Source organism: Cibotium barometz, chromosome 55 (assembly GCF_041138505.1).
Source record: "Cibotium barometz isolate CiBa-2024 chromosome 55, ASM4113850v1, whole genome shotgun sequence".
NCBI classification, from domain to species: Eukaryota; Viridiplantae; Streptophyta; class Polypodiopsida; order Cyatheales; family Cibotiaceae; genus Cibotium; species Cibotium barometz.
Window position 1 is genome coordinate 2,004,472 of NC_141100.1, and position 72,089 is coordinate 2,076,560.

Genomic DNA, 72,089 nt, shown 5'->3' on the forward strand with positions numbered 1-72,089 from the left:
TTAGGCAATCATCGGCAAGGTTACATGTGATTTTTGTTAAGTGGGGACACTAAGAGATGTTAATAATTGGAGAGAAGATAAAGAAGGATCCGGAGGGACGTAGACTTAATCATTAAACCGAGATGATGATTCTCAGTTCCTCATTTGATTCATTGAAGCGACATTTAATATTTGAAGTAATTGGCTTGTGATGATGTCCCTTTATGTGGCAAGATTCTTATCAAATGTTTGTTGAGTGTAAGACCTGATCCTGTCTTCTTTTGCCATATGTTTTTTATGTTTTTATGTATATTTAAGTGCTCTTAGAAGTAGTTTTTCATGAAGTACAAGAATTGAGTCATATAGACTCTTATTGAACTGCTCTCTGTTGAAGTAGCCAGTTATTGGTGAGGATTGAAAGAATTACGTCGACTTGCTAATATAGAGATCTTCACTAGGGATTTAAAATCATTGAGTTGTGAAGATTGTGGCATCATTTGGAGAGGTTTGTAATTTGAAGGAAAATTCCAAGCGATGGGTTGTACCATTGACCACGATTTCGCCCACCATGGCCCCCCATCCAAAGATGTACCTAGAAGCTTAACAAATATATAGTGGCTATTGTGTGATATGGCTTAATCCATGATGAGGCTTAAATATGAAAGTGCAAGTTCTAAAGCTGTGAGATGGAACTCTGTGAATTGTAATTCCGTGATATGGAATTTTGTGAATTTGCAGGGGTTTTTTTTTGTCGTCTAGGTCATGACTTGCAAGCAACAGCTTCTTGTACGCTCATTTTTCACTACCGGAGGGGTGACATGAGCATTGTTATTTTATTTTTGATGTGCTCCTAAGTCTTCGTATTTGATCTTGAATTTGTTGCTAAAATGATGTCGATGCAGTAGGGAAGACTGCTGATTGTTTGCTTGAACAGACAAGCTCTTATGTTGGTGTTGAATGCACGAGAGTGGTGGAGGGATTTGTTTGTTGTTGTTTGGGATTCATTATTGTCGAACTATAGGTAAAGTTGTTGGGGTGAAGTCGGTGGTGAGGTTTTCTTCACATTGTTCGACTTTGGCAACCATATGATGGTGAATGCACGAGAGTGGTGTAGGGATTTGTTTGTTGTTGCTTGGGATTCATTCTTGTCGAACTATAGGTGAAGTTGTTGGGGTGAAGTCAGTGGTGAGGTTTTCTTCACATTGTTCGATTTTGGCAACCATATGATGGAATTACCATCATAGTATCCTGGTTGTTGAAGTACATGCATAGGCACCCATCTTTGATGAACACTGTAATTTGGTTGCCGATGTGCTTGGTGTTGAGGATTTATTCTTTATGCAAGCTTAGGGGACTTTGTGATGCACTTGGGGACCCAAGCTTTGGCATTTCTTTGGTAGTACCCTTGTGCTTGCAGCAATGTCTTTAGTACCCACACAGTTCTAGGGGATGTTCTTTACAAGCAAGGTAAGGATAAGATCCTTAGGAGGGTAGTGAGCCTGGAAGAATCTAAAAGGATTATGGAATTATGTCATGAATGTTCAGGTCACTTTGCCTCAGCCCCACGGGAGGATCCTTAACACAGGGTATTATTGGCCTCGACTTAGCAAAGATGTCTATGAGTGGTGCAAAAGCTGTGAAGTATACCAGGCATATGGGCATAAGCAATTGATTCCCGGACCCTTAAACCCTATCCCAGCATATGGTCCATTTGAAAGGTGGGGATTAGATTTTGTAGGCCCACTTCCTCGTTCCTCACATGGGAAGTATTACATATTGGTGGCCACAGATTATGCAACAAGGTGGGCAGAAGCAAAGGCAATGGTCAATAATAAAGTAGTGGCTGTGGCATCCTTTCTCAGGGAATACATATGTGCCCGATTTGGGTGTCCATTAGAAATCCTTACGGATGGGGGGAGGTCTTTCAGGAATGACTTGATTGAAGCTTTGGTGCAGAAATTAAAAATAAAGCATGCTATGTCAACTCCCTATTATCCCCAATGTAATGGTTTAGTAGAAAAAGCTAATGGACTGCTTTGTGGATCTTTGTCTAAGCTGGTGGATACTATGAAGAGAAAGTGGGATGTGCATTTGCCAGAGGTCCTATGGGCCTATAGGACAACTCACAAACTCTCTCTTGGTTTCACACCTTTTGAGTTAGTTTATGGAATGGAGGCTATTTTGCCAATAGAATTGGAAATCACAAGCCTTCGCACATCTTTTGCACGCTTGAATAATGAAGAAGAAACACATGCCCAATGCCTAGCACAACTGGAGATCTTGGATGAGAGGCGACTTCAGGCACTTCAAAATTTGGAGGCTGCACAACAACGGCGCAAGGCAAGGCATGACACTCTCACGAAGAAGAAGAAGAAGAAGAAGCCAGAACTCAAGCAAGGAAGCTTAGTCATGAGGTATGATGGCCGTGTGGAGAAACGGCTAGATAAGAAGCTTCTTCGACGGTGGGAAGGCCCCTTCAGGATAAAGCAAAAGTTCAAAAATAACACCTATCTTTTAGAGGATGCAAGTGGCCAGGAGGTTCCCGGACGTGCCAATGAGTACTGGCTAAAGATATTCTACCCTCGAGCACCATGGCCAGCAGACCCCCCAGACAAGCATGGAGGATCTGCTGGGGGGGGAAAGATGTGACGTGAAAAATTGATATCTTTCATTGTCAATTTTGTGCATATTTTGATGGTTTCGCAATGGTAATAAGGTGGAAGCTTGTCCAAGAAGATTGTGGCGCCCACAATAGAATAACGGCGTGGTGATGCGGCGGCTTGGCGGCTACCCCGATAATAGCATTCTATCTTCAAATATAATGGTTTTACTTGATTTAGGGTGCACACATTGTAAATGCCACAAGTATGCTTGATAAATACTTTGGTATGGTAGATGGGCTAGTGATGTGGAAAATAAAAGTGGGCCTTCATGCTCACATGGATTTTAATTGTATTATTAATATGGTATTCACCATAAGGCTACAAGTTGGGGAGTGTGGAAGGCATGTGGAGGAGTGTGTGTAGGTGCATAATTGGAAAAGATTCTTCTAGAATGTTGCCTACATGGAAGAGGAGAATTCCGCCATGTGTAAGTGGGATCTCCACCTACACGCCACTTAGGCTTGGCTATTATCTCATCACACTCTCAAAGTCAAAAAGTCTTCAATTTAATAATCAATAGAAGACTTAGCCTAAGAGGACAATTGATGGTGACATCTACCCTTATGTCACTGAAGGGTTGAAGTTTTTTATGTTGTAATTTGTAACAATGGAAGAGAGGGTGATTCTCCACCTATAAAAGGAGCCCTCCTCTCCCTTTCAAATCAAGGAATGAGCCTCCTCCAATTGAGCATTTTGTGTCATTGCCATTCTCTTTCAAACCCCTATTCAAACACTCTCTTTACATGTGAATGTCTCATTTAGCATTAGCTCCTCATGCTTAACCCAATTTTGGACCTCTTTGATGATTCATGATAAGTGGGATAAGGAGTTATTATCTTGGCGGGCCTCTGACTTCTCAAGGTAGCCCTTGCCTTATTGCCGCCCTCCTTTGGAGGTACCAATGGTTTTAGCGGTAATGAGCATGTGGAAAGACTTTGGGGACCATAGGTAAATCTTTACGATTGTCCGTTGAGCAATGTTAACCCTTACCCTCTAGCTTGAATCATGAAGGAGATGAAAGGCAAGAGGCTATGTGAAAATTGAGGTTTCATGCAAAGAGAGAGAAGTGCAGCTTTTGTGGTCCAATACCCAAATTTCAACCAGTAATTACTCATCACTCGGGTGTTGGTTTCTTAAATTGATCATATGGCTAGGAAGCTCTTTCTATGCTCTTTCCACTCATGTAACTAATTTCTTAATCCCTTACTTCATTGATGATTAGAATTTCTCCCAAAGTTGCTAATTTCTAGGCGAATTTTGGCAGTTTTATAGTCTTGTAGTAAAATACTCATAACTTTTCACTCGGTTGTCCATTTTTGAAAGTTTTTATATGGGCGCGAAGCTATCTTCAAGCTCTACGCACCTATCTAATCATCTCTTACATAGCCTATATGGATTTAAAACTGCAATTCTCTGTGTATCTCTGTTTTTATAGAATTTTGGCAGTTTTATAGTCTTGCAGTAAAATGCTCATAACTTTTCGCTCGGTTGCCCGTTTTTGAAAGTTTTTATATAGACGCGAAGCTCTCTTCAAAGCTCTACGCATCTATATAATCCACTCTTACACAACCTTTATGGATTTAAAACTGTAATTCTCTGTGTATCTCTGTTTTTATAGCTTTTTGGCCATTCTTTCTTCTTAATCATGATTAATTCCTCCTAATCCCTTATCAAAAGGCAAACCCCATGTGTCTTATCCTCTTGTAAGTGATTGTCATATTCATTTTCTTTAATATGTTCCGTCCAAATCGCCCAATTCGAACGGATGAGCCTTACCAATATTCCCCGTATGTTTCCGTTCACATAATCCTGAGTCGAAAGATTTTCTTCCAACAAAGAATCGCCCTTTTGTTTGGAGCTACAAGACTGGCAGAAATTCTTGCTTCTCCGGAGCCTTTCATCTTTCCTTCCATGAATTATGATCTCACCTTTGATGTGTATATCTTTATCCTAATCTAGGGAGAGAAAGGGAGGTGAGGAGGCTGTGAGGTTTCATACAAGTGTGTTTTGATTCTGAGAAGTGACCGAAGTCCAAACCCCAACTTCGTGTCACATCTTTTGGTGGAGACGGCGGGCAGGTTTTACTTAGATTTATTCTATTTTAACCTCAAGGTCCCGCATGATTAAAGAAAAGTTGTTTTGAAACAAGTAAATTTTCCTTGTCACTACTCATCTTTTGGTGCAAGATGTTCAACATTCCGGTGTTCCGTGGATCGGAAGGAGAAGACCCGGGGAGTTATCTCCGAGAGTTTAACCAAGCATGCCGCTTGACGGGTTGGTCTATGAAGGAGAGGGCAAAAATACTTCTAGATTTCTTGGAGGGTATGGCCTTAACTTGGCATGAGGCTTTGCCAGAGGAGTCCAAGAATGATTGGGAAAGGTTGACCAAAGCAATGAAGGAGAGATTTGGGACAGTGGAGTCGCCAAATGCTTTACTATTGCAATTGGATCAAATTTTCCAAAAGGATGGAGAGTCAGTTTCTGCCTTTTCAGTGAGGTATGAAGCCTTATTCATCAAATATCAACAAGCTGCTTTACATGTTGTTGCTTCTTCTTCTTCACCTTCGATGGAAGATTCAAAGAGTTCTTTAGCAATGGAGCACCTTAAGATGAGCAAGTTTATCAGGGCTTTGGATCCCCGCTTGCATGGAAAAGTTCTTAGCAAAGATCCCACTAGTTTTAAAGAGGCCCTTCGTATTGCTTTGAAGAAGGAGGCCACTCTTCATATTGAGTCCACATTCCAATCTTCTCCAAGTGTGCCAACCCCACCACGAGTAGAGATAGCCTCAACATCTCAGGTACAAGCTCCATCCTTGGATCATAACATTGCACAACTTATGGCAGAATTTGCTGATTTGAAGTTACACTTAGTCAATGCAAGGCCACCTAGGGTTCCACGAGCTGAGGATAAACCTAGGGATAGAAGTAGTGTCACATGCTATGAATGTCAAGAGAAGGGGCACTATCGCAATGAGTGTCCAAAGTTGAGGAAAAGTGAGGATAAAAGTTTAGCACTTTTAGAGGAAACATGCTCAGAAGAAGAAGAGGAAACATTGATGCCATTAGTGGCAAAAAGGGGTCCTAGAACTAGGAGTCAGGAAGAAGAACAAGAAGATAAATCTGAAGAAGAGGAGAAAAATAAGAAGAAGAAGAAGTCATCTAAGAGAAAAATTGGACAATCTGACTTTCCTCTTGGACAAGGATCTCTTAGTTATGACCTCTTAACAGATCTTAGGGAGAAAACAGCACAAATCACATTTGGGCAGCTTTTGGCACTCTCTCCCAAGCTCAGAAAGGAATGGGGTAAGCTGGCTAGCACAAGGGAATCTAGGAAAAAGAAGAAGAGGGATAATGGGACTCCTATGGTTCAAAAGGTGGATATTGATGTAGGAGATGATGTGCCTGTGATTGATGTCATCATTGAGGGGCAAACAATTTCTAATGCATACATTGATGGAGGTGCGTCAATCAATGTCATGAGTGAAAAAACAATGAAAGATACTGATTTAAAGTTGTCTTCTACCAACTCTCCCTATCGCATCAAACTTGCTGATAATACTAGGGTGAAAACCTTAGGAATTGTCAGGAATTTGGGAGTGGATGTATGTGGTATTTCTGTGCCTACAACTTTTCAGGTCATTCCTACAAAGCCTGATGCTAGGGCTTACCCATTGATATTGGGTAGGCCATGGCTTCGCCAAGTGAAGGCAATTCAAAAGTGGGAGACAGGTGATCTTATTCTACAAGGTGAGAATAAGAAGGTCCACTACAACATCAAGAGTCGTTCGCAAGAAGGTGATAAGAGGTGAACCTTCAACTTTCGAAAGTTCAGAGTCAGAGTCATCCAATGAAGAAGAGACAAGTGGTAGCTCCGAGGATTCCATCTCAGAAGGAGAGGTGGAGGGAGTTGCATTTGGTCTTTCCCTAGGAAGGGATCGAGGGGATGCTGAAGACACTGGAGCCTTGGAAGGGGAAGCTTCTTCAACCATGTGAAAGAAAGGAGATGTGGACCTCACTAGTCTTCACCAACAAAATGAACTTCTTCTTGATGAGTCCATAGCAGGTACTGAAAGGGAGGATTACTTAAAAATGTTAGATGGATTTCCTAACCATTTTGCAAAGAGCTACTCACAAGTACGCCAAGTTACCCTAGTAGAGCACAAGATTGATCTCAAGCCCCAAAGTAAGCCAGTTTGGTGCAGCGGCTAAGGCGTTTGGGAGTAGTGCAAGCAGAGGTGCTTAAAAAGAAGGTAACAAATTTGCTTGAAGCTGGATTTATTTTTCCGGTAGAGAATTTAGAATGGATTTCCCCAGTTGTAGTCACTCCCAAAAAGGGTGGAAAATGGCGTGTGTGTGTGGACTTTCGCCCTCTGAATGCATGCACGAAGAGGGATTATTACCCTCTACCCTTTCAAGATGAGATTTTGGATCAAGTTGCAGGTCATGAGTTGTATTCAGTGTGTGATGGATACTCTGGATACTTTCAAATCCGAATTTGTGAAGAAGATCAAAGGAAAACCTCATTTATCACCCCTTGGGGAGTGATAGCCTATAGGGTGATGCCATTTGGCTTGACCAATGCACGAGCAACTTTTAAATGCTTCATGAGTCAGGTATTTGCACCTTACTTGGGGAAGTTTATAAGGGTCTTTCTGGATGATTTTTGCATTTACTCAAGCCGCATGGATCACTTGGAAAAGTTGAGGTTGGCCTTGCAAAGTATTGATGATGCAAAAGGGTGTCTTAATCCTGGAAAATGCCGCTTAGCACGAAGGAAGGTGGTTCTCTTGGGACATGTTATCTCAGAAGAAGGCATAGAGATGGATCCTGAGAAGGTGCAGGTAATTGTGGCCCTCCCACCACCTACCAATGTAAGGGAGGTAAGGAGGATTTTGGGTAAAACAAAGTATTACCAACGCTTTGTTGACATGTTCTCTGAAAAGATGTATCCTATAAATCTGTTAACAAAGAAGAATGTTTCTTTCCAATGGGGGCCCGATCAAATTCAATCTTTTTGTTTGCTCAAGGAATGCATGAGTCAAAGTCCAATTGTGCAGCCTCCTAGGTGGGGGGAGGACTTTTATGTGAACCCAAGTGTCTCATCACATTCAGTGGGTGCTATACTCTTGCAAAAGGGAGAGCAAGGGCGTATGCAACCAGTGTATTATGCAAGCCGACAACTCACTGATGCCGAGGAGAGGTATGGTGAAATGGAGAAAGGTGGTTTGTCTCTTGTTTTTGCAGTAAAGAAGTTCCGGTCATACTTGTTACCTCGCCCTTTTTTCTTCCTCACATCTCAACCTTCTTTACAATTCTTGGTCCGCAAACCCAATCCTGCAGCAGGAGGGAAGTTTGCAAAGTGGATTTGCGAGCTTCAAGAATTCTCTTTCACTTTTATTACAGAAAACACCACTAGGGCCTCTCTTGCAGATTTGCTTACCAGGAAGGAAGAGGAAGAAGAAACAGGAGCAAAGGAAGAGGTATATGAAGATTTGGAAACGCCACCAACTGCTTTCACTATGCATTTTGATGGAGCCTTTAGCCCTTCCAGGAAATGTGGGGCTTGGGGGATAGTTTTATTCGATCCAGAAGGAAAAGAGGTATGGGCCAAGGGTAGGGAATTTCCAAAGGCTATATCAAATAATGTGGCTGAGTATAATGCATTAATTTGGGGATTAGAAGATTGCATAAAAGATGGAATTGAAGAGGTAGAGGTTAAAAGGGATTCACAATTGGTCATCCGACAAATGAAAGGAGAGTATAAGGCAAGGAGTCCTAATCTCCAAGAATTGTATAAAAGGGCAATGGAGTTGAAAGAAGCTTTTGAGTTTTGTAAATTTGTGCATGTTAACAGGAAGGATAATCAAAAGGCTGATGAATTGGCTACTAAAACCTTGGCTTCTTTCAAAGTAGCTACTCTTGCATTGATGGATACAGGTTGGCCTGAGCTCCAAGATGTTCAACACTATTTAGATACAGGATACTTCCCTCCTGGATTGAATCCTCAACAGAAGCAAAGGCTTACCAGGAAAGCTCATCCTTACACAGTTCTAGGGGATGTTCTTTACAAGCAAGGTAAGGATAAGATCCTTAGGAGGGTAGTGAGCCTGGAAGAATCTAAAAGGATTATGGAATTATGTCATGAATGTTCAGGTCACTTTGCCTCAGCCAGCACAACTTGGAGGATCCTTAACACAGGGTATTATTGGCCTCAACTTAGCAACAAAGATGTCTATGAGTGGTGCAGAAGCTGTGAAGTATGCCCGGCATATGGGCATAAGCAATTGATTCCCGGACCCTTAAACCCTATCCCAGCATATGGTCCATTTGAAAGGTGGGGATTAGATTTTGTAGGCCCACTTCCTGGTTCCTCACATGGGAAGTATTACATATTGGTGGCCACAGATTATGCAACAAGGTCGGCAGAAGCAAAGGCAATGGTCAATAATAAAGCAGTGGCTGTGGCATCCTTTCTCAGGGAATACATATGTGCCCGATTTGGGTGTCCATTAGAAATCCTTACGGATGGGGGGAGGTCTTTCAGGAATGACTTGATTGAAGCTTTGGTGCAGAAATTAAAAATAAAGCAGTGGCTGTGGCATCCTTTCTCAGGGAATACATATGTGCCCGATTTGGGTGTCCATTAGAAATCCTTACGGATGGGGGGAGGTCTTTCAGGAATGACTTGATTGAAGCTTTGGTGCATAAATTAAAAATAAAGCATGCTATGTCAACTCCCTATTATCCCCAATGTAATGGTTTAGTAGAAAAAACTAATGGACTGCTTTGTGGATCTTTGTCTAAGCTGGTGGATACTATGAAGAGAAAGTGGGATGTGCATTTGCCAGAGGTCCTATGGGCCTATAGGACAACTCACAAACTCTCTCTTGGTTTCACACCTTTTCAGTTAGTTTATGGAATGGAGGCTATTTTGCCAATAGAATTGGAAATCACAAGCCTTCGCACATCTTTTGCACGCTTGAATAATGAAGAAGAAACACATGCCCAACGCCTAGCACAACTGGAGATCTTGGATGAGAGGCGACTTCAGGCACTTCAAAATTTGGAGGCTGCACAACAACGACGCAAGGCAAGGCATGACACTCTCACAAAGAAGAAGAAGAAGCTAGAACTCAAGCAAGGAAGCTTAGTCATGAGGTATGATGGCCGTGTGGAGAAACGGCTAGATAAGAAGCTTCTTCGACGGTGGGAAGGCCCCTTCGAGATAAAGCAAAAGTTCAAAAATAACACCTATCTTCTAGAGGATGCAAGTGGCCAGGAGGTTCCCGGACGTGCCAATGAGTACCGGCTAAAGATATTCTACCCTCGAGCACCATTGCCAGCAGACCCCCCAGACAAGCATGGAGGATCTGCTGGGGGGGGAAAGATGTGACGTGAAAATTTGATATCTTTCATTGTCAATTTTGTGCATATTTTGATGCTTTCGCAATGGTAATAAGGTGGAAGCTTGTCCAAGAAGATTGCGGCGCCCACAATAGAATAACGGCGTGGTGATGCGGCGGCTTGGCGGCTACCCCGATAACAGCATTCTATCTTCAAATATAATGGTTTTACTTGATTTAGGGTGCACACATTGTAAATGCCACAAGTATGCTTGATAAATAATTTGGTATGGTAGATGGGCTAGTGATGTGGAAAATAAAAGTGGGCCTTCATGCTCACATGGATTTTAATTGTATTATTAATATGGTATTCACCATAAGGCTACAAGTTGGGGAGTGTGGAAGGCATGTGGAGGAGTGTGTGTAGGTGCATAATTGGAAAAGATTCTTCTAGAATGCCTACATGGAAGAGGAGAATTCCACCATGTGTAAGTGGGATCTCCACCTACACGCCACTTAGGCTTGGCTATTATCTCATCACACTCTCAAAGTCAAAAAGTCTTCAATTTAATAATCAATAGAAGACTTAGCCTAAGAGGACAATTGATGGTGACATCTACCCTTATGTCACTGAAGGGTTAAAGTTTTTTATGTTGTAATTTGTAACAATGGAAGAGAGGGTGATTCTCCACCTATAAAAGGAGCCCTCCTCTCCCTTTCAAATCAAGGAATGAGCCTCCTCAATTGAGCATTTTGTGTCATTGCCATTCTCTTTCAAACCCCTATTTAAACACTCTCTTTACATGTGAATGTCTCATTTAGCATTAGCTCCTCATGCTTAACCCAATTTTGGACCTCTTTGATGATTCATGATAAGTGGGATAAGGAGTTATTATCTTGGTGGGCATGTGACTTCTCAAGGTAGCCCTTGCCTTATTGCCGCCCTCCTTTGGAGGTACCAATGGTTTTAGCGGTAATGAGCATGTGGAAAGACTTTGGGGACCATAGGTAAATCTTTACGATTGTCCGCTGAGCAATGTTAACCCTTACCCTCTAGCTTGAATCATGAAGGAGATGAAAGGCAAGAGGCTATGTGAAAATTGAGGTTTCATGCAAAGAGAGAGAAGTGCAGTTTTTGTGGTCCAATATCCAAATTTCAACCGGTAATTACTCATCACTCGGGTGTTGGTTTCTTAAATTGATCATATGGCTAGGAAGCTCTTTCTATGCTCTTTCCACTCATGTAACTAATTTCTTAATCCCTTACTTCATTGATGATTAGAATTTCTCCCAAAGTTGCTAATTTCTAGGCGAATTTTGGCAGTTTTATAGTCTTGTAGTAGTAAAATACTCATAACTTTTCGCTCGGTTGTCCGTTTTTGAAAGTTTTTATATGGACACGAAGCTCTCTTCAAGCTCTATGCACCTATCTAATCATCTCTTACACAGACTATATGGATTTAAAACTGCAATTCTCTGTGTATCTCTGTTTTTGTAGAATTTTGGCAGTTTTATAGTCTTGCAGTAAAATGCTCATAACTTTTCAATCGGTTGCCCGTTTTTGAAAGTTTTTATATAGGCGCGAAGCTCTCTTCAAAGCTCTACGCATCTATATAATCCACTCTTGCACAACCTTTATGGATTTAAAACTGCAATTCTCTGTGTATCTCTGTTTTTATAGCTTTTTGGCCATTCTTTCTTCTTAATCATGATTAATTCCTCCTAATCCCTTATCAAAAGGCAAACCCCATGTGTCTTATCCTCTTGTAAGTGATTGTCATATTCATTTTCTTTAATATGTTCCGTCCAAATCGCCCAATTCGAACGGATGAGCCTTACCAATATTCCCCGTATGTTTCCGTTCACATTATCCTGAGTCGGAAGATTTTCTTCCAACAAAGAATCGCCCTTTTGTTTGGAGCTACAAGACTGGCAGAAATTCTTGCTTCTCCGGAGCCTTTCATCTTTCCTTCCATGAATTATGATCTCACCTTTGTTGATGTGTATATCTTTATCCTAATCTAGGGAGAGAAAGGGAGGTGAGGAGGCTGTGAGGTTTCATACAAGTGTGTTTTGATTCTGAGAAGTGACCGAAGTCCAAACCCCAACTTCGTGTCACAGTACCCCAAACATGGTATGTTCAATTCTTGTGTAAAAGGTAATCCTTTTTCAGGATGTGCCGTGAGTGTTGGTTGACCTAACAAATCCCATAGCTCGAGGGTCATGCGATTGTTTTCTTGTGTTGGATAAAGCTGTGCTTGAGCTGTGGTGATTTTATTTGCAATTTCTAATCCAACCAAAATCCTAGGGATTTTCTCAGTAGTAAGATATGTTGGAAGTTCCAACTCCTGCAAGGTTTCTTCCTCCCTTAATAGCAATTGTTCATTGCAGTGTTCAAGGTGACTATTTGCATGGTTTCATCTAGTGAATACAACGATTCACTTATCCAAGGTCTGCCAATGATGACTTCATACTCAAGGGAATCTAGGGTGACATGAAATGTAAATTCCATATCGCTATCCATTGTTGGAGTAGTGTATCTAAAAGAACTCATTGGTTCCTTTTGGAAGACTATTGCTTATCGGGGTGAGTTTAGGTTGTCCCAATGACACCCAAGTGTCTATTGTCATGATGTTATAACTTGCTTGAGGGCTAATCAATGCGCGTTTGCACAGAACATCATTGCCTGTAGGGAAATCCAACCATACCATGATAGAATCTTCCAAAGAAACCATGGGTGTTTCGGTTATTGTTTTAGCTTCAGATCCTGTGTCTGTTTCATATTTCCATTCACTTTCATTCTCTATTTGGGTCTCAGCTTTTTCAAGAGTACCCAATGCATACAATGGCACACTTAAGTAGCCCTCTGACAATTCTTAATGAGTACTATTTGGAAACTTATGAATCTTGACAATCATGTTTTATGTAGTTCGTTATGTCCTTATACAACTCAGGTTGAGCCATTAAAGGTGCAAGTGTTGATGTGATGTTTGCTTTATCATGAGAGAAGAGCATTCCTCCAAATGAGGTTTTAAGAGATTGTTTTAATCTTGTAAGGGAATTATTGAATTCCTCACGTGCTTTCTCAAGCCTATAATTTGTACAATCTCTCAAATGACTCTTCTCTAGAGAGTATGTCTTCCTCTTGAAAGGGAAAGTGGTACTCATCTAGGCTTTGTTTTTGGTTGCTGTTAGAGAGGATGACATACTCTCTACAGAAGATTCATTTGAGATAGATTGTACAAATTATAGGCTTGAGAAAGCACGCGAGAGAGTGGTGGAGGGATTTGTTTGTTGCTGCTTGGGATTTGTTTGTTGCTGCTTGGGATTCATTCTTGTCGAACTATAGGTGAAGTTGTTGGGGTTGAAGTCGGTGGTGAGGTTTTCTTCACATTGTTTGATTTTGGCAACCATATGATGGAATTACCATCATAGTATCCTTGTTGTTGAAGTACATGCATAGGCACCCATCTTTGATGAACACTGTAATTTGGTTGCCGATGTGCTTGGTGTTGAGGATTTATTCTTTATGCAAGCTTAGGGGACTTTGTGATGCACTTGGGGACCCAAGCTTTGGCATTTCTTTGGTAGTACCCTTGTGCTTGCAGCAATGTCTTTAGTACCCACACTTGTTGCATTGGTGGAGTTCTTTGAGGAACTCACATAGGCTCTTGTGGTGGACGATGTTTGTGGAGTACTCTTCTTCTTCCTTGGCTTTCGAGTGCTTCGTTTTGAGAAAGAGTTTTTGACTGTCGAGGCACCCAAATTTGATTGGCACCTTCATAGTAGCCTTGAGCTACAAGTAACTACTTCTCCACCCACATTTTGATACTATTAAGATATCGTGATTGTGGGAATCTTGGTGGAGTTTTCTTTTGGGTTGGTAAGGAAGGTTTGGGGCCCTCCTTGACTTGGGTTGGCACACTGAGGCTGCAAGTTTGAGACTCATTGGCATTGTTGATGATGAGATTAGAGTCTCTTATGGAGTGGCTATCGACGATGACAAGGCCTTTGAGAATGTGGTTGTCTCCTTTGGTGAGGTTTGTTGATGAAGATGCATAGGAGAGCCGGGGCCTTTCCTTTGAGTTCCCTATTAGAGTTAGATGGTTGGGGCTCTGGGAACTTCTTTAGGAATAGCAAGTTTTGGCATCGAACTTCATAGGTGAGGATGGGGTTGGAGTAAAGGCTTTATAGGAGTTTGTTGTTGACACAGATTGTAGGTCATTGTGTAGAGGGGCTTTTATGGAAGAGGCTTGTATCCTTTTGTGTTCAGCATCATAGATATCCATTAAAGTTGGATCCTCTTCCTGGCAATATGGTATTGTCAACTTTTTGTCGTTGACCATCATGGTGACTCTATTGCTAGCAAAGCACAGTGGTGCTTGGGCAGCAACAATCCATTTATGCCCCAAGATTAAATCTGCTTCCAACACATACTCAACCATAAAAAACTTGCAAGTGAGGGGGTTAGTTTCAATATACATTGTATGTTCAAAGTACCCCAGACATGGCATGTTCAAGTCTTGTGTAAAGGTAATCCTTTCAAGATGTGCCGTGAGTGTTGGTTGACCTTAAAAATCCCATAGCTCGAGGGTCATGCGATTGTGTTCTCGTGTTGGATAAAGCTGTGCTTGAGCTGTGGTGATTTTATTGGCAATTTTCAATCCAACTAAAATCCTAGGGATCTTTTCAGTAAGATATGTTGGCAGTTCCAGCTCCTGCAAGGTTTCTTCCTCCCGTAATAGCAATTGTTCATTGCATGCAGGATTGTTCAAGGTGACTATTTGCATGGATTCATCTAGTGAATACAACGATTCACTTATCCAAGGTCCGCCAATGATGAATTCATACTCAAGGGAATCTAGGGTGACATGAAATGTAAATTCCATATGGCATGGATGTGGATGTATGTGATAAGTATGGATGTGGATGTGTATGTGATAAGTATGGATGTGGATGTGTATGTGATAAGTATGGATGTGGATGTATGTGGGAGAATACATGTGGATGTAAATGTGATGGATATGAACGAGAATTGAGGCAATGAGATGTGATGTAAATTGGATAGATATGAATGATAAGGGATGTGAATGAATGATAAGGGATGTGAACGAATGTGATAGCATGTGAATCAAGATGTAAACATGTGAATCAAGATGTAAACATGTGAATCGGGATGTAAATGAATGATATAGGATGTGAATGAATGTGATAGCATGTGAATTGGGATGTGAATGAATGATAAGAGACGTGAATGAATGATAAGGGATGTGAATAGATGTGATGTGATGTGAATCCGGATGCGATAGCATGTGAATCGAGATGTGAATGAATGATAAGGGATGTGAATAGATGTGATGTGATGTGAATCGGGATGTGAATGAACGATAAGGGACGTAAATGAATGTGTTAGCTTGTGAATCGGGATGTGAATGAATGAGATGTGATGTGAAATGAATGTGATAAGATGCGATGTAAACTGGATAGATGTTAATGTATGTGAAGTGATGAGATATATGGGTAGATGCAAGGGGATGAGATCTGATGAGGATAAATGAGGAAATAAGTGATGAGATAGAAAAAGATATGATTAGAAGAGAATGGGAATACCTATGAAATGATGTAGATGGATGTATGGATAATGTGGATTGAAGTAGATGGATGTATAGATGATGTGGATTGATCTAGATGGATGTTTGGATGATGTGGATTGATGTGGATTGATGTGGATGGATATATGCATCATGTGGATTGATGTGGATGGATATATGCATCATGTGGATTGATGTGTGGATAATGTGGATTGACATAGATGGATGTATGGATGATATGGATGATGTGGATGGATGTGTGGATAATGTGGATTGACATAGATGGATGTATGGATGATATGGATGATGTGGATGGATGTATGGATGATGTGGATTGATGTGTGGAGAATGTGGATTGATGTAGATGGATGTATGGATGATGTGGATTGATGTGGATTGATGTGGATGATGTGGATTGATGTGGATTGATGTGGATGATGTGGATGGATGGATGGATGATGTGGATGATGTGGATTGATGTGTGGATAATGTGGATTGATGTAGATGGATGTATGGATGATGTGGATTGACGTGGATTGATGTGGATTGACGTGGATTGATGTGGATGATGTGGATGGATGTATGGATGATGTGGATTGATGTATGGATGATGTGGATTGATGCGTGGATGATGCGATTGGATGTGATTTGATGTGGGTATGATGTGATGTGATAGGGATCGATGAAGAAAATGAAATTGTGGGAAGATGAGAAAAGATGGAGACTAATGTGAAAGGATGTGGAGTAATGAGAAAAGATGAAAATATTGTTGGAACTGTATTTGTATATGAAATCTGTTTTTAAATAACTGTTTTATGTCAAGAATGTTGGGGGACATCTCGTGTAGCAAGGTCGGTCGAGGTCTTGACCAGCCTTGGTTTGATTTAAATGGTGAGCTTCCGGTACAATGGATGAGGGACCAAGGAAGCGGCCTATGAGTGAAGCGCTAGATGACTTGCGAAGGATCCTAGAGGGTGCTTGCTCGGGCTCTGGGTCGCCGAAGATACCCACACGTACGTCGGGAAAGATTTTGGAACAAGGAGTAAGAGTTGTTATCTAAATTCGGGCATGGATCTAGTTGGTTGACCTTGCTGGTCCTCAACGGATGAGTCCATGGCTCTTTTATATGGATCCGTTAGTTGATCTTGCTAATCTTCAACAGAGATTCCATTTTGATATGTGAATATATTGCCGGTGAGCTAGGAACTATCGAAAAGGCCCCTGAGTGAACACGTGGTGAGCGTTCTGGTTGCCAATGATGCCATAGGTACACCGATGAAGGAATGTTTGGAAATAAGGATTCAACTGGATAATTAAAGGATTATGATCAATGACACTATGGTTTCATTAAATGATTGTTTCAAAAATTGTTGAATCTGTGAAAAAGGCAAGTTCATATTGGTGGGTGTGTAAGTGGTGTGACTAGTTTTATGTTTGCATGAATATCTAGCTAGGGGGCCTGGGAACTCTTTTCCCTGGTACCCGAGACAAAACCTAACCAAATTCCTAATTGGATCCCATCACTACAATGGTTGGGCGGTTGGCTAACCCATGGGACTAGTAGATGGGTAGGCTGGACTGATGGATCCGTAAAACGAGACTCAATTTCTATATAGTATGATAGATGAGGTAAATCCTGGATAAAAATTGTTCTATTGAAAAGAATCAACGGCTATGCCTCTCAATGAGGAAAAAAGCATTGGTCTCTATGATCCAAGTACAATCTTTTCCCTGATCTAACTATGGGACTTACGGGTTCGGTCAGATCAGTTCAGTTAGTTCAGGCTCTTGACTACGTCAGAGAAAAGTTATCCTGGAGGAATCGCCCGTGCTTTCCGGGCAAGGAAAGTTTTTCTGGATTCGGATTTGGAAGAACCGATGGATTAGTCTCTTGTCCGGATATCCATGGCGAGGCCCCGAGTGTGGGACCCTGCCCCGCGCAAGAAGTGCTACTTCGGCTGTTAGCACCCCTGAATTCATTGCACGGTGGGGACAGGGATCTTACACATTCTCCCTTACATTCAAGGAAGAATGGCAGTGGTACCATTTTCAAGGCATCCCATTACCGTGAACAGAGGAATGACACCATTTCCTTTCTCTCGTACATTCAATGAAGAATGGTAATGGTGCCATTCTCAAGGCATCACATCAATTTGATTGAAGGGGAGAATGGTGCCACTGCCATTCTTAGGGGCCTCCCATCACCTTAAAGGGGAGAATGGCACCACTTCTATTCTCAAGGCTTTCCATCCAGTCACCTTAAAGGGGAGAATGGCACCACTTCCATTCTCAAGGCTTTCCATCCAGTCACCTTAAAGGGGAGAATGGCACCACTTCCATTCTCAAGGCTTTCCATCCAATCACCTTGAAGGGGAGAATGGCACCATTGAGATTCTCACTTTCATTCAAGGAAGAATGGCAGTGGTGCCATTTTGAAGGCATCCCATCACCACCATGAAGGGGGGAATGGCACCACTGCCATCATTCTCCCCCCCTTACATTCAAGGAAGAATAGTAGTGGTGCCATTCTCAAGGCATTCCATCATTTTGATTGAAGGAGAGAATGGTGCCACTACCATTCTCAGGGCCTCCCATCACCCTAAAGGGAGAGTGGCACTACTGCCATTCTCAAGGCCTTCCATCCCATCACCTTAAAGGGGAGAATGACACCATTACCATTATCCCTTACATTTAAGGTGAAAAAGGCAAGTTCATATTGGGTGTGTAAGTGGTGTGACTAGTTTTATGTTTGCATGAATATCCGGCTAGGGGGCCTGGGAACTCTTTTCCCTGGTACCCGCCGGGACAAAACCTAACCAATTTCCTAATTGGATCCCATCACTACAGTGGTTAGGCGGTTGGCTTGGGCGGTATGCTAACCCATGGGACTAGATGGGGTTAGGCTGGACTGATGGATCCGTAAATCGAGACTCAATTTTTGTATAGTACGATAGATGAGGTAAATCCTGGATAAAAATTGTTCTATGGAAAAGAATCAACGGCTGTGCCTCTCAATGAGGAAAAAAGCATTGGTCTCTATGATCCAAGTACAATCTTTTCCCTGATCTGACTATGGGATTTATGGGTTCGATCAGATCAGTTCCGTTAGTTCAGGCTTTTGACTACGTTAGAGAAAAGTTATCCTGGAGGAATCGCCCGTGCTTTCCGAGCAAGGGAAGTTTTTCTGAGTTCGCTTTTGGAAGAACCGATGGATTAGTCTCTTGTCTGGATATCCATGGGCGAGGCCCTGAGTGTGGGACCCTACCCCACGCAAGAAGTGAAACTTCCGCTACTAGCATCCCCAAATTCCTTGCGTAGTGGGGTCAGGGATCTTACATTTTGTTTATGGTTATCTTAATCATGGGAGAAGGATATGCTTGTGGGTCATTCTAAACCATTGCAATTTTGTTTCTTTATGCTTGAAGAAAAACCAATGATGCAATACAAAGTGCATCCCAATTTATCTGACTAGATGCCTAGGGAAGGAGGCGTTGAGTTGTGGAAGAAAGATTCTGATGGTCACTTCTTCCAACAAGGTTTCCAGACATGCTACCAATGGCTGAATTTGTAAGGGATCACTTGCAAGTAATGGCAGGTATAAAGGACTATAGTTATCAAGATTCTTGGTTTAAGTAAGTCTAAAGTAGCCACACAAGGACACAAAGGACAAATCCAAGACCATGCAGATCAAATAGGGTTAAAAACTATGTTTAGATATTGATGTATGATGGTTATGTAGCTCACCAAAATATGCATACATGGCAAAGTTTGTGAGTGAAGAAGGATGAACCCACATGTTTTGAGGATGTTGTTGGGCATGGACATTGGGAGAAAGCCATGGAGATGAAGAAATGGTTGCATTGAATGCAAATAAGACATGGGAATTGGTTTCTTTAACTAAGGGTAAAAAGGCTACTAGATGTATGCAGGTCTACAAAGTGAAGCATATATGAAAGTAGTAGTAGGTGTACAAGGTAAGATTGTGATTGCCAAAGGATATGCCAGACCTATGGTATTGATTATGCAGAGACATTCAGCCCTGATGCCAAAATGGCAATAGTGAGAGCTGTATTTGCAGTGTGCTAAATCAAAGGCTAGGTTCTGCATCAAATGGATGCAAAGCATGAATTCTTGCATGGTGATATGAAAGAAGTATATTTATAATAGCCACTTGGTTATTGTGAGGATTTGAGTCACCCACATTATGTGTGCAAGCTATGTAAAGCCTTGTATAGCTTGAAGTAGGCACCGAGAGCATGGCATAACAAGATTACATAGTATCTTTTCACCATTATATTTCATATGATAGATGCTCATCAATCACTTGATGTGTGAAAGAGTGATAAGGGGATTGTGGTCATCACCATATATGTGGATGACTTGACTATTAGGGATGACAATGAAGAGGAAGTTGATAATGCAAAAGGTCTCCTCATCAAGAAGAAGTATAACATGAAGGATTTGGGTGAGTTGAGATACTTTCTTATTAGCATTGAGATTATCAAGGACGCTATGGTTGTTAGAGAGGAAATACGCATTGGATCAGTTGTCCAAATATGATATGGCTGGCTATAAGACCATTTTTATACCATTGGATCAGTTATCCAAATATGATATGGCTGGCTATAAGACCATTTTTATACCATTGGATGAGAATGGCAAGTTGAGTGTGCAAACACATGTGAGATTTTGGAGAATGCCACTATGTACAAGAAGATAGTGGGTAGCTTGATCTATATGATGATCACCAGCCCAGACATGAACTACACACTTACATTGGGAGAGTTAGTATATGCAGGTTCCTCGAAAGCCGCATTTGAATAGTGTAAGGTGCACACCGCTATGTGAGGTCCATAGTAGATTATGGCCTTTTCTATGAAGATAGTATACATTTGCAAGTGTATGGATACACTACTGATGCAAATTGGGCCGGTAGCATCTTGGACAGAAGATCTACTAGCAGGTTTATGTTTTCCTCTGGAAGTGGTGCTATTACATGGAGAAACAAGAAGCGGCCAACAATTTCCTTGTCGAGTACATAGGTAGAGTGTAGGGGTGCTACAATCCATGTGAGGTAGCTTGGCTAGGTAAAGTACTTAGAGATTTGGGGGTGGTGTTGTTACATGGAGTAGTAAGAAGAAGCCAACAATTACCTTGTCGAGAGTATAGGGGTGATGCGATGTGAGGTAGCATGTGATGTAGCCTGGTTACATACGCGACTTGGAGATTTGAGGCTACATGTGGATAGACAAGTTATCATCTTTTGTGACAACCTTAGTAGCATATAGTTAGCCACGAACCCAATATTTCATGCATGGACCAATCACATAGAGGTCTATTAATAACTTCATCAGAGAGAAGGTCTTGGCAAGGGATGTTGATCTCGTATATGTTAATACAAAGGAGAAGGTGCCTGACATTTTCAGTGAGGCCTTTGGAACAAAGAAACTTTGTAGATTCCACACTATGCTTGGAGTATTTGAGATAGATCTGAGCTTGAGGGGGAGTATTAAGATGTCAAGCTCAACATAAGCTGACACTCATGACAACACACCTAGGTGACCATTCCATATTTACACCATTGGCAGGTTTGATAGCTAATATGATGGATCTTTGCCAGTGATTCTACAGCTTGACTACAACTACCTAGTCCATACTTATCTTGCTAGCTCATGTACATACCTCACCAAGCTTTCCATTTTTAAATAGCCTCTCTCACCTTCTTGTCTCCACAACCAACTATAGCTATTGGAAGAATAAACTATGCATAGAAAAAATGGAAGTTAGTATAAGAGCCTACAAACTATGTAACATAAAGAGAAAATGAATAAAAGAATATTTAAATACCTATAATATCTTGTGCCACTCATGTGTCTTGAGGCCATATAATTGTACCTCTCCTTTCATTTTAATCTTTGTGAAGGCACCCTTGAGCGCATTACTCTCGTTGGTGTAAAAAAAGAGGTAATCACACTTTTCACATTATTGTGCTTCTTCTTGATTAATACCCATGCCATTGGTGCCTTTGGTAGGACCATGTTACCACTCTCATCTGCAATTGGCCATACACTTTGAAGGTGTCCAATATTTTGTAAGTCATCCCTTTCACCCTTGGTATCTCTTTTACCAATTAAATGGTCCCAAATATTTGTTGCCACATTCTTGAAGATATGCATGGGGTCTAAGAGATGATTGATCTTTAACTCACACCAATATGGAAGTTGAAAGAAGATTGAGTGTCTTGATATCCCATCGGTGGGTTCTAGATTTGGGGTGCTTCTCCATGCCTCAACCAATCTCTACCTCTCATCACAAGTGGCGAGACATCATGTGGCACATACTTGGGATGTGAAAGGAGGGAGAAATCAATCATGTTTGTCATACACCACCTTCTTTAATGTAGAGGGTCTTAACAAAACAAGTGATGGTCCACAAATCAAACATGCATGATGTCGAGAGGTTGCCAAATCTATAAAAAAAATTAAGATGATTGAGAGGTAGAGTAAGAAAAGTTTAAAGTTTAAAGTTCAAAGTTATAAAGTTCAAAGTTTAAAGTTTAAAGTTTAAAGTTATAAAGTTCAAGTATGTACCTAAGCAGTCTGAGAACCCGGGATAGTCATGCATCTTCCAAAGAAAAACTCCTTTCACCTCTACATCACATCTATTTATTGGCCTTGAGACATTATGCACTTTGATACCTTGCCATAGTGTCTCAAGCTCCTCAATCAAAGGCTCGAGGTACACATCCATGTTTTCCACCTTATACTTGCCTATAGTACAAGGAGAGCAAGCATGATATGATCTTTCTTGATTGCCACCCATGGAGGGAGGTTGTAATTTGCCAATCCAAAAGGCCAAGTAGACCATGATGTGGACTTGAAGCCAACTGGGTCAACACCATCCATGCCCAAGTCAAGACGTAAGTGATGGGGCTCATCTTTAAACTCTGGCCATTGATGCTCCTCCACATGTTGCTATGCAGATGAATCAGCAAGATCGTCATGATGCCATCGGTTGAGCGATGAGTTGCATGCCATGTCATGAGTTCTAAAATCCCCTTACATTTAAACATGTTGGATGCGAGGAATGATAAGAAAGTGTCTCAACACCTTTTGGGGAATTTCATCTCCTTGCAAATCATCTCTATGTCGGCTCTCTCCACATTGTAGACATTGTGCTACATCTTTATTAACCCCTTTTAATAGCATCATGTAATCATTGGGACATGTGTGTATTTTTGTATAATCCATACCTAGCATAGAGAGAAATTTATGAGACCCATATTGTGATTTTGGGAATAGATTTTGAGAGGCCCAAGAATCTTCTTATTACGAAGCCTACAACATAACATAAGAAATCATATGTCAAAATATCTACAAGGAGAGTATAAAACAAGAGATATTTTCTATTTAAGAGAATATATTGATTGGATCTTACCTAATGATCCTTGTAACACTTGCATCATTCCATTCATAAGTTGTTTGCAAGTTTAATAACTCCAAGTTTGCTGAGAGTGTAGAGTAAAAACATCTCTCATACAAAGGGGTTCTTGCCTCTCTACGTAAGGTTTGCTTCTCTTGTGACTTTGGAGCTTGCTCTCCACCATAATCTATGACCTCCCATTCAAAGAAATCTTTCACCATGTCTTCCATGATAAGATCATCTTCCTCCTCATATGGTAATGGCCGGAGGCACCTCATTCATTGGATGGAGAAGATGATTCTCAACTATGCTTTCCGTATGAAGCCTTGCCACATTTTGATATCTACTCGATGTCATGGAATGGTGTGGTATATTGTGTAATACTATTCTATTTTTCTCCTCCATGTCATCATCTGCACTTGGTCATGCCAATGCCTCATAAAGCCCATATGCATGGACATGATCAATTATTATACGACATTGTTGTATATATTGACTTTTTCATCGATCACACATGCATCGTATCTTTTCTCTCAACCATGCTTCAAAACCAACATCCAGTCCTTAATCACTATTAGATACCTGTAAATAAGGCCACAAGTGAATATATTTTAGTCTAAAAAGACATATGTTATCCAAAATTGCCAAGTGGAAAGTGACCCAAAGTTTTGCTGCTATACAACATTTATAGTAGCAAAATTTTGTTGCTCATCAGTAACGAGACTAGCAGTGGAATTTTGATGCTCAGCAGTGACTTGCAAACAAGTACTCTTGCCTAAATCATCACCACCACATTTCTACCTATCCCCTAAAGAAGCATGTGGCTTGGATGATTACGGCTCTTCATCCTACTACCCATTTCACTTCCATTCCTTCCACCTCTTCCTCCATCAAATCTCATCCTCTTCTAGGGTATGTGCTATTCTCTTTCTCTCTCCTATGCTCTCAAGTGTTCATGGAAAGCTTCATCTTTTTCTCTTTTACTCTCGAGCCTTCATGGAAAGCTTCATCCATGCTTTGAGGTGCTTCCTTCCCCTCTCTTTCCTTTCTCTTTCTCCTCTCTATTTGCCTTGCCCTAACCCTAGCTTCTACATAAAAGTTTTGATATAGAGATTTAATAGAGAGTTCTCCATTAAAGCTCTCTATTAGGCTTTCTATTTAGAAGCAAAGGTTTGGGTTTGATAAACCTCAACTTTCTAATAAGTTTGTATTAGGGTTAGGGTTGAAGAGACTCACCTTATATTTCTCCTCTTTCACTTCTCCTCCTGCTTTCTTATATATTAAAATATAGTATACTTTCTAACTTTTTGTTTTATTTTGTTGATACTTTGTAAGCTTATTCCAGTCAACACTTACAACATTCTTGAGGTAAGAGTTCACTCGTTTTAGGGCTTTTTAGAGTTTTATGATTTTAGGGTTTTATGCTTTTAGGACTTTATGCTTTTAGGGTTTTATGATTTTAGGACTTTATGCTTTTAGGGTTTTATGCTTTTAGCACTTTTAGTTTTATGCGCATGCATAGAGCTCTCTATGCTCTCAATACATGCATAGAGCATGCAAAGAGCTCTCTATGCATAGATCTCTCAATGCTCTCAATACATGCATAGATCATGCATAGAGCTCTCAATGCATTTATATAGCATGCAAAGAGCTCTTTATGTATAAATAGAACTCTTAATGCATGCATAGAGCTCTCAAGTCACTTAGTGCATAAAGCTTATGCATAGGCTCTATAAATAAAGCCTATGCATAAGCTTTATGCAAAGGGATTTTGTTGTGATATTAGAATTTATACATTTTGTCTTATATGTGCATATAGGTGTGTATCATATGTTATTTATATAAATCGTAACTCATGTGGTTTTTAAGTAACAGGTGAAGGACTATGGTCATAAGCCCACTCCTCATCATCAGGAGATAGAGACGGCCACCTGTCAGGGTTATAGGCATCTAAAGACCCAGCTACCTCCACTAGCTAAGTTTGTCAGTAATCTAGATTAAATGTCATTTGAATTATAATTAAAGTACTCAAACATCACAACTAATTATGTTTTCTAAGCTGTAGGAGTTGCATGACGATAAGGACACGACGGCGGTAGATTGATAGAGTGCCATTAGGCATGCAAATCTATGTCATGAGGAGAAACCTGTGTCAGGGGACAATGATCATGAGAAGATGACAAGGGTATAGATCATGGAGAGTAAAGGATCCAGCTCCTCCTTGCTCTAGATCCCTAGCTTGTTTTGAGCCCCATTTATTATTTGGTGGCGTTGTACATAGCTATACATACTATTACTCATAGACGTGAGTATAGGATTAGGTAGACTATGCCAGGCCTCACATTCAACCATTTGTACTCATCATGTTTTACCATTTGTAGACATTTTATCACTTTATATACTTTTTACTCTTGCATGTTTACATATATTTACATGGGCTTTTATTTTTCTTCAAATTTGTGCACAAGTGTAAATTGTTGAAGTATAATTATGTGCTTACCAATGTTATAATCTGCCATGTTGAGCTGATCTTTGCTCACTTGTGTGCTTGACCTTCAAGAGCGAGAGAGTTCCTTAATGTGTGCTTAATCCAATTTGAGTCGAGAGAGAGAGAGAGAGAGAGAGAGAGAGAGAGAGAGAGAGAGAAGTTTTTTAAATGAGAGAGACAAAGAGATAGAGAGAACCATCGTTCTAAACAGTGTACATGATGCTAGAACAATAGAGAGAACCGTCACACTTTACTGCTAGTTTTTAATTGTTTAAAATATCCGTTATACATCGCTTATGCAATGCCCATCATCATCTTTTAAGCGATGCCCAAACAGTAGTAGGCATCACGTGATCGATGCTTTTAGTGTCACTTAAGCGATGCTTTTTCAATACTTAAGCGATTGTTGGGCGTTTGCTACTGAAGTCACATAAAAGCGAGGCACCATAGCAATGCCTAGTATCACTAGGCATTGGGGTGGGTTGTGTTGTACTACAAGAAGCTTTATGTAGCAAGCCTATGTATAAATCTTACAAGAAGCTTTATGTATAAGCTTGCAAGAAGCTTTATGTATAAATCTTACAAGAAGCTTTATGTATAAGCTTTATAAAGCTTGCAAGCCTAAACTAAACCTGAATCCATCACCCAAGGGTGCAATAAAATTTGAACTTGCATAAACAATTCAAAGAAAAAGAGGGCTTACCTCTTTTTGTGAAACCGAAGGATAGGATAAACGCAAGACCTACAAAATATAAGATTAAAAAAAGTTATTACTATATGAAACATAAGATTAAACAAAGTGATTAGTTCCTTGTGTGCTCTATGCATGCAAGTGATAAGAATAAGTGATTAGTGCCTTGAGAGCTTTATGCATGCAAGTGAGAAGAATAAGTGAAGACAAGTGAGAAGAATAAGAAAAAGAAGAAGACAAGAATCAAGACCTAAGTATGTATGCACATAGAAATTGAAACAAAGGGGGGAGGATAGAGAATATAAACCTTTATCTTTAACCCATGAAACTATGAAAGCACATAAATAAAAGAGGAGAACATGATTTTCATGCTTGAGGTATATGAAGGTACAAGAGGAAACACATTTAGTGTGGGTTTTTGGGAGAACAAAGCATTAGGACCTCAATGGAAGGCTTCTTGGGCCCTTTTATTTGGCAGTTTAAGAAGTCAACCCTTTTCTCTTAAGAAGAAACGTTTTCTAATTAGAAGCTTCAAAACGGCTACTTTATTCGAATTTGAATTTTGGAGGAAAAATGGAATTTAAAATTTAGCGGACAAAACCATATCATGTAACATATCTATGGAAAGCTCTTGATGCGTAGATCACGGATCTATAATCTCCACTCAAATCGGAGCTTGTATGTAGAAGTTATGGAGGTCCGAAAATTGTAAAATTGCCTCCCCCCCCTTTTTGGGGGGGAAAAGTGCACCCTTTGACCACTCTTACACCTCTCTTACAAACCCAACATTTCAGTCCACATGGCAACTCCCCATTTGGCTATTCCTTAATCACCTTGATTAGGCTTGGGCAAATTAAAGGGCCCAAGAAGACCCCATTCACTTCCTAATGGAAATGACGCACGATGGGCGCGAGATTTGAATTTTCCTAGTACACGGCTATAGCCGCCGCTCTGCGACTATACACACATGCATAGCCACACATAGTCATGCAATTAGCTGCGTGTACTAGGAAAAAACCCTTTTAGGTTTACCTTAGTGCATAAAGCTTATGCATAGGCTCTATAAATAAATCCTATGCATAAGCTTATGCATAGAGCCTATGCATAGGATTTATGCATGCATAGGCTTACATAGGCTTTATGCACAAGTTTTATGTGTAATCTTTATGCGCAAGCCTATACATAGGCTTGCACAAGCTTTATACATGCATAGGCTCTATGCACAAGCTTTATGTGTAGGCTCTATGCATAGGCTCTATGCAAAGCTTTATGCGTAGTCTTTATGTATAATCTTTATGCGTATGCTCTATGCATAGGATCTATGCAAACCTTTATGCATAGGCTCTATGCGCAGACTCTATGTGTAAGCCTTTATGCATAGCTATTTTATGAATATTTTATGCTTTGAGAAATTGACTTTTATGCATGTATTTGGTTTGGGTTATATATATAGGCAATGTTGATCAACCCTAGTCACAGGACCTAGATGTCACAAACTTGCTCAATATCATCAACCAACACTACAAGAGGATGATGGTATAGCCGCACGATGTAGCCATGCGAATGTAGCCGTGCGACATAGTGAGAGAAAGTAGTGAGAGAGTCGCAGTTGCATGCAAAAGGGTTTTTTTCCTAGTGCGCGGCTATACGCACGACTATGTGCGGCTATGCATGCGTGAGTGGCTATAGTGAGAGAGTCACAGTTGCATGCAAAAGGGGTTTTTTCCTAGTATGCAGCTATATGCATGACTATGTGTGGCTATGCATGTGTGTATAGCCGCGTACTAGGAAAATTCAAATCTCCCACCCACCGCATATCATTTCTTTGTTCTCCCAAAAACCCGCACTAAATGTGTTTCCTTCCTACCTTCATGTTCCATACCTCAAGCATGAAAATCATGTTCTCCTCTTTCATTTATGTGCTTTCATAGTTTCATGGTGGTTTAGATAAAGGTGTTTATATTCTCTATTCTCTCCCCTTTGTTTCAATTTCTATGTGCATGCATACTTAGGTCTTGATTCTTGTCTTCTTCTTTTTCTTATTCTACTCACTTGTCTTCACTTATTCTTCTCACTTACATGCATAGATCTCTCAAGGCACTAATCACTTATTCTCATCACTTGCATGCATAGAGCTCTCAAGGAACTAATCACTTTGTTTAATCTTATGCTTTGTAATCACTTTGTTTAATCTTATGCTTTGTAATCACTTTGTTTAATCTTATGTTTCATATACTAATAACTTTTTTAATCTTATATTTTGTAAGTCTTGTGTTTATCCTATCCTTTGGCTTCACAAAAAGAGGCAAGCCCTCTTTTTCTTTTTGAATTGTTTATGCAAGTTAAAATTTTATTACACCCTTGGGTGATGGATTCAAGTTTAGGTTAGGCTTGCAAGCTTTATAAAGCTTATGCATAAAGCTTCTTGTAAGATTTATGCATAGGCTTGCTACATAAAGCTTCTTGTAGTACAACACAACCTGCCCCTAGTGATACTAGGCGTTGCTATGCTGCCTCGCTTTTATGTGACTTCAGAAGCAAATGCCCAACAGTCACTTAAGTATTGAAAAAGCATCGCTTAAGTGACACTAAAAGCATCGATCATGCGATGCCTAGCTTGGGCATCGCTTAAAAGATGATGATGGGCATTGCATAAGCGATGCATAATGGATATTTTAAACGATTTAAAACTAGCAGTAAAGTGCGATGGTTCTCTCTATTGTTCTAGCATGTACACTGTTTAGAACGATGGTTCTCTCTATCTCTTTGCCTCTCTCATTTACAAAACTTCTCTCTCTCTCTCTCTCTCTCTCTCTCTCTCTCTCTCTCTCTCTCTCCTCAAATTGGATTAAGCACACATTAAGGAAAACTCTCTCTCTTGAAGGTCGAGCACACAAGTGAGCAAAGATCAACTCAACATGGCATATTATAACATCGGTAAGCACATAATTATACTTCAACAATTTACACTTGTGAACAAATTTGAACAAAATATGTAACTATATGTAAACATGCAAGAGTGAATAGATAGGTCCATAAAATGTCAAGCCTCATAGGGAATTGGGATATGTAAATCCCATGCAATAAAAAGACATCGACCCCTATCGGCAATCGTAGATGGCACAATCACATAGCAAGCACCCCAGAAGATAAAAACCTCTCCATCAGCTGGATGCACCCAACCAACCACCATAATGTCTGCGATTATATGTCTTCATCATGAGATGTAGTAGGTGATTGGGTAAGGAATGATTACCAAACCTCTCGGACTGAGAACCAGGAGGTAATTGGTGCACACATGCCTCCATTTATAACTAAAGAACAAATTTACTATGGCACGTGCAAGGAAGCATAGATCGATCAAGCCCATGAAAGCCATCGTCATCATCAGAAAGATGTACAACTAGATTTGGCCATGATGATTGTACCTAGATGCATGTTATACATCACTTTGAATATCAAGATCATATAGAATTTGAACAAGTCGATGTAGAATGCTTAGAAAAAGAAATATAACTTACCATGTGCTGATCCTATCTCTCTGGCACTGGTGCATCATGACATCTTCCAAACTCTAGCTCGTGGTGGATACGGCATTGCCGCGTCGTGTCTGCCATTGAGTGCCTCCACAATTCACACACCAACATGGAACTCTCTGCTTGTAGTATATATGTGCCTCATCAGCTTCCTACTACACGAATCTAGAGGACATTACAGAAGATGTTAATGGAGACAAGGACACACCTCCTTGCCCTATCATAGGCCATCTGAAGCGTGCTAGAGGAGGTGGTGTATCGGAGGATGAGTCGGAACCTATTTGCCATTGGAACAAAATAGAAATTACAGCAACTGTTCATTAAAGTCAGTCTTGTATGAGTTTACAGTAAAAGTATTCATAGCATGTTCAATTTTTTTACATCATATGAACCTAGTAAGTATTATCTCTGATTGTAATGTATATTTAGACTCATTGTTTGTTGTAACGTATGTCTACGTGATATGAAATTCGGTGATAGCTTGATGGGCGAGTGTTTCATAGCTCACAGTTGTTGATACATGCATTTATTTTTTATTTTAACTTCTTGGATGTGACTTCAAAATGTGTAGGAGATATTGCGCAAAGGTAAAGAATACCCGCCTCACTAGTATGCATCTTGAGTCGTGGAGGGCCTTTCGGTGGGATATGTGACTCAGAAAACATTGAAATCAACAGAAGGTATGTAATACTCTCTAGCTATGTACTAATGTCTATCTTAAATATTAGGTCTATATACACATGCCTTTTGATTCCGAACATATGTCTATAGGATGCAGCATGAGCTAGGCATACATAACGCAGACTTGGTAGGATGGGCAAGAAGAGCTTCATTGCCGTTTTATATGTTTAAATTTTATCTTAGACGTGCATGTAGGTGTGTATCATATATTCTTTATATCAATCGATAACTCATGTGGTTTTTAAATAACAGGTGAAGGACTATGGTCGTGAGCCAACTCCTCAGGAGATAGAGAAGGCCACCTATCAGGGTTATAGGTATCTAAAGACCCAGCTACCTCCACCAGCTACTTTTGTAAGTAAACTAGGCTAAATTTTATTCGACTTCTAATCAAAGAATTAAAATATCAACTAATTAAATTTTTTAAACCATAGGAGTTGCACAACGGCGATGAGGACATGACGGAGGTAGATTGATAAAGTGCCATTGGGTGCAAATCTATGTCGACAGAGCAACCTGCGTGTGTCAGGGGATGATGATCATGAGGACAACGAGGGTACAGATCATGGAGACTAGAGGATCCTCCTTCTCCTTGTTTGATATCCCTAGCTTGTTTCAAGCCCCATTTTGTATTTGGAGGCATTGTACATAGTGTTATGGACTACCGCACCTCTCAAGAAGGGACTCCACACAACCATCAATGGGAGAAGCAATAGACACAACAAATCATTGGGTACTTACCAATGCTTCGAGCTCATGTCCCTTGAGGCTCCCCAAGCTCGCTTTGGAAACTCCACTCCTCCGAACACCATCTCCACATTGTCACCGCCGTGAAGTCGTGAAAAGATGTAGGGGGGAGGAGAGCTTGAGCTCTTGCAAGCACACACACACACTCACAAAACCCTAATAGAGAACACACAAGGTGAGAGGCTGAAAATCTTCTTCTTCTCTACTCAACACTCAACACACCATATACAAGAATAAGAGTACACACAATATGAAAGGTACTCAAACAATACATACACGGGTTCTCTATAGTGTGAACCCGACTAAATGAGCTGGCGCTATAACTATGCCAGTCTCTAGAGTGGCTGTCACACAGCCTGTCATCCCACTGGCCGCATATCACCCAAGATCTCACCAACCATGCCAGTGGTGTAAGTGTGGGTCCTATCCCCCAGGCAGGTCATTGGCCACCGCCTCACTAGACGAGCTCGATATCTCAACACTCCCCCTCGAGCTCAACTCCATCTCATGTACACCAACAAGTGAAGCCCTGAATCTGCGGAGCTTCTCTGTACCCAATGCTTTGGTGAAGATGTCAGCTACCTGATCCTTTGTGCTGACATAAACAAGGTCAAGGTCTCCTGCCAAGACCTTCTCTCTGACGAAGTGGTAGTGGACCTCTATGTGCTTCGTACGAGCATGAAAGACTGGGTTCCTAGCCAACTGTATACTGCTAATGTTGTCACAGAAAATGACAACTTGTCTATCCACTAATAGACCCAAATCTGCAAGTAGCTTTCTCAACCAAGCTACCTCACACGCTGCCATAGCAGCTCCTCTGTATTCAGCCTCCGTACTTGATAGAGCAACCGTAGGCTGCTTCTTGCTGCTCCAAGTCACAGCAGCACTCCCCAAAGAAAACATGAATCCACTGGTAGATCTTCTGTCTGAGATACTACCAGCCCAATCAGCATCTGTGTACCCATGTACACATATCTCTATCCCAGTCTCATAGAATAGTCCACAATGTAAAGTAGACTTCACATACCTCAGTATGCGTCTCACTGCATCCAAATGCCGTTTCCGTGGAACCTGCATAAACTGACTCACCAACCCAACAGCATAGCTCAAATCTGGTCTGGTGATCGTCATGTAGATCAAACTTCCTACTATGCGTCTGTATATAGTAGGATCCTCCAAGATCTCTCCTGAATCTGCACTCAACTTGCCATTCTGATCCAATGGCACAGAAATAGGCTTACAGCCTGTCATACCATACTTGGACAACATGTCCAAGCTATACTGTCCCTGCAGTAATCCAATACCATGTGGTGACCTAGTCACCTCAATGCCCAAGAAATATCTGAGCTCCCCCAGATCCTTCATCTCAAACTTCTGTCTAAGCAAGATCTTTACATCAAAGATCTCTGCTTCATGGTCCCCCGTAATGATCAAGTCATCTACATAGATGACAACAAGCACAACTCCTCTATCACCATGTCTCACATACAATGAGAAATCTGCATTGGCTACATGAAAGCCAATAGTGACAAGATATTCAGAAATCTTGTCAGACCATGCTCTTGGTGCTTGCTTTAAGCCATACAAGGCTTTCTTCAACCTGCAAACATGCTCGGGGTGACCCACATCCTCATAACCAGGTGGCTGCAACATATACACCTCTTCTTGCAAATCCCCATGCAAGAATGCATTCTTTACATCCATCTGATGTAAAGACCATTGCTTTGACGCAGCCACTGCTATCACAACTCTCACCGTTGCCATCTTGGCAACTGGGCTGAAAGTTTCCTCATAATCAATCCCATATGTCTGCGCATATCCTTTGGCCACCAATCTAGCCTTGTACCTGTTTATGCTTCCATCACTGTTATGTTTAACTTTGTACACCCACTTGCATCCAATGGCTTTCTTGCCTTCTGGCAATTGCACTAAATCCCAAGTTTCATTTCCATATAGTGCATCCATCTCCTCATCCATAGCTTTCTCCCAACACACATTTCCAATAGCCTCATCAATGCATGTGGGCTCAACAACCTGCACAACCTTTGCCATATATGCATAGTGATGTGCCACATAACCATCATAGGTAAATCTCTGCACAGGATTTCTCACTCTCCCAGATCTTCGCAGCTTTTCATTCATGGCTTCCATAGCCTTCTTTACACCAGGTGTTCTCATAGCTGGGATCCCAAGCTCCTCATCAAGGCTCATATCCGAGCCACTAGACTCTCCATCAACATGAGAATGCCCTGCAGAAATGTCAGGCATACCAAGGGGCTCAACCACTTTCTCTTTTCCTTTACGTGATGTAGTAATCACATTTGCAGGACTGGTATTATGACGTAGCCTGCCACTCCATGGTCTATTAACAGACCCACTAGAGATGAGGACTCTCCTGGTCCACTCAAAGACTGTGATTGCTGACCTGCATTCTGTGCAACCACACTTCCACTCACATCAGCCCCAACAGCTTCTTTTTCAGCAGCATACCAGCTGCTCATCTCATCAAAGACAACATCCCTGCTTACCCTCAACTCATGTGTAGCAGGGTTATAACACCTGTATCCCTTTTGCTCAAGGGAATATCCAATAAACACACATTTTTCAGCTTTCGGATCCAGCTTAGTTCTCAGCTCATCTGGCACATGCACATATGCAATGCATCCAAAGACTTTCAGATGAGACAAATCTGGTTTTCTGCTAGTAAACCTCTCCTCTGGAGTTACATCATGTATGGCTGCAGTTGGAGTCCTGTTCATGATGTATACTGCTGTAGAAACAGCCTCAGCCCAATAGCTATGCGGCATATTTTTCTCTTCCATCAATGCCTGCGCAATCTCAGCAATGTGCCTGTTTTTCCGCTCAGCAACTCCATTTTGCTGCGGAGTGTATCTGCATGTAAACTGTCTCCGAATACCATTCTTCTTCAAAAATTCAGAGAACTCATTGGAGAAGTATTCTCCCCCTCCATCTGACCTTAGGCACTTGACATATTTTCCTGTTTGCTTTTCAACCAAAACTCTGAAATTCTGAAAGTGAGTGAACACCTCACTCTTCTCTTTCATGAAATATACCCACACCAATGAAAGTCACATAATACCTGCAGCCTCCCATAGATATGGTCTTCGTAGGACCCCATACATCTGAATGCACAACATCTAGTGCATTTCTGCTCACATATCTGTTACGTGGAAACACATGCTTTGTTTGCTTCCCAAATTGGCATGCTTCACATATTTTCTGCATACCTTCCACTTTAAATTTTGGCAGCCCTGTCACAATTCCTTTTGTTTGCATAGACTTCAATCTCTGCACATTTACATGTCCTATTCTTTTATGCCATATGTCTGTGTCTGCAACAACTCCTGAACCATTTGCAAACATCGCAACACTCATTTCAAGCATGTCTACATTCAATGTAAACATTCTGCCCACTCTGTTGCCTTTTGCAACCAACCTGCACTTGTCTTTGAAATCTTCAACATAACACCCATCAGGGTTAAACCGAACCTGCAAACCCTGCTCAATCATCTGGCCAACTGAAACCAGATTCTTTGTTATGTTCGGTACATGAAGTACATCTGCAAGGTACTTCACTTTGCCATCCTGCATAGACAATGGCACTTCTCCAACGTGGGCAATTGGATGAGCCGTGTCATCCCCTGTTTCCACAAAACCTGGTCTTTCCGGGTTTTTCATCTCCTTGAACCACTCCCCATGACTCGTCATGTGGTTCGAAGCGCCTGAATCCACATACCATACATTATCTTTTTGTGCTGCATCAACATTTTCAGACATGGCATTCACGACATGCTGCATAACAAACAACCTTTCATTATCCTCATTATTTCTACTTGAGGATGCATAGTTGTTTTGCTGCACTTTCCCATTTTGCATGTCAGCCTGCTTCTTATAACATTCTGCCTACACATGTCCAGGCTTACCACAATAATAGCATTCACGTGCATCATTATATTGCCTTTGCCAATTTCCATGGCCTCTTTGACTCCCCTGCCTCTGAATTTGCCTCTTCCACCTGCGTGTTGTTGTTGTTGTTGTTGATTCTGGGACTGTTGTTGTTGCTGCTACTCTGCTGGCCATAATTTTGATTACCTGTTCGGCCACCTCCTTGACCGCATCCACGGCCTCCTCTACCTCGTCCTCTTCCTGAACTCGTGTAGAAGGCCTGTTGCTCTGAACTGTTTTTGCTTTGTGAAGACTGTTGGTCTTCACCCAAATTCTTCTCTTCGATAATCAGCATAGACACCAAATCTGTAAAGTTGGGAATGTTTTCCCGAGTCTGAATAGACGTCTTGAACGCCTTGTATTGTGGCCCGAGACCACGTAGACAGATTTCTACCTTGTATTGTGGCCCGAGACCACGTAGACAGATTTCTACCTTGTCATCATCATCTACTGACACACCAATAGATGCAACAAGGGATTCCACAATACCCTTTATCTTCAACGCATAATCATTCACAGACATGCTCTTTTTCTCCACAGTATGAAGTTCATTCTTCAACTATATCTTACGTGCCTTGGTATTTGTTTCATAGAGCTTTACCAAGGTGTTCCACGCCTCCTTGGGGGACTTGGCATCCTGAATGTGCCCAATCATGGTGTCCTGTATACTAATGGAAAGCCAATACATAACCTTCCTGGCTCCTTGGTTCCAGTCTTTAAACTCTTTCACATCTGCAGCAGCAGTCGGCCGGTATCTTCGGTGCCTCTTCATGCTTACCTTCTATGTAGTCCCAATAGCCTTTTCCCATCAGGAAATTCGTTAACCTGAACCTCCAAGCATGGAAGTTATTCTTGTCAAGCTTCTCAGCCACAATCTGTGTTATGCCATCATTAGACATCTTGCCAAACACACAATTTTACCAGAACCTGCACTCTAGTTTTTCCTGCACAAATGCTGTATTTTCTGCACAGCGGTACTGCAGTACTCTCAAATGTCACAACCAGTGACTTCAATGTGCATACATACACCCAATGGCAACTGTAGACCTCTTTGCAGCACCCACAGTGTCTGCACAGTCAATCTGTCTTCCTGCAGTTCTTAAAACAGAGTTCTGCAGAGAATCGATGACTTACCCGCAGTGCTTGAAATCGCCTGCTTTCTGAAAAACGGAGGTCCAGACGCCACCGAAACGCGTTTTCAGCCCGAAAATAGTAGTCCGTAGGACTGTATAGTTGCCCTATAGCTTCACTCCCGCGAAGAAAGCTCCTCAATCGGAGATCGTTTGCCGGTGCCTCCCGTAGAGCTCCCGACAAGGGTGTAGTCACCAACACAATAGGGAAGAGTAGTTGAAGCTCTTACCCTCGTACCGCTTCCTGTGGTTCTCTTGCTTGCATCTCAGCCCTTAGCACGAACCAGGCTCTGATACCATGAAAAGATGCAGGGGGGAGGAGAGCTTGAGCTCTTGCAAGCACACACACACACTCACAAAACCCTAATAGAGAACACACAAGGTGAGAGGCTGAAAATCTTCTTCTTCTCTACTCAACACTCAACACACCATATACAAGAATAAGAGTACACACAATATGAAAGGTACTCAAACAATACATACACGGGTTCTCTATAGTGTGAACCCGACTAAATGAGCTAACGCTATAACTATGCCAGTCTCTAGAGTGGCTGTCACACAGCCTGTCATCCCACTGGCCGCATATCACCCACGATCTCACCAACCATGCCAGTGGTGTAAGTGTGGGTCCTATCCCCCAGGCGGGTCATCAGTGGGCCACCGCCTCACTAGACGAGCTCGATATCTCAACAAGTCGTTCACACTACAAATGTAAGGCAACCAACCTTTCACTCTCACACACACGCATGCATGAAAGGGGCACATGTACTAGAGCTCTCTCTCTCTCTCTCTCTCTCTCTCTCTCTCAAGACAAAGTATAAGAGTTCTCATAGCACAAAGGGGGATTGTTTCATTTCATTATGAGAATTGTCTTATATACAATTGGTCCTTATTCACACTTAGGTGCCTAAAAATTACTAACTGAGGCCTTGGGTGGCCAGATTCTCAATACAACTTTTATAGTGCCTTTTCATGACACTTATTAATGTCCCCAATTAGAGGAGCATCTTTTTTAATCCAAAATGGGATTAACATCCCCCCTACCTAACGTAGGTTCTGTCCTCTCATAACCTTTTATTGAGGTCGAAAGACATGATCGCCAAACTCATGTCATTAGAAGTTACAGCGTGATTAAAGCTTTTTTAGGGTTCTTCTAAATGTTGAGTGGGATTTCTAGAACCCAGTGTCGACCATATCTTCGAATGTGATGTGCATGTAGCCAAGAAGACACCTTAGGTGATGATAGTATAGCATCATGCCTCTTTCATTTTGCCACGTGTTCATGTCGAAGAGGAGTTTTTCTACTTCAAATCCATCATACTGCTCCCTTGGTTGATCGACTACAATCAACTTCAAAAATCTGACTACTACCATGATAGCTAGATTAGGAATACAGTTCCATATCCAAGTGAGCATTTGTTGCCTTTGACTTGCAATATCTAGAAATGTTGATGGTGAAAACTACGAAAAATTATAGCAAACATGAGAATCGCTTCGCTTGGCATCATGGAATTGTAGTGGGGTAGCGGATCAACCCTTAGGGTTAACGAGGAGCACTGGTAGTACTGATGACTATACTCAGGAATCGTGAGATACTCCTTATGCCACTCTAGTTGTATACCAAAATCCTTGATTCGGGGCCTGGTATCATCTGTTATATGATGGCCATGTAACCCCCTTTGTATATGAACTGAATTTGCCTTGCGCCACCTTGCGATATCTCATGTGTCTCTATTAAGCCTTTTTTTTAAATTCACGAATTTGGTGATACAAACATCAAAATTGAAAGGAAAAAATGGTGTAGCATTCCTCTAGGGTCATCCCAATACTCACCCACACAGCAAAAACAACTAATTTCTCACAAACCTTCACTTCTACTCAAACCTTATCCATTCATTCCATACACAATGCACTTCTTTAATGCAAAGGCAATGATGAAACTTGTATAGTGGGAGCTGAAACTCAAGGAAGACGGAAAAAACAAGGGTGTTTCCTAGGCAAAGGCGCAAAAAATGTTATGGGCTACCGCACCTGCAAAGAAGGAACTCTATGCATTCACCTTTGGAAGAAGCAATAGAACACAACCATCATAGAAAACTTACCAATGCTTTGAGCTCGTGTCCCTTAAGATCTCCAAGATCACTTTGAGAATCTCCAATCCTCCAAGCTTCACCTCCATGCTGTCACCGTAGAGTCGCTCACACCTCCAAGAAGGCAATCTCTCTCTTTCACTTATCTACACAAGCATGCATGCATACAAGCATAGAGAAGGCACATGCACTAGTATACTCTCTCACACTCTCTCTCAAGACAAGGCAAGAACTCTCACATAGCACAAAGGGGGATTGTGTCCATTCATTATTATGAGAAAATACCTTATATACAATTAGCCCTTATTCACACTTTGGTGCCCTTATTCACACTTTGGTGCCCAAAACTTACTAACTAAGGCCTTGGGTGGCCAATATCTCATAATGTTACAACTTTTATAGTGCCTTTGCATGACACTTATTAATGTCCTTAAATGGAGGAGCATAACTGTTAATCCTACTAGGATTAACAACCTCACTTGTACTCTCACTTCAATTTCCTAGCATCTAGTATGCTTGTGATGAGGGTACCTCAGGCATTGGAGGAGAGGCCCAGGGGGAGCATGGCATGAACTCTTTGTCTTCGTGAGTGCTTTTAGAAAAGTGACAAGGAGGGGGATTAGGTACATTGGATGTGAAGACTTGGCTCCAAATTGTGCCTAAATTTGTACTAGGTACGAGAGGGTGGGAAGGCTTGGCAGGGAGATCGGCAAGCATAAAGCGCTCCTTCGACACACAACTTGACTACATTGCAAGCATACTGAGGCTATAGAAGCCAAATGTTACTTGATTGAGCATGACATTGACACTTGGTGGTGATTAAAGTATAAGAGTTGCATGGGCAAGTGTATGCTTTTGGTTGTGATTCCTTGGGACATTATGTCATGATTGGGCATTGGGCAAATGCTAGTAGATTATGATTGAGATTTGGTCCGTATTGTGGCAAGGAGATTATGGCCAAGTTTTTATGATTTTCCTACACTCTGCACTGAATACAAAAGTGCAATTCAGTCCCAAACCATTCAATATCTCTCAAGGGCATTGAGAAGCCTTAAAAGTGCATCTTAAGGAAAGTTTAACAAGTTGTTAAGTGGTTGATTTGGACACCGTTTCAAGGTACAAAGGAGACTAGTTTGGTCTAACAGAAAGTTCCAATTTAATTCAAAACAATGTGGACTGAATTCAAGGTGTTTACATAGACTAAGAGCACTACCTAAGAGCTTCCAAATGAGCCAACAAACTCTCAATTCCATTACCATTTTGGTGGTCAACCTTACATAGTTGACTTTCAGCTAAAAAGTCAAAACAGAGAGGTATAGGAGTGCTTAAAGTGGTGATTTAGGGTGATAGGAGTGTTCCTCTCAACAAGACAAATGCGGAAAACTAAAGAACTCCCAATTTAGTTGTCGTTTGCTCTACTAACCACTTGGTAGCATGGAAAACCGTGGAAGACCATCAAAAGTCCAAGTGCCCATGGAAGGAAACCAAGTTCAAGATGATGCCAATGAGATGGTTAGCGATGGCTGTTGAAAGAACGGTAGAGGAGGAGGAGACACACACACAGGAGCAAACCCTAATTTCTATTGCAAACCCTAACCATAGAGGGAAGCCATGTCCACTCTCACACAAAGCATAATGCACTAATCCATAATCCACACAACACACAATGAGTTGTGTCCACACTCTACTAACCCTAGCTAATGTCCACACACACTGACCAGCTGGACACACGGTCATTTATGTCTCACACATGTTCCTACCTAATCTGCCAGCACATAGCATAGCTGGCTCACACTGACATATCGAGCTTGAATCTCAACAGCCCCTCTCAAGCTCATGATGTACTGCCGATGAGATGTAGATGAGCTTGGGATATCAAGACTCTCAACACTCCCCCTCAAGCTCATCCCATGTACTCCCAACATAGTCCGGAAGTACTCAAACTTCTCCCTGCTAAGTGGCTTCGTGAAGATATCAGCCACCTGCTCATCAGTCTTCACATAGTGAAGATCAACTGTACCATCCAGCACCTTCTCTCTGACAAAGTGATAATGGACCTCTATGTGTTTGGTCCGCGCATGAAACACTGGATTCTTTGCCAACTGTATACTGCTCATGTTGTCACAATGTATGACAACTTTCCCATCAAGAGGCTCACATAAATCTGCCAAGAGACTCTTTAACCATATAGCCTCACAAGTAGCAATGGCTGCTCCTCTGTACTCAGCCTTTGTACTGGACAAAGCAACTGTAGGTTGCTTTTTGCTACTCCAACTCACCACGGCACTTCCAAGTGTAAAAGCATATCCACTAATGAACCTCAATGTTGAGTATCAACTCCATCTGACATGTGTAATTATCAATTTTTGAAAACTCCTTTTTCTGTTTTTGAAAAAACCAGAAAAACCAAAAAAACCAGTAATGATTTGGCTCTAATTTTTTCAATATTTCACCAAATTGAGCAACCAGGCATTCATTGTCTTAGCAATAGTGTCCATCAACTCCATGTAAGAGGAATTTGTCCAATTGTAAAACACCAAAGATTAATTGCTCGATTAAAATGCTCTGTTTCGCTGCAACCAGTGGACAGCCTGTTTTAATCAGCTCATTCCCAGCTCAATTAAGCATCATTGACCAAGAAAATTACATAGCCCTCTTCTCCAAAGTGTAAAGCACCCAATTGCTAAAACAAACTTGAAATATGTCAAGCATCCAATGAGTAATTGGCCTCCTCGTAGTCAAAATGACCAAAATATGCTCTGTTTCTATGTTGCAGTCTGCGCCGCCTGCATTTAGGGGATTTGGGAAGTGTTTAAGTGTTAATTGATGAGGTATTTGAGTGCCCAACACATCTAGGCATATGTGCAATCCACCAAAGCTTTGATTTTCACCAAAAATAGGCTCCAAATGCATCAATTTTTGACTTTCTTCTCTCTGTTAAAACCAGTAATTTCTCTCAATTAAATGCATGTAAATTGCTCCAAAATCACAGTAGGGCTTGCATAGAAGTTGCCAATACATCTCTCATTGTCAGATACATGTTTGCTTTGCCAGAATCACACATATTTTCACCATACATCAATGTTCCCAAGCTTTAATGGAAAGCTTCAAAAACCAGAATTTTGCTTTGCTTTGATTTGCTCTAAAATGCTTTGCTTTTGCCTGTTTCACCTGCAATCCGCTCAAGGATGTTTAGAAGACCTTACCCGGTAGGCCAAGCTCTCAGATCTGATAGTATTTGGTGTGCTCCAAGCTTCACAGCTCCAATGGCAGCTTCACAGCTTCTTCTTCTCCCTCTTCACTCACTCACTCATAAACCCTAATAAACAGCACAAGGCTCTGATACCATGTTGAAAGAACGGTAGAGGAGGAGGAGACACACACACAGGAGCAAACCCTAATGTCTATTGCAAACCCTAACCATAGAGGGAAGCCATGTCCACTCTCACACAAAGCATAATGCACTAATCCATAATCCACACAACACACAATGAGTTGTGTCCACACTCTACTAACCCTAGCTAATGTCCACACACACTGACCAGCTGGACACGCGGTCATTTATATCTCACACATGTTCCTACCTAATCTGCCAGCACATAGCATAGCTGGCTCACACTGACATATCGAGCTTGAATCTCAACAATGGCATGGTACATGTGGTTGACACTCCATTGGGTGAGGATCCACATGATCAAAATGTGGCACCACATTCCATTTTTGAACATGGATAAAACTCAAGGGCAATGCAACAAGAAAGGGTACCTCTACATTACACTAGTGGCAAATAGTAAATGAAGGCATACATAAAGAGATGCCCAAAAGGAGGTGCTCTACATTAGTAATGAGCTTGTGTGTCAAGTAAATGAGAATGCCAAGTTGATGCATCAAATGGTGATGAAAGGTTTGCAACTCTTGAAGACCGGATTTTAGGTGTACAAAGGGGTGTGGACAGGTTTGACCATGCACCTAATCCACATGGGAATCTTTGTGGTATGTAAGGAAAGTCAAATGTGCCTTCAAGAGACCATCAAGGTGGGCATGTTTTAGTTTCTAGGCTTGGAAAGAAGCCCACATCTTTGGATCCCATGGAAGGTTCTTCAAGGGTTGTGTACAATGTGAGTGGGATATGGGACATACCACACACATGGAAGGTTCTTCAAGGGTTTTGTGTACAATGTGAGTGGGATATGGCACACACTACCCATGGACATACTACATTGGAGTCACCAAGGGTCAAAGATATGAAGGACAAAATTACACTTCCCATTTTCAAAGGGGTGAACACAACCACCGAACGAATTGGAGGAATGGATTAGCAAGATGGAGGTGTACTTTGCATTGTATCCCCGTGGAAGAGGAGGACAAAGTACAATTTACCGTGTTGGGTGAAAGCATGATAATGTGGTACACTTTCTACTAGTTGCATTGGTTTTGCTACCACACTTGAAGACAACCAATATTAGTGGATTTAATATTATCATAAGATGGATTTAGCAATTATCTAGTGCCTTTTAGATATAATAAATCTGAAACAAGACTAAACAACCATGTTTTAATTCTCTAACTCTGCATAAAAGTGTTTCACAAACCAGTTGTAAACCATCGTCCAGGACATAGGTTTTCAATCCACCTTATCATGCTTTCACCCTGTTGCATTTGGAAGATTATGCCCATTCATGGTGGCAGCCTCTAAAAGTGGAGGCTGCAAATGGAGAGCATGAGCTGAGTAAGAGTTGGGTTACAACAACAAGGATTTCTTTGCCTTCTGACTATGCCTATGATGCCCGTTTGATTGTGTTTGACATGGGGGCCATTGATGTGGTGCTTGGATGCGATTGGTTGCACACTTTGGGTAGGTTTTCAATGGATTTGAAGCACATGAAAATGTGTTTTATGCATGAAGTCAAAGAGATCTGTTTGGATGGAATTTGCAGCCATGCTTTAACCTTGGTGTCTATGAAAAAAATGAACAGAGAGTTGAAGAGCTTATGCCTTGTTTACATGCTACAACTCACTCGTCAAGAAGAGGGCAATGGGATGCTACAAATACATGATGAAGGGATGGATACCTTGTTGCAAGAGTACAAAGATGTGTTTGAAGCACCTAAATGCTTACCACCTATTAGAGAAGTCGACCATGCCATAGAGCTTGAGAAGGATGCAAAACCAGTCAATAAGCCTCCTTATAGATTTTCAAAGGTTGAGCGGAAAGAGGTGGCAAACCAAGTGGAAGATCTTTTGGAAATGGGATTCATACAACCAAGCCAATCGACCTTCACCTTGACCGTTTTGTTGGTGAAGAAGAAGGATGGGTCGTCTTATAGAATGTGCATCGATTATAGGGATCTTAACAAGATCACTATAAAGAATCAATATCCCATTCCAAGGATTGATGATTTACTTGATGAATTGAAAGAAGAAAAATATTTCTCCAAGATAGATCTCAAGTCTAGGTATCATCAAATAAGAATGAAAGATGGTGATGAGTTTAAGACGGCATTCCAAAAAACTGAACGGGGTCTATTTCAATTCATGGTTATGCCTTTTGGATTATCAAATGGTTATGCCTTTTGGATTATCAAATGCCCCGGCCACATTTCAAGCTCTCATGAACAAAGGTTGGACGCCATTCCTCTACAAATCAGTTTTGGTCTTCTTTGATGACATACTTGTGTATAGCAAGTGTTGAAGGTGTTGAGAGAGCACAAGTTATTCGCCAAGCAAAGCAAGTGCACCTTTATGTCACAAAAAGTGCAATATTTGTGTTACATTGTGAGCAATGATGGTATTAAGATGGATACCAAGAAGGTACAATGTGTGAAAGAGTGGCCCACACCCACCAACACTACTCAATTAAGGGGATTTTTGGGATTATCATCCTTTTATAGGAGGTTCATATGCCACTACACATGGCAGCCCCACTTACCCCAAATAGGCTTAAGAAGGAAGCCTTTTTTTGGATGTTGTGGCCGAGAAGAGCTTCCAAGAGCTCAAGCAAGCACTAATTTCATATCCAATATTGGTTTGCCCTGATTTTTCTAAGCCTTTCACTATACGAGCTGATGCAAGTGGGAGAGGAATTGGTGCCGTGCTATATCAAGAGCATGGGGTGATTGCTTATGAGGGTAGAAAGCTTACCAAGAAGGAGAGGGAGCTTCATGTTTATGATCAAGAAATGTTGGCCATTTTGCATGCCGTAAATAAGTGACATCACTATTTGTATGGTGGGCATTTCAAAGTAAGGACCAATCACTGAGTACTCCAATTCTTCCTCAGCCGACAAAACCTTTCTCCAAAGCAAAAGAGATGGCTTGCTACCTTGCAAAAGAGATGGCTTGCTACCTTGCAAAATTATGATTTCGAGATCTCCTACATGGCGGGAAAGGACATTGTGTGGATGCACTTTTCTAGGATGTGGGCTTGCACTATACATGCCATTTCGGAGGTGCATTATGATTGGATTCATGAGATACAAGAGGAGTATTTTGGTGGATGACATGGCTGGTCCAATGTTTCAAAAATTACAGCAAGGGTTATGTGATGAATATCTACATTTTGAGGTGCGTAAAGGTCTATTTGGTCCTAACTCATTCTTCAAGCTAAAAATCCTACAAGAGATGCACTCTTCGCCAATGGTGGGACATTTGGGAGTATTCAAGACGACCTATGATAAGTTACAGAAGATATTCTTTTGGAAAGGACTTTGGAAGGATGTACATGACTATGTGCAAAAGTGTTTGCCTTGCCAACAAAACAAGGATCTCAACAAATTACCATGAGGATTGTTGCAACCATTGCCTATTTTGGAAGGAAAGTGGACACACATAGCCATGGATTTCATTATTGGGCTACCCACTACTAAGCAAGGGTGGAATAGCATCTATGTGGTAGTGGATAGATTGACAAAAGCAGCTCATTTCATAACCACAAAAGTGCAATATACAACTTCTATATGGAGCATGTGTTTAGATTGCATGGAATGCCTAAGCAAGTGGTAAGTGATTGGGATGTCAAGTTCATGAGCCATTTTTGGAAGAGTCTTTGATTCCATGGGGACTACACTCACCCCAAGTACGGCCTATCATCCACAAACGGGATGGCCAAACCGAGAGGGTGAACAAGTGGATCGGAATCTATTTGAGACACTATTGTTATGACACCCAAGCTTCATGGGATAGATAGCTGCACTTAGCTGAATTTTATCTTAACAAAACCTATCACATGAGTATTGGTATGTCTCCATTTGAAGCCATGTATGGGTATAAGGTGCGTGTACCTTCTATTGCATTCAATGAGGAAACGGTGAATCCTCAAGCCAAAGAGGAGATTGAGAAGATGTGTGCAATATTGCAAAGTTGGATAACATGGCTAAGGCACAAAACCAAATGAAGAAATATGCCATGAGTCAAGGAAGCATGTGGAGTTCAAAGAAGGGGTTTATGTATTCTCAAGAATCCCTAAGTCAAGGTATGCTTCATTGAAGGGAGACACCAATACAAAGCTTGCTCATCGCTTTTATGGCCTTACAAGGTGTTGAGAAGAATTGGTGAGTTTGCCTACCAATTTTTATTACCTTCTACCACGAGGATCCACGATGTTGTTGAGATATCGAGCTCATCTAGTGAGGCGGTGGCCACTGATGACCCTAGGGGATAGGCCCCACACTTACACCACTGGCATGGTTGGTGAGATCATGGGAGATATGCGGCCAGTGGGATGACAGGCTGTGTGACAGCCATTCTAGAGACTGGCATAGTTATAGCACCAGCTCATTTAGTCGGGTTCACATTATAGAGAACCCGTGTATGTATTTGGTTGAGTACCTTTCATATTATTGTGTACTCTTATCTTGTATATGGCGTGTTGAGTGTTGAGTAGAGAAGAAGAAGATTTTCAGCCTCTCACCTTGTGTGTTCTCTATTAGGGTTTTGTGAGTGTGTGTGTGTGCTTGCAAGAGCTCAAGCTCTCTTCCCCCTTGCATCTTTTCATGGTATCAGAGCCTGGTTCGTGCTGAGCTGCAAGCAAGAGAACCACAGGAAGCGGTACGAGGGTAAGAGCTTCAACTACTCTTCCCTATTGTGTTGGTGACTACACCCTTGTCAGGAGCTCTACGGGAGGCACCGGCAAACGGTCTCTGATTGAGGAGCTTTCTTCGCGGGAGTAAAGCTATAAGGCAACTATACAGTCCTTTAGACTGTAGTCCTTCGGACTCTCATTTCGGGCCGAAAACGCGTTTCGGGCGTGTCTGGACCTCCGTTTTTCAGAAAGCAGGCGATTTCGAGCACTGCGGGTAAGTCATCGATTCTCTGCAGAACTCTGTTTTAAGTACTGCAGGAAGACAGATTGACTGTGCAGACACTGTGGGTGCTGCAAAGAGGTCTACAGTTGCCATTGGGTGTACGTATGCACATTGAGGTCACTGGTTGTGACATTTGAGTGGACTGCAGTACCGCTGTGCAGAAAATACAGCAGTTGTGCAAGAAAAACCAGAGTGCAGTTTCTGGTAAAATTGTGTATTTGGCAAGATGTCAAATGATGGGATAACTCAGATTGTGCTGAGAAGCTTGACAAGAATAACTTCCATGCTTGGAGGTTCAGGTTGACAAATTTCCTAATGGGAAAAGGCTATTGGGACTACATAGAAGGTGAACATGAAGAGGCACCAGAGATACCGGATATAAATCTGGTATCCGACTGTTACATATGTGAAAGAGTTTAAAGACTGGAACCAAGGAGCCAGGAAAGTAATGTATTGGCTTTCCATTAGTATACAGGACACCATGATTGGGCACATTCAAGATGCCAAGTCCCCCAAGGAGGCGTGGGACACCTTGGTAAAGCTTTATGAAACAAATACCAAGGCACGTAAGATACAGTTGAAGAATGAACTTCATACTGTGGAGAAAAAGAGCATGTCTGTGAATGACTATGCGTTGAAGATAAAGGGTATTGTGGAATCCCTTGCATCTATTGGTGTGTCAGTAGATGATGATGACAAGGTGGAAGTCTGTCTACGTGGTCTCGGGCCACAATACAAGGCGTTCAAGACGTCTATTCAGACTCGGGAAAACATTCCCAACTTTACAGATTTGGTGTCTATGCTGATTATCGAAGAGAAGAACTTGGGTGAAGACCAACAGTCTTCACAAAGCAAAAACAGTTCAGAGCAACAGGCCTTCTACACGAGTTCAGGAAGAGGACGAGGTAGAGGAGGCTGTGGACGCGGTCAAGGAGGTGGCCGAACAGGTAATCAGAATTATGGCCAGCAGTAGCAGCAACAACAACAGTCCCAGAATCAACAACAACAACAACACGCAGGTGGAAGAGGCCAATTCAGAGGCAGGGGGAGTCAAAGAGGCCGTGGAAATTGGCAAAGGCAATATAATGATGCACGTGAATGCTATTATTGTGGGTGGTAAGCCTGGACATGTGCAGTCAGAATGTTATAAGAAGCAGGCTGACATGCAAAATGGGAAAGTGCAGCAAAAAAACTATGCATCCTCAAGCAGAAATAATGAGGATAATGAAAGGTTGTTTGTTATGCAGCATGTGAATGCCATGTCTGAAAATGTTGATGCAGCACAAAAGGATAATGTATGGTATGCGGATTCAGGCGCTTCAAACCACATGACGAGTCATGGGGAGTGGTTCAAGGAGATGAAAAACCCGGAAAGACCAGGTTTTGTGGAAACAGGGGATGACACTGCTCATCCAATTGCCCACGTTGGAGATGTGCCATTATCTATGCAGGATGGCAAAGTGAAGTACCTTGCAGATGTACTTCATGTACTGAACATAACAAAGAATCTAGTTTCCGTTGGCCAGATGATTGAGCAGGGTTTGCAGGTTCAGTTTAACCCTGATGGGTGTTATGTTGAAGATTTCAAAGACATGGTTGCAAAAGGCAACAGAGTGGGCAAAATGTTTACGTTGGATGTAGACATGCCTGAGATGAGTGCTGCGATGTTTGCAAATGGTTCAGGAGTTGTTGCAGACACAGACATATGGCATAAAAGAATTGGACATGTAAATGTGCAGAGATTGAAGTCTATGCAGACAAAAGGAATTGTGACAGGGCTGCCAAAATTTAAAGTGGAAGGTATGCAGAAAATATGTGAAGCATGCCAATTTGCGAAGCAAACAAAGCATGTGTTTCCACGTAACAGATATGTGAGCAGAAATGCACTAGATGTTGTGCATTCAGATGTATGGGATCCTACGAAGACCATATCTATGGGAGGCTGCAGGTATTATGTGACTTTCATTGATGACCACACAAGAAAAGTGTGGGTATATTTCATGAAGGAGAAGAGTGAGGTGTTCACTCACTTTCAGAATTTCAGAGTTTTGGTTGAAAAGCAAACAGGAAAATATGTAAAGTGCCTAAGGTCAGATGGAGGGGGAGAGTACTTCTCCAATGAGTTCTCTGAATATTTGAAGAAGAATGGTATTCGGAGATAGTATACATGCAGATACACTCCGCAGCAAAATGGAGTTGCTGAGCGAAAAAACAGGCACATTGCTGAGATTGCGCGAGCATTGATGGAAGAGAAGAATATGCCGCATTGCGATTGGGCTGAGGCTGTTTCTACAGCAGTATACATCATGAACAGGACTCCAACTGCAGCCATACATGATGTAACTCCAGATGAGAGGTTTACTGGCAGAAAACCAGATTTATCTCATCTGAAAGTATTTGGATGCATTGCATATGTGCATGTGCCAGATGAGCTGAGAACTAAGCTGGATCCAAAAGCTGAAAAATGTGTGTTTATTGGATACTCCCTTGAGCAAAAGGGATACAGGTGTTATAATACTGCTACACGTGAGTTGAGGGTAAGCACGGATGTTGTCTTTGATGAGATGAGCAGCTGGTATGCTGCTGAAAAAGAAGCTGTTGGGGCTGATGTGAGTGGAAGTGTGGTTGCACAGAATGCAGGTCAGCAATCACAGTCTTTGAGTGGACCAGGAGAGTCCTCATCTAGTGGGTCTATTGATAGACCATGGAGTGGCAGGCTGCGTCATAATACCAGCCCTGCAAATGTGATTAGTACATCACGTAAAGGAAAAGAGAAAGTGGTTGAGCCCCTTGGTATGCCTGACACTTTTGCTGGGCATTCTCATGTTGATGGAGAGTCTAGTGGCTCAGATATGAGCCTTGATGAGGAGCTTGGGATCCCAGCTATGAGAACACCTGGTGTAAAGAAGGCTATGGAAGCCATGAATGAAAAGTTGCGAAGATCAGGGAGAGTGAAGAACCCTGTGAAGAGATTTACATATGATGGTTATGTGGCACATCACTATGCATATATGGCAAAGGTTGTGCAGGTTGTAGAGCCCACATGCATTGATGAGGCTGTTGGAAAAGTGTGTTGGGAGAAAGCTATGGATGAGGAGATGGATGCACTATATGGAAATGAAACTTGGGACTTAGTGCAATTCCCTGAAGGCAAGAAAGCCATTGGATGAGGAGATGGATGCACTATATGGAAATGAAACTTGGGACTTAGTGCAATTCCCTGAAGGCAAGAAAGCCATTGGATGCAAGTGGGTGTACAAAGTTAAACATAACAGTGATGGAAGCATAAACAGGTATAAGGCTAGATTGGTAGCCAAAGGATATGTGCAGACATATGGGATTGATTATGAGGAAACTTTCGGCCCAGTTGCCAAGATGGCAACGGTGAGAGTTGTGATAGCAGTGGCTGCGTCAAAGCAATGGTCTTTACATCAGATGGATGTAAAGAATGCATTCTTGCATGGGGATTTGCAAGAAGAGGTGTATATGTTGCAGCCACCTGGTTATGAGGATGTGGGTCACCCCGAGCATGTTTGCAGGTTGAAGAAAGCCTTGTATGGCTTAAAGCAAGCACCAAGAGCATGGTCTAATAAGATTTTTGAATATCTTGTCACTATTGGCTTTCATGTAGCCAATGCAGATTTCTCGCTGTATGTGAGACATGGTGATAGAGGAGTTGTGCTTGTTGTCATCTATGTAGATGACTTGATCATTACAGGGGACCATGATGCAGAGATCTTTGATGTAAAGATCCTGCTGTATGTGAGACATGGTGATAGAGGAGTTGTGCTTGTTGTCATCTATGTAGATGACTTGATCATTACGGGGGACCATGATGCAGAGATCTTTGATGTAAAGATCCTGCTTAGATAGAAATTCGAGATGAAGGATCTGGGGGAGCTCAGATATTTCTTGGGCATTGAGGTGATTAGGTCACCACATGGTATTGGATTACTGCAGCGAGAGTATGGCTTGGACATGTTGTCCAAGTATGGTATGACAGGCTGTAAGCCTATTTCTGTGCCATTGGATCAGAATGGCAAGTTGAGTGCAGATTCAGGAGAGATCTTGGAGGATCCTACTATGTACAGACGCATAGTAGGAAGTTTGATCTACATGACGATCACCAGACCAGATTTGAGCTATGCTATTGGGTTGGTGAGTCAGTTTATGCAGGTTCCACGGAAACCGCATTTGGATGCAGTGAGACGCATACTGAGGTATGTGAAGTCTACTTTGCATTGTGGACTGTTCTATGAGACTGGGACAGAGATATGTGTACATGGGTACACAGATGCTGATTGGGCTGGTAGTATCTCAGATAGAAGATCTACCAGTGGATTCATGTTTTCTTTGGGGAGTGCTGCTGTGACTTGGAGTAGCAAGAAGCAGCCTACAGTTGCTCTATCGAGTACAGAGGCCGAGTACAGAGGAGTTGCTATGGCAGCATGTGAGGTAGCTTGGTTGAGAAAGCTACTTGCAGATTTGGGTCTATCAGTGGATAGACAAGTTGTCATTTTCTGTGACAACATTAGCAGTATACAGTTGGCCAGGAACCCAGTCTTTCATGCTCGTACGAAGCACATAGAGGTCCACTACCACTTCGTCAGAGAGAAGGTCTTGGCAGGAGACCTTGACCTTGTTTATGTAAGCACAGAGGATCAGGTAGCTGACATCTTCACCAAAGCATTGGGTACAGAGAAGCTCCGCAGATTCAAGGCTTCGCTGTTGTAAGGTTCCTCCCTTTAAAAATGGGAGAAACACTTAAGATAGTCCGCTAAGTCTTATCTTGGGAAAAATTTCCTATTCATCGACACCTTGACCCTGTAGAGATTCAAGGATACGATTCATAGGTATGACCTAGCTCTATCCCGCAGGGGGAGCGTGATTTCCTAAACATCAAATCACCCATAGGGCAATTGATCAAAAATTGGGCAACTACTAGACTTGATGTCTAGAGACAACGCTTTTTTCCTCATCTTATGCAAGGCACAGCCGTTGACCTAGTTTTCTAGAATAGAGTTGCCCAAGAACCTAACTATCTAACGTAGGGCTTTCACTTAATCTATTGGAAAGCTACCCGACTAATCGGGTCCACCCATCCGTAGGATGGTGCCGTCAGGGCATTCCATCCTCCCACTTTCCACCCTACTCACGCATCAATTTGTTTTCTAATTAATACTACCACACTGTTTGACATAGATAAACATATTCCTTAATTAGGGCCCTTCTTCACAAGGTTCGTTAAAATAGCCTTCTTACACAATACAATCATACCAAAGACAAGATGCAATTATATAAAAAGTTTATACATGAATCCATTTCCATACAAGCCAATCCGGCTCTCTTATTCTTATTCTGCTGATGATCTAGAATTCGGCCTTCCAGCCTCTACATGATGCTGGGCAAAACCCTACGGGACCATACACCTCATCGTCGGCCGCTGGCGAGGACTCAAGCCGGCCTGTCGCCCTCTCAGGCTCCATCGCTCGATCCTCCCGCCCCTCAGAGGGATGTCTGCACACTAGGGTGGGCTTATTTACCGCACTAGCCTGGGCCCTCAGAACTAGGCAGCCTCATAATCTCTCGCCTCAATCGGCGATCCTTATTCTCCCAAAGGTATGAGGGATACCTTGGGCCATTCCCGGGCTTTGCTAATGACGCCGCCCGGCTACACAAGCACGGAACGGGGTTAGCGTTGAAGCCAAAAAAAAATCTTGAATTCCAAAGATAACAACTTCAATGCAATTTTCTAAGTATAGCATTCACAATTCATGAAGATAGCAATTTCAACGCAATTTATCAAAAACAACATCACATAATTCGTAATTTCATATAATTTTTATGTCCTCATTTTAAAAGAAAAAGACACCATTCATTAATACTAATTTAAGGAAAAATCTCTTCTTTTGAAAATTAACCAAGCTAACCTGGCCACCGTTTCCTTGAGGGACTTGAAAAGGGAGGACTGGGGAGCCGCATTGGGCGCATCTCCCTCCATCTCGTTGTTACGTGCGCCTCTTGAGGCAATATTTTGCCGTCTCCGGGATGAGGCCATCTTAGGCGTCGCCTTGTAGATCTCGCTGCTGCGATCGAAACGCTTCAGTCGGATCTGAATTCCGAGCTCGTTTGCTCACCGTATGAGCAAAAGAATATGGCGCACGAACCCTCGCTTGAGTCAAAAAACCCTTACTAAAGTCTACGCAAATGGGGGGGGGGATTGTGAGATGTCCTTAAGGCCAAAGGCAAAAACGTGGAGAGGGCTGGGAGGGGTGGCTGCAAGCCTCTCTGTAAGTCTATTCACACGGGGGGAGGGGGGGGGGAGAAGAGTTAAGGACACTGGTCCATGGCAAGATGAGGATGGAGGAAAATTGGCTTATTTGAAAAGAGCCAAATGAGGGGGTGTGAGAGGGGTGGCTGCAAGGGCGGCTGTACTTGCAGCAAGTACGCTATGGCGGTACGGACGGCGGCACAACAGGGCATACGCTACACAGAAATGCGTGCCGACTGAGGAGCACCCCCCGGGGGTTTATATAGCTGATGGGTGGGGGTGCGGGCGCTGCGCAAAGCAGGGACGAAAGGATGGTGTACCTTCAAAGGCTATGGATCAGTGGCCTGCATGGGTCTATGGGAAAGGTACGGTGCCGGTTGTCTGGGAAAGAAGTGGTACGCATGTATCTTATCCGGTCTGGGTGTCCAGGGTGCGCGTGGACCATACAGTGGGCGGTCGTCCTTTGGTTCTTGGGCGGCCATTGTACGGGTGCCCTAGTAAGTGTGTACGGACCAAATTTTGGGGCGGGGCACCCAAATTTGGGGCGTCCGCCTCGATTTGCGTGCCGAACCGTCCCGGGGGGCGAAAAATTTTTTTGTCCGGGAGGTTTTCCTGGTCGCAGGGGTTCAGACTGTTCGTCAATCGGATGTGCGGTCGTGCATTTATTAAGGTTTAAAGGTCACCGTTTTTTAACTAAAATGATTAAAATTAGCGTATAGGCTTGATCCGGTGTCCGTTTTGGATGCTGTAAAATCCTATACTAGGGTAAAATCGCGCGCAGATTCCAAATTTGGGCTCAGAATTTGAAGGTTCTAAGTGGAAATGACTCAAATAATAAAATTATTGATATTTATACCATAAAAACTCATAATTACATGGACATTTCTTTATTAGTGAAGATGGGTACGTTACATCCTTCCCCCCTTAAAGAAATCGAGATGTCCTCATCTCGTCATGAATTGGGGATAATCCTTTAAGAGTGTAGCTTCATCTTCCCAAGTTGCATCCTCTTCAGGGTAATCTTTCCTCTGAACTAGATGTTCTACAAGAGTTCTATTTCGGAGTTGCCTTTCCCTAGAATCTATGATGCTACTGGGCTGTAATTCAAGGACTCCTTGAGTAGGGATTACAACTTGTTCATCATCAAGAATATGATCGAGACTGGGGACATATGGCTTTAACAAACTTACATGAAATACATTATGGACTTTGATATGGGCTGGGAGTTGGAGTTTATAGGCATTTTTACCTAGACACTTGATAACTGTATAAGGACCACAATACCTAGGGCTGAGTTTCTTATATTTCCCAAGTGATAGAGAACTTCGTTTGGGGCGCACTCGTAGAAGAACTTTGTCTCCTTCCTTGAAGATCCTTTCAGACCTCTTGTTGTCAGCGTAATGCTTTTGTCGATCTTGGGCAGCTTTAATATCCCTTTGGATAGCTTTGGTTTGTTCCTCCATCTCTTCGAGGATTTTCCTGGATGCCTCAACTCTTATGGTCGGGTCAGAGAAATTTAGAGGAGACAAGCATTCTTGCCCATAAATGGTGACATTCCTATGCTTTGATGATAAGACGCATTGTAGGCAAATTCTACCAAAGGAAGGTATTGAATCCACCTTCTGGGTTCCCGTCCACAGTATGCTCTGAGAATGTCTTCAATTACTTGATTGACTCTTTCAGTCTGGCCATCGGTCTCTGGGTGATAAGCTGTGTTAAAGCAAAGTTGAGTCCCCAGAGCTTGAAATAGAGACTGCCAGAATTTTGAGGTGAAGTCAGAATCCCGATCACTTACTATCCTTTTTGGGAGACCATGAAGTTTGAGGACTTCCTTGATGAATATTCGCAGAAGCTTTGAAGGTCTTCTTTGCTGGTATAAGGTGAGCTACTTTGGTAAGTAAGTCCACTACTACTAGAATGGAGTCATATCCTCCTTGAACAGTGGGGAGACTTGTGACAAAATCCATACTAATGCACCCCCACTTCATTTGGGGAATATCTACTAAGGGTTGAAGCTTTCTAGGCATCTTGACTCTTTCAGCCTTGATCCTTTGGCATGAGAGACATTGTTTCAAGTACCGAGGCACATCATTTTTCAAGCCTGCCCAATGAAAGCTCCTTCTTACCGCATTTAATGTTTTTGCATAACCTGGGTGTCCTGCAGCAGGGCTATCATGAGCTTCATGGAGGATTAGTTTCTTTAAAGCAGGATCCTTAGGGATACATAGCCTGTGATTGAAGTAGAGGCTTCCTTCATGAGTGGAGTATCCCTTGATAAGATTCTTCTCTTTCTCTGAATGTCCCCCTTCTTCTACTAACTTTATCATCCTTTGATAATCTGGGTCATGAGATGAGACTTCTTCCACCTTGACCAGTATATGGGATTATTTGGCATTGAAATTGCATTCAAGAAAGATTTGCGGCTAAGTGCATCAGCTACCACATTATCTTTCCCAGGGCGGAATTTGATGTCGAAATCATATTCTTGTAGAATTTCAATCCATCTCCTTTGCCGCATGTTGAGGTTAGGCTGGGTGAAGATCCACTTTAGACTTTTGTGGTCAGTTACAAGCTGGAATTTGCCTCCCAAGAGATAATGTCTCCATAGTTTGAGGCAATGAACAACTGCTAAGAGTTCCAAATCATGGGTGGCATAGTTTGCTTCATATTGCTTCAGCTTGCGGGAAGTATAAGCGACTGGTCTTCCTTCTTGGCCTAAGACACCACCAAGTGCTAGGCTACTAGCATCGGTAACCACTTCAAATTCCTTGGAGAAATCAGGAAGCTTTAAGACTGGGGGACAGAAGTAATAATGACTTTCAGCTGATCAAAGCTGTTTTGATGGATTGGCAGCCACACTATTTTGCAATCCTTCTTAAGAAGATCTGTCAAGGGTGCAGCTACCAAGGCATAATCTTTGATAAAAATCCTATACCAACCCGTGATTCCCAAGAATCCACGAACTTCACGAACTGATTTAGGGGGTGGCCATTCTAGAATATCCTTGACCTTGGCAGGGTCTACTGAGATGCCATCTTTGGAGACGATGAATCCAAGATACACAATTTGATGAGTAAAGAAGGTACATTTGCTCTTCTTGGCATAGAGTTTGTGTCTGCGCAGCAATTGCAGAACTCTACGCACATGCTCCTCATGCTCTTCCATTGATTTGGAGTAGATTAGGATGTCATCAAAGAAAACAAGCACAAACTCATCCAAGTACGGGCGGAATATATCTTGCATTAGGCGGTTGAAGGTTGCAGGAGCATTGGTTAACCCGAATGACATTACAGTAAACTCATAGTGGCCATAACGGGTATTGAAGGCTGTTTTGGGTATATCTTCTTCCTTGACTTTGATCTGATAGTAACCAGACCTCAAATCTATTTTTGAGAAGACTTTGGCCCCATGAAGCCTGTCAAGAAGTTCATCGATGCGAGGGATAGGATACTTATTTTTGACAGTGACTTGATTTAGCCCTCGATAATCTATGCAGAGGCGGAGAGTCCCGTCCTTCTTTTTTTGGAAAAGAACAGGTGCTCCCCAAGGAGAGCTACTGGGGCGTACAAATCCTTGTTCAATGAGTTGGGAAAGTTGCTCCTTAAGTTCAATGGCTTCAGGAAGGGACATTTTATAGGGAGTTTTTGAGACGGGTTGGGCTCCAGGGATCACCTCGATTTCATGGTCGACTTCTCGAGGAGGCGGTAACCCTGTAAGCTCGTCAGGGAAGATGTCAGAGAATTCTTGGAGCCAAGAGGGTTCTGTCTCCATACTAGGTTCAATGACTTTGTTGAGTTTGACTAAGAAAACTTGCTGACCCTTACGTGTCCCCTTGAGAAGATGTTTTGCCTTGACTACCCTAGACTTAGGTTTTCCTGTGATTCCCTGAACAGATTTTACTTGTCCATGCTCATTTTCAAAAGTGATACTCCCCTGGTTACAATGAATGCTAGCTTTGTTTGCAATTAACTAATCCATCCCAAGGATTCCATCATAAATTCCTAGTGGCAAGACTCTAAAGTGACCATGAGTTTGCTCATTACCCAGCTCAAAATCAAGGTTTCCTATAGAGTGGCGAGATACTACTTCTTTCCCACTGGCTAACTCTACAATCATTTTTCTAGCTGTTTTTTGACTCAAGTTTAATTTTTGCAAGCACCTAGGAGAAAGGAATGAATGGGTACTGCCACAATCAATCAAAAGCTGAAATGGCTTACCGTGATGAGTGGCGGGGGCTTGGATTACACCAAATTGTTTATTCGGACCTTGGTGTTCTACTGCCGCATGGACGGTGGCGCGCTCTTCTTCAGCCTCTTCCAAGGTTGGTTCTTCACTTATAACACAGGCAGTTCTAGCAACTGTTCCTCCGCGGCCTCTGCCACGACCACTGCCTCTTACACCTTGGTGGGTAGGGGTTCCACGGCCTTGATTTCCTCTGTTACCTTGGGGAAATGATGTTGCCATCTTGGGACAGTTGGCTCTAAAGTGTCCCGGCTCATTGCACTCAAAACACACAAGGCCTTCTCTGGAAGAAGCAGCATACGAGCGGGGGGCAAAAGAGTTGCCTTGTCGCCCTCTGTTGTAGTAGGGAAAATTCTGTTGAGGTTTCTTGTAGGGTTGATCTCTAAGGTTTGCCTCAGGGTAAGATCTCTTTTGATTCTTCGGTTTGTTAGCCTTCATTTCTTTCACAAGGGGCTTAGCTCGTATGAGAGCATCCTGTAATGTGCTTGGCCTCATTGCTTCAAGGCGGGAATCTAGGGGTTCATTTAGCCCTTGGCAGAAACGAGCCACTTGCTGGGAAGTAGTCATAGCTGGGGCATACTTTCGAAGGGTAATAAATTTGGAATAGTAATCCTCAAGAGTTAAGCTGCACTGTCTAAGACTAAAAAACTCATTCATCTTTATGGATTCATGGGATGGAGGAAGATATCTTTCCTTCACTGACTGCTTGATGTCTTTCCTTCACTGACTGCTTGATGTCTTCCCATGTTTGAGAATGCTCGGTGACTTCCTTGTCACGGCACCACTGTTTCCACCAGAGTTTAGCATCTCCAGTGAGGCGAAACCGTGCGAGCATAGACTGATTTGCTACTCCAGTACCGGCAGCAGAGAAATAATCATCCATCGCCTCAATCCAGACTCCAGCATCCTTCTCAACCTTTGAACCTTCTCCTTTAAAGGAGGGAGGTTGCATTTGCTTGAGCAGGAGCTTCTTCTCCTGGGTATCGGTGTAAAGCGCATTGGGAAGTGGAGGGTGGTCGTCCTGGCCATCATCGTAAAAACAATTTTTAAGATTACAAGATTCATATTTGCACAACGCTTAATTTTTGGAGAGTAAAACCATTGAAATTATTTTATTTCCAAATATTTACAAGGACAAGTTTTATTACAAAGATCTGAGACTAATATAATTAGTCTTATTTGACATCAAGGGAAATTCCTAGGCTTCACTGTGACATAAGGGTAGAGTGGTCCACATATGTGAAATATGGGGGTTCCGCTGTAGTTTCTAAGACTCTAAAAACTGATGGTAAGGGTGGTAAACTCTGGATTGGGGTAGGTCCCAACACTGCTACTCTATCAGCAAGTAAGACCTGCATCACTTTGTCATACACCCAACGATCCTGAGGTATGCGAACCCCATCTATAGTCATCGAGGTGTCGGCCCTGGAGGTACCGACGAACCAAAATAAGCGGATCATCTTCAGCTTCTCAATCCAACGAATCCGCTTAAGGTCGGTGGTGAGGTTCCCAATCTGATCTGCTCGGATGATGAAGTATCTCGGCCCACGACTCCAGAAATCTCTACCCCATCCTCTCTGAATATGAGAGAAATGAGGGAGGGATATCTTCTCTAATATCTGTACCATGGTGTCGCGGAACTCGAAATTCGAGGAGTGACTAGCAGTCTCGAAGATGCATTGGAAAACTAAAAATTTGGAGTAGGCATCTTCCTCTTCCTACAATCATTCAAACATCGATTTAATTTATTTGATTTAGTAGGATGTCTTTACTAATTAGCATTATGTTAGGTAAAATATTTATTACAAAACAGTCCTTAAACTGCAATTCCTAGGAGCCAAACAGGCTCTGATACCAATTGTAAGGTTCCTCCCTTTAAAAATGGGAGAAACACTTAAGATAGTCCGCTAAGTCTTATCTTGGGAAAAATTTCCTATTCATCGACACCTTGACCCTGTAGAGATTCAAGGATACGATTCATAGGTATGACCTAGCTCTATCCCGCAGGGGGAGCGTGATTTCCTAAACATCAAATCACCCATAGGGCAATTGATCAAAAATTGGGCAGCTACTAGACTTGATGTCTAGAGACAACGCTTTTTTCCTCATCTTATGCAAGGCACAGCCGCTGACCTAGTTTTCTAGAATAGAGTTGCCCAAGAACCTAACTATCTAACGTAGGGCTTTCACTTAATCTATTGGAAAGCTACCCGACTAATCGGGTCCACCCATCCGTAGGATGGTGCCGTCAGGGCATTCCATCCTCCCACTTTCCACCCTACTCACGCATCAATTTGTTTTCTAATTAATACTACCACACTGTTTGACATAGATAAACATATTCCTTAATTAGGGCCCTTCTTCACAAGGTTCGTTAAAATAGCCTTCTTACACAATACAATCATACCAAAGACAAGATGCAATTATATAAAAAGTTTATACATGAATCCATTTCCATGAATCCATTTCCATACAAGCCAATCCGGCTCTCTTATTCTTATTCTGTCGATGATCTAGAATTCGGCCTTCCAGCCTCTACATGATGCTGGGCAAAACCCTACGGGACCATACACCTCATCGTCGGCCGGCTGGCGAGGACTCAAGCCGGCCGGCCTGTCGCCCTCTCAGGCTCCATCGCTCGATCCTCCCGCCCCTCAGAGGGATGTCTGCACACTAGGGTGGGCTTATTTACCGCACTAGCCTGGGCCCTCAGAACTAGGCAGCCTCATAATCTCTCGCCTCAATCGGCGATCCTTATTCTCCCAAAGGTATGAGGGATACCTTGGGCCATTCCCGGGCTTTGCTAATGACGCCGCCTGGCTACACAAGCACGGAACGGGGTTAGCGTTGAAGCCAAAAAAAAATCTTGAATTCCAAAGATAACAACTTCAATGCAATTTTCTAAGTATAGCATTCACAATTCATGAAGATAGCAATTTTCTAAGTATAGCATTCACAATTCATGAAGATAGCAATTTCAACGCAATTTATCGAAAACAACATCACATATTTCGTAATTTCATATAATTTTTATGTCCTCATTTTAAAAGAAAAAGACACCATTCATTAATACTAATTTAAGGAAAAATCTCTTCTTTTGAAAATTAACCAAGCTAACCTGGCCACCGTTTCCTTGAGGGACTTGAAAAGGGAGGACTGGAGCCGCATTGGGCGCATCTCCCTCCATCTCGTTGTTACGTGCGCCTCTTGAGGCAATATTTTGCCGTCTCCAGGATGAGGCCATCTTAGGCGTCGCCTTGTAGAGCTCGCTGCTGCGATCGAAACGCTTCAGTCGGATCTGAATTCCGAGCTCGTTTGCTCACCGTATGAGCAAAAGAATATGGCGCACGAACCCTCGCTTGAGTCAAAAAACCCTTACTAAAGTCTACGCAAATGGGGGGGATTGTGAGATGTCCTTAAGGCCAAAGGCAAAAACGTGGAGAGGGCTGGGAGGGGTGGCTGCAAGCCTCTCTGTAAGTCTATTCACACGGGGGGGGAGGGGGGAGAAGAGTTAAGGACACTGGTCCATGGCAAGATGAGGATGGAGGAAAATTGGCTTATTTGAAAAGAGCCAAATGAGGGGGTGTGAGAGGGGTGGCTGCAAGGGCGGCTGTACTTGCAGCAAGTACGCTATGGCGGTACGGACGGCGGCACAACAGGGCATATGCTACACAGAAATGCGTGCCGAGACTGAGGAGCACCCCGGGGGTTTATATAGCTGATGGGTGGGGGTGCGGGCGCTGCGCAAAGCAGGGACGAAAGGACGGTGTACCTTCAAAGGCTATGGATCAGTGGCCTGCATGGGTCTACGGGAAAGGTACGGTGCCGGTTGTCTGGGAAAGGAGTGGTACGCATGTACCTTATCCGGTCTGGGTGTCCAGGGTGCGCGTGGACCATACAGTGGGCGGCCGTCCTTTGGTTCTTGGGCGGCCATTGTACGGGTGCCCTAGTAAGTGTGTACTGACCAAATTTTGGGGCGGGGTACCCAAATTTTGGGCGTCCGCCTCGATTTGTGTGCCGGACCGTCCCGGGGGGCGAAAAATTTTTTTGTCCGGGAGGTTCTCCTGGTCGCAGGGGTTCAGACCGTTCGTCAATCGGATGTGCGGTCGTGCATTTATTAAGGTTTAAAGGTCGCCGTTTTTTAACTAAAATGATTAAAATTAGCGTATAGGCTTGATCCGGTGTCCGTTTTGGATGCTGTAAAATCCTATATTAGGGTAAAATCGCACGCAGATTCCAAATTTGGGCTCAGAATTTGAAGATTCTAAGTGGAAATGACTCAAATAATAAAATTATTGATATTTATACCATAAAAACTCATAATTACATGGACATTTCTTTATTAGTGAAGATGGGTACGTTACATTCGCTTGGTGTACATGAGATGGAGGTGAGCTCGAGGGGGAGTGTTGAAATATCGAGCTCGTCTAGTGAGGCGGTGGCCCCACTGATGACCCGCCTGGGGGATAGGCCCCACACTTACACCACTGGCATGGTTGGTGAGATCATGGGAGATATGCGGCCAGTGGGATGACAGGCTGTGTGACAGCCATTCTGAGTATGTGGGACCTGAGTTGTTGGAAAAGTGATTGATGAGTTGCCTCCTATGGATGAAGAGGGAAAGATTCAATATGTGGCGAAGAAGGTGATAGGAATGAGGGAAAGACACCTTCGTAATAGGTCTATTGTTGTTAAGTGCCTTGTGAAGTGGAGAGGCTTGCCTAATGAAGAAGCTTCTTGGCAATCCAAGGGCTTCATGAAAGACCATTTAAATCTTCTACAAGCAATGGATCATAGTGGATAAAGTGGGTACAACTGTATGGTGTCTTTGGACAACTATATGCATGGATTGGGATGATGGTATGAAGGGTGTCATTGCTGTAAATTTATTGTATGGACAGCCATGGCCATTGGTGTGCTTCATCACTCGTCAAGCAAGGTACGACAAGACTCCATGGGCTTATGGGTATCATAGAGAGCAGTCCATATGTACATAAAATAAGTGGACAGCTTTATGTGGAGTTCTTTTGTGTGAGATGCCTTTTGGATTGCAAAGAATGTACTTCCACACTTATGCTTGAATACAAGATGGCTTTCCATATTCCATACATTATTCCCTACATGGTTTCGAGGACGAACAAGTCCAACAGCATAGCTCAAGGTCTGGCCTTGTAATGGTCATGTAGATCAAACTACCCACTATGCGCCTATATGTAGTGGGATCCTCTAAAAGCTCCCTTGTATCTGCGAAAAGCTTTGTGTTCTGCTCCAATGGCACTGAAATAGGCTTACAACTGTCATACCATACTTGGACATGTCTAAGCCATACTGCCTTTGTAGTAAAAAAATGCCATGAGGTGATCTCACCACCTCTATGCTGCCCAAGAAATGCCGCAGCTCACCCAAATCCTTCATCTCAAACTTTGATGATAATCAAGTCATCTGCATAGATGACTACTAGCATGATCCCTCTATCTGTGTTTTTCACATATAGTGAAAAATCTGCATTGGATATCTGAAATCCAATGGTAACAAGATACTCCCCAATCTTGTTTAAACATGCTCTAGGTGCCTCCTTCAAGCCATACAAGGCTTTGTATAACCTGCACACAAAATCTGGATGTGCACACTCTCATAACGTGGTGGCTACATCATGTACACTTCTTCCTCGCAAATCACCATGCAAGAAAGCATTCTTTACATCCATTTGATGTAAAATCCAACCCTTCACTGCAGCCATAGCAATGACAGCTCTCACGATTGCCATTCTTGAAACCGGGTTGAATGTCTCCTCATAGTCTATTCCATAAGTCTACGCATAGCCCTTGGCAAAAACCAATCTTGCCATCATCATTGTGCTTGACTTTATACACCCACTTACATCCAATTGCCTTCTGTTCCTTAGGCAAAGGCACTAACTGCCATGTTGCATTTGCATCCAATGCTGCCATTTCCTCATCCATGGCATCTTCCCATTTTTTATTTCCAATTGCCTACCCAAAGAAAGTGGGCTCAACCTCCTGTATTGCTTTTATCATGTAAGCATAATGATGGGTTGTATATCCATATCATATCTCAACCTGTCAACATGGTATCTAACCCTCGTAGACCTACGTACACCTGGATCATTGCCAAGTAACAGCCCTGGTTCTCCTTACACTAGGAGTAACCACAGATGGAATGCCAAGCTCCTCATCAAGGCTCTGCTCAAAGCCACTAGAGTCACCATCCACATATGAGTGACCTGCTTGACAGATCAGGCACAAAAGGTTGATCTACCTTTTCCTTCACTTTCCATGATACATGTGTACCTGCATCATTCCTCAACCTGCCTGACCATGGGCTGACCATGGGCTTACATTGGATCCACTACTCGAGGACTCCCCAGGTCCACTCAGCACCTGTGATTACTGCTCTACATTTGGTGCAACATCAGCACTTCTTACATCTACATCTTTTATTGCCTTCACTACTGGTGCATACCAGCTACTCATCTCATCAAAGACAACATCTTTGCTTACTCACATCTCACGAGTGGTAGGGTTATAACATCTACCATAGCATAACCAATGAAGATGCATTTCTCTGCCTTTGGATCCAACTTTGTTCTCACTTCATCAGGAACATGTACATATGTAATACACTCAAGTGAGACACATCCGGTCTTATGCCTATAAACTTTTGTTCATGAGAGTCATACCATGAACAGTTGCAGTGAGTGTCCTATTCATAATGTACATAGAAGTTGCTATTGCTTCTACCTAAAAGTAATGTGGCATATTCTTTTCAACCATCAAGGCACGTGCCACTTCTGCAATGTTCCTGTTTTTCCTTTCTGACACCATTCTGTTGTTGTGGAGTGTACCTACACGTAAACTGCCTCTTGATTCCCTGCTTTCTCAGGACATCGCTGAACTCATTGTCCTATTCTCCCCCGCCATCTGATCTTAGGCATTTTATTTGCATGCATTTTCCTTCTCGACCAAGTCTTTAAATCTCTGAAAGTGAGCAAACACCTCACTTTTTTCCTTCATGAAATAAACCCACACTTTCCTAGTGTCATCAATGAATGTAACATAGTACTTGCAACCTACAATTGTTGCAATCTTGGTCAGTCCCCATATATTTGAATGTATGACATCCAATGGCCTTGCACTGACATGCTTTTCTTGTGGGAAAGCATGTTTGTCCTGATTACAGAGTTGGCATGCTTCACATACCCTGGCTTCACATACCCTCAACCTTAAACTTTGGAAAACCTGCAACAATATTTTGGGCCTGCATAGAGTTCAGTCACGCTCTACATTCACATGACCAATGCGCTTGTACCATATGGTAATATCTGTGATACCTGTTCCATGCACAAACATGGCTGCCTTTATCTTAGGCATGTTCACATCCAAAGTAAACATCTTGCCATTTCTGTTATCCTTTGCAACCAAGCGGCACTTGTTATTTTTGAAGTCTTACACAAAACATCCTTCAGGATTAAACCTCACTTGCAGACCCTACTCAACCATCTATCTCAAGAAGCCAAAAGGCGTGACTTGCATGTGTGCTACAACTTCCCCATCTTTATACCATCAACATTTTCTCACATTCAGGAACAAAGACAACAAATATTGACATGGATCCGGGCATGGCGTAACATTCCCGACCCTGCTATCATAGCTAGTGTCAGATTTTTGAAGTTAGTGATGGTGCTCATAGACCAACCAAAGAAGCCTTATGATGGCTATGAGGCAGAACACTTGAGATTCGACATGAACCAAGGCCCATCTGATAAGGGGATAATGCTTTATTACCACCAACTTCGATGTCTTCCAGGATACAAGCACATCACTTTTGAAGACATGGTAGATACTGGATTCTGGAGATCCCATTCCGCTTTCCGATGTACACTTAAGAAGCTCCAATCCAGGAGAAACTTTTATCCACATGCGTTCGGTGACTAAGTCTTCTGACCTCGATAACAGGTTTTGCAGACAACCTACATCAAGAAGGGAGGATGTTAATCCCATTTTGGATTAACAAACATGATCCTTAGTTGAGGACATTGATAAGTGTCATGAAACAGCACTATAAAAGTTTTAAATTATGAGATATTGGCCACTAAGTGAGTTTTGGGCACCTAAGTGCAAATAAGGGCCAAATGTATATAAGGCATTTTCTCATAATGAAAAGACACAATCCCCTTGGTGCTAGAGATCTCTCCCTTGTGTCTTGAGAGAGATTGAAGGAGTGAGAGCATTCTAGCATTGTGCCTCTTTCATGCTTGTGTGATTCATGCTTGTGTGAGAGAGTGAGAGAGAGAGAGAGAGTGATTGCCTTATGCGATGGTGTGAGCGACTCTACGGCGACAGCATGGAGGTGAAGCTTGGAGGTTGGAGATTAACAAGTGAGCTTGGAGGCCTCAAGGGACTCAAGTTCGAAGCATTGGTAAGTATCCTACGACACTTGTGATCTATTGCTTATCCTTTAGGTGAATGTGTAGAGTTTCCTCTCGGAGGTGTGGTAGCCCATAACATGTGTGTGGGTGTGTGTGTAAGTGTCACCATATGTGTATATGTGTATGGGAATGTTGATGAAAAACAGTAGCAAACCCTAATGTATATTACAAACCCTAACCATAGAGGGAAGCCATCTCCCTACTCACACAATGTATAAAGCCATAATCCATCTCCCTACTCACACAATGTATAAAGCCATAATCCATAATACACAACACACACTATGTATTGTGTCCACACACAACTAACCCTAGCTAATGTCCACACACGATGACCAGCTGGACGTGGTCATTTATGTCTCACACATGCTCCTACCTAACATGCCAGCACATAGCGCAGCTGGCACAAGCTGACATCGAGCTTGAATCTTAACAGCCCCTCTCAAGCTCATGATGTACTACCATAGATGAAGATGTAGATGAGCTTGGGCTATCAAAGCTCTCAACACTCCCCCTCAAGCTCATCCCACGTACTCCTAACATAGTACGGAAGTACTCAAACTTCTCCTTGCTAAGTTGCTTTGTAAAGATGTCGGCCACCTGCTCTTCAGTCTTCACATACTGCAAATCCATTGTACCATCCAACACTTTCTCTCTGACAAAATGATAGTGGACCTCTATGTGTTTGGTCCGCGCATGAAAAAGTGGATTCTTGTATGCTGCTCATGTTGTCATAATGAATGGCAACCTTGCCATCAATAGGCTCACCCAAATCAACTAAGAGACTCTTTAACCATACTCCTTCACATGTAGCAATGGCTGCACCCCTGTATTCAGCCTCTGTACTAGATAAAGCAACAGTAGGTTGCTTTTTGCTACTCCAACTCACCACTGCACTTCCAAATGTAAAGGCATAACCACTAGTAGACCTCCTGTCATACGAACTACCTGCCCAATCTGAGTCTGTGTAGCCATGTACATCCAAGCCTTTACCATGCTCATAAAAGACCATAATGTGCAGTGGTCTTTACATATCGCGCATAATGCATCTCACTGCATCCAAATGAGGTTTTCTGAGGCTCTGCATAAATTGGCTTACTAGCCCCACAACATAACTGAGATCCGGGCATGTGATAGTCATGTAAATAAGACTGCCAACCATTTTTCTATACATAGATGGATCATCCAACTCTTCACCAAAATCAGCCTACAGCTTTACATTCTGCTCCAAAGGTGTACTCATTGGCTTACACCCTGTCATCCCATATTTTGCCAACATATCCAATGCATATTGGCATTGCACTAACCATGTATCTCTATGGTCTTTGATCACTTCAAACCCAAGAAAATATCTCAATTCACCCAAGTCTTTCATGTCAAACTGCCCACTCAATGCCTTCTTGACATGCATAACATCTGTAGCATGATCTCCTGTGCCAATCAAGTCATCCACATAGATGACAAGTAAGACAATCCCATGATCTATTTTCTTCACATAGAGTGAAGAATCTGCTGAAGAAACCTGAAATCCAAGGGAGATAAGATATCAGCTTATCTTATCACTCCAAGCACGAGGTGCTTGCTTCAAACCATATAATGCTTTCTTTAATGTGCATACATGAGTGGGATACCTCGGGTGTACATATCCTTCTAGCTGGGCCATATAAACTTCTTCTTGTAGATCACCATTTAGAAATGCATTTTTCACATCCATTTGATGCATTTCCCAACCATTTGCTGCCTGCAGCCATAGCAATGACTGCTCTCACTGTTCCCATCTTTGCAACTAGACTAAATGTTTCATCATAGTCCAAGCCTTGGGTTTGTGCATAACCCTTAGCTACCAATCGCGCTTTATGGCGCTTAATGGAACCATCTGACTTGCAGTTCACCTTGTAAACCCATTTGCAACCAATGACATTTTTGCCTTGTGGTAAGGCAACTAAATTCCATGTTTCATTATGAACCAATGCATCCATCTCAACATCCATTGCCTTCTCCCATACATGCTTCTCAATAGCTTCTGTATAGCATGTAGGTTCCACATGCTTCACCAAAGAGGTCATATATGCATAATGCATAGCAAAATCACTATATGTCAACCTGTCAACTGGATACTTGACCCTTTGGGATCTCTGCAAGGCATGCGGATCACTCTGAACACCTATCACTCTAGCATGTGGAGGCACATATCTATCCTACCTTGCACCAGTTGTGCGTAAAACTGGTATGCCAATTTCCTCATCCAAACTCTCTGAACTTGACGACTCATAACCTGTAATGCCAATTCCTTCAACCTTCTTTTTCCCTTTATCCACAACACTACTCCCAGTGCTCACACTCTCATGTCTCAAAAGCGTCCTCACCATGGACGTATAGTGCTACTCTCAGACTTTGCTGGCCCAGACATAGAAATAGAACTTGCTTGTGGCAAGTTCACACGCACATCAGCATCAAGGGAATCAATTGCTTTGCCTTGTACCAACTAGCAAGTTCATCAAACACCACATCTCGTGAGATAACCACTTGCCTAGTTTGTCGACTGTAACATTTATATGCCTTGCGATCCTATGCATAACCAACAAACACACACTTTTCTGCCTCAGGATCGTCAGGCACATGTACATAAGCTATGCAACCAAACACTTTGAAGTGTCCAATGTCTACTGGCCTAAAACCTGTAAGCCGCATCTCTAGCGTACTTCCATGTATGGCTGCTGTGGGTGTCTTATTAAGTACATACACTACGGTGGCACACGCTTCTGCCCAATAATAGTCTGGCATGCTCTTTTCATTGAGCATTGCCTTGGCCACATCACAAATGACTCTATTCTTCCTCTCAGCAACACCGTACCTAAAAGTTAACTGCCTTCTTATGCCATGCTTTCTCAAGAAATTCTCAAAAGCATGTGAGGTGTATTCACCACCTCCATCTGTCCTTAAACATTTTATCCAAGAGCCATATTGCTTCTCTGCAAAAGCTTTGAAGTCCATAAACTTTCCCAACACTTCACTTTTCTCTCTGAGAAAGTAAATCCAAGTCATTCTACTGAAATCATCAATGAATGTCACATAATACAAGCTACCTTTAATGGATGGGTTTTGTGCAGGACCCCATACATCGCTATGAACTATCTCAAGTGGCTTGCTACTCATGTTGCCTTCTTTAGGAAACGGCAACCTCGCCTGCTTTCCAAACTGGTAGGCATCACAAACATGCATATTCCCATCATGCTTGAATCTAGGCAGCCCATTAACAATGCCTCTTGCATGCATGTTCTTTAACCTTTGTATGTTCACATGTCCAATCCTTTTATGCCACATGTCAATGTCCTATACCACATTTTGGCTTTTAGAGAACATGGCTGAATTCAACTCAGGAATCCTAGCATCCAACTTAAATAACCTGCCTTCTTTTTTACCTTTGGCAATGACTCTACATCCATTTTTAAAATCCTCAACGAAGCAACCATGCTCGTTGAAACGAACCTGTAAACCTTGTTCCACCATTTGACCAACTGCTGCGGCCATAATTTTTGTAATAGAAGGCACATACAATACATCTGCCCCCATAGACTTTGTTTCACCATTGTGCATAACCAATGATACACTTCCAACATGTGTAATAGCATGTTGGGTATCATCTCCTATTTCCACATAGCCTTTCACATCCATAGGCTTCATATGCTCAAACCATTCGCCATGACAAGTCATATGGTCTGATGCTCCAGAGTCCATATACCAAGTGTCATCACTTTCACCATTTGTCATCATAGATCCCACAACATGTTTCATGGCAAACAAGTGATTTACGCTACCATCATTACTGCTTGATGCATAATTTCCACCACTTACATAATTTCCACCATGGTGCATAATGTCCACCATGTTGTGCTCTACCCCCTCTCAAATCATTTTGTTTGCGGAAATAATCACGTGCCATATGACCAAATTTCCCACAATAATGGCATTCCACATTTTGCATAGATGTTTGTTGGCCTTGCCAACGTCCTCTACCACGAGGATTACCTCTGCCTCTCTAAGGGGTATATCCACAACCACCTCTAACACCATATGTAGGGAAAATTCTGTTGTGGTGACCTGTCCTGCCATCCACGATCGTTACCACGGCCACGTGATGCAAATCTTCCCCTGCCTCTAAATCCCCTTTGTGAATAGAAAGCCTGATTTCTACCACCATTATCATCATGGCTAGTAGATGCATCATGAAAAGCGTCACTGAGTTTGATTTCCTCAACAAGAAAGAGTGAAACCAACTCATCAAAATCTGGTAAACCTGTACTCCGAACCGAGATGGATGTATCAAAAGACTTATACTCCTTGCCCCAAGACCACGCAAGGTAATGTCTACCAAATCATCATCAGGCATGGGGGCATTGATTGTTGCCAATGCATCTGCATACTTCTTTATCTCTTGTACATAATCATGGATGCTCCTTCCTTTCCGTTTCACATTATGAATCTGTTATCTCAAAACAACTGAGACTTGCGAGCACTAGTGTCTATATCAAACAGCTTTACCAATGTATCTGTAAGATTCCTCCCCAGCCTCTCAAAATGTCCAGCATCTTCCCCTGTAATCAATCCCTCTTCAGAAATATAAAAGACTTGTTTCTAACTGTTTTAACCTAGAGAGAGAAAATATTCTAGAAAGAGAATATTCAGATTTTGAATATTTTTGGATAGAAAAATATTTCATCCTATTAAAATAAGTTCCCCTGAAACAGAAATTCAAAAAGAATTTTCCAATGTGCAATTGGAATTAATCGGAAATGTGTATAAAGGACCTTAGCCTAAGGGTCTAGATTTTCAGAAATTTTTGGATTATGGTCCAATTAAGGTTCCTATGGGCCAATAGCATCAATCCATGTGTAGAGAGGAGATAAATCCAATTTTGTAAAAGAAGATACCCAAAAATGAGTAAATGCTCACATAAGATGAAGAGTTGAAAATGTACAAGGTTTATTAGTAAAAAAATTATGAGCAATATTAAAAGTATGACATATGTAAGGAAGGGGAGTTCTTTAAAGGAGGTGCATATTTCACATAAGATGAAGAGTTGAAAATGTACAAGGTTTATTAGTAAAAAATTATGAGCAATATTAAAAGTATGACATATGTAAGGAAGGGGAGTTCTTTAAAGGAGGTGCATATTTCACATAAGATGAAGAGTTGAAAATGTACAAGGTTTATTAGTAAAAAAACTATGAGCAATATTAAAAATATGAGATATTTTGGGTATAATGATTCCATTTTGACACATATGTAAGGAAGGGGAGTTCTTTAAAGGAGGTGCATATTTCACATGCTTGAATGAATTTTAAACTCATAAAAATTGAGATATTTCATCTCTCCTCTCTCCTCATTTAAGTCTAGTTCCAAAAAGTTAGCTTAACTGACCTAAAAATGGTCAAATATTGACCAAACTGATTTAGAAAATTCTAGAATCAGTTTGTTTGGTTAGGAGCTCAATTTTTCCTATAAATAGAAGCCTCCCCCTTGTTGAAAAATATATAGTGTTTATGCATCGTTACTCTACTCCACCTAAGCCAAGAACTGTGAATTCATTTAATAATTCACTAGTTTTTGGAGCTTCCCTCTTTCTTCAATCCCCATTAGTGGCTCCATCAACATACTTAACCAATTGATTGGTTGGGGGCCTCTACCGTGAACAAAGAATCAAGCAAGTTGTAAGGTAATTAGTGAATATTGATCTTTCTATAATTTCTCAATGTTTCTCTCTTCTCAACCCCTCTCAAGCTTGAGAAGTTTAATTGGTATGGTTTTTTTTAAATGCTATTGAAGTTTGAATAGTAGTGAAGAGTTACATAATGCTATTGAAGTTAATTTTCATTTATGTTTAAATTCTAATGATTTTTATGTAAATTCTCTCTCTCACTCAAGAAATGGTCATACTCATGACCCATTCTCAATCCAAATCAAGCTTTTCATAAAGCTTTTCCTAAACCAAGATTAAGCTATGCTTGAGGCCAAATTAATGGCTTTTTTCTATACTTTTAGTTTATGTATATTAATGATTCAATCCATTATGGATTAATAATCCAATTAGAGATTATTTTAATTATTTCCTTAATGATAAGCATTATCCCTTAGAAAAATTGAGATTTATCAGTCATAGCAGCGGAGCTATGGCAAAATTTTTATAAAAATTATGCATAAAATAATTTCATTCAAAGCATAAAAAGAGGACTTCCTACCATATTCTAGGAATTATCATCCTAGATTAATTGAAAGAATTTCATTATAATCATGGAGACATTGAATTTTAATATCATGCATAAAGGATAAATTTTTATATCAAAAGTGTTATTTTTATCAACTTTTATTTTCATGCATAGAAGTATGCATAAAGGATAATTTTTTATATCAAAAGTGTTATTTTTACCATTTTTATTTCATGCATAGAAGTATGCATAATGGTTAAATTTTTATATCAAAAGTGTTATTTTTATCATT